A 72089-nucleotide genomic window follows, 5' to 3' on the forward strand; every position below is an offset into this window, starting at 1 on the left:
TACCGCAAAACAAACAAACAAACAAACAAAACGCATGCTGAAGTGGGGAACGTGCAGAAAATGAAGGAACACAGCTCAAGAGAAAACCTTATATCATGGAAAATACTTGCCCAAAATATCATGTTATCACACACATACATGCACACACACACACACACACACACACACACACTTTTTAAACCCCTGTAGACAAAGAATGTCCTGCCATATCACTAAACAAAGCATGCTGACGCCATCAAGCGGTCAGCCTCTGCAGCAACCCCCGACGGTGCACCCTGAGGGGATTCAGGATGGAGAAAACAGGATTCTGGCCCTAGATAGTTAAGGTGCATATCAAAGGAACAATTTCAGTAAACCCAGACTCTTGCACCTTCCCACACATAGAAAAGCACTAAATGCATTAACTTGAGATATCTGGTTTTCTTTAATTAGCAGTAATCTTTTGATGATCCGATTACCTGGTGTTTTTTTTGTGGCAAAGGCTCCTATATATCCTGGCTCTTCCCTTAACTCTTTGGAGTGGTCCCTCAGAGCAATCTGAGGAGACTGTCTCCTAGGCTTAAGTTCTCTGTAAGTCCGCCAAATAAAACATCATTCTCAACTCTTAGGTTGTGCCGTGTGTTTTTCAGTTAACACCCCAAATAGAAATGTCTGAAACCTCACTGAAATGAAACTGCTTAGCTGCTCATGTCTCAGTGCTGCCCTTTCCTGCTCTTTCTCCCGGTTCTGCCATCCTCAGCTTCCCACAGATGAACTCCCTCATTCCACCTCTGAAAAACCCAGAACTGCCCTTTTCCCTACTGCCATACATGCTGCCTCATATGGGCCCCTCGGAGGGACCCAGGGCCCAGGGTCCTGGTGTTGGTTGCAGGTCCTCTCTGTTGCCACTCTGTCCATCCAGGAACTGCTCTCAAGAGTTATCTGGGGGCTTCCCTGGTGATGCAGTGGTTGAGAGTCCGCCTGCCGATGCAGGGGACACGGGTTCGTGCCCCGGTCCGGGAAGATCCCACGTGCCGCGGAGCGGCTGGGCCCGTGAGCCATGGCCGCAGAGCCCGCGCATCCGGAGCCTGTGCTCCGCAACGGGAGAGGCCACAACAGTGAGAGCCCCCCCCCCACCAAAAAAAGAGTCATCTGGGATCATGGACCCTCCCTAGAAATGGAACTAACTTTCAATACCTTCAATCCCAACTAGGTCTTCAAAATTTTGTATAAAATAAATACACAAGAATATGTTGTACAACACAGTATTTTATAACTATAAGTAGAATATAACCTTTAAAAATTATGAATCTCGGGCTTCCCTGGTGGCGCAGTGGTTGAGAGTCCGCCTGCCGATGCAGGGGACACGGGTTCGTGCCCCGGTCCGGGAAGATCCCACATGCCGCGGAGCGGCTGGGCCTGTGAGCCGTGGCCACTGAGCCTGCGCGTCCGGAGCCTGTGCTCCTCAACGGGAGAGGCCACAACAGTGAGAGGCCCGCGTACCACAAAAAAAAAAAAAAAAAAAAAATTATGAATCTCTATGTCGTACACCCAAAACATATAATATTGTACATAAACTATATCTCAATTAAAAAAGACACCCATTTCACGTTTATGGCTCTGGAGCTATTTCAGGAACTGGAGACAAAAGATGCTTCATAGGTCTTATCACTTAGGAAATTCCAAAGGTTTTAGGAGCTGTGTGCCAGTAACCATGGACCAGACCAAATATATATTTATTATAAATCACAGTATCACAGGAACGTACATGGCAGAAGTTACTCTGTCAAGAATGTTGAGAAGGAGATTCACCCTTGGTGAAAGACGATTACAAAGTTCTGTCCCAACACTAAGGTACTATGCTTTAAAAAAAAAAAAAAAAAAAAAAAAGTGGAGATGAGAAAGGTTAGATAACTTGCTTCATAATGGAGCAATTGAACAACTGTTATAAAATATATTGAAACAATGGACGCTAGTGTCTCCTGAGAACAGCACCCCACTTCTGTGATTTCCCTGCCAAACCGCATCACCTGAACCTAATCACCAGGAAATAACAGACAAACCTCAACTGAGAGACGTTCTACAAAAAAACAAAATACAAAATAACCATTTCGAAAATGTCAAGGTCAAAAAGCAAAATAAATACTGAGCAAATGTTCCAGTTTATAGAGACCAAAAAGACTTGACAACTAAGTGCAAATTGTGATCTTGGAAAACAGCTATAAAGTGCATTATAGGAACAGTTGATGAAACTTGTATACGGACTCTGGATTACAGAATAGTATCGCACAAATCTTAAATTTCTTGCTATTGGTAACTGTACTGTGGTTGTGTAAGTGAATGTCCTTGTCATTGGGAAATAAATTCTGAGGTATTTAAGGGTAAAGTGTGCAAAATAATTCTCCCCAAAATGTGTCACTTTGGCATGTGGGTTATTTTGAACTGAAGGCAACCGCGACCGGCAGGCTCGAGGAAACCTTTTACCTCTCTTCACTGACTGAAAGAATTTAAATAGGGCCCTGACAGAAAGAGAGCTAACTTTTTATCTCTTTGGCAGCGCAAACATCTAAGTACCAAACATCTGCGCTTCTCATCTTCCTGTGATTTGTCCTCCTCCCCTTTGAAGCCCCAGGGCCATATCCCATTCCTTAGCCAGAATGGCATACAAGCCTCAATTACCTGACTGCCATTGGATTTCATATTTTTTATGGGAATCCCACACATACAAAATTAAATTTGTTTTTCTCCTGTTACTTTGTCTTACTTACATCAGTTTAATTTTCAGATGACCAGCCAAAGACCCTATAAGGGAGGAAGGGAAAAATTTCTGCCTCTACAGGTGTTAAATTAATTAAACAAAGAGGCCATGAGACTGAGGTGGTGCTAGTACCTTGGCAGCCTATGCAAACAAGCCAAAACCTAAGTCTGTACTGGCTTCAAGGTGGAGAAATCAAAACCCAAGGACTACTCATCACAAACAGCCAATGAGGCTTTTCCAAATATGACCGATGCTAAGCTACAGCCAATCAAGCAATTTCCTTGCCTTGCTTTCATCTTTTCTCTCTCTGTCTCTCCCCAGCTCCTCTCGGTGGAGCCCCCCTAACCACTTCTGTTTGGCAACTGCCCAATCTGAGTTGATTTTTGCTCAAACTCCTAAAATGTTTTAATATGCCTCAGTTTATCGATTAACAAAGGGCATGATGTCTGCAAATTATTCTCAAGTGGTTTAGAAAAAAAGAGAGAACGATAGAGCAAGTGGGGCAAAATATAATATCAGCCATCGATGAATGTGGGGAGTATGACCGCAGTTCGTGTGCCTGACCCACAGAGCCCAGACAAACCAAAACGTTAGAGTTTGGAGCAGAGAAATGTTTATGGCAGGGCCTTGCAAGGAGAATGGCTCATGTCTTAAAAAGACCCCAAACTCCTTGAAGAGTTTCAGCAAAGCCTTTTTTTTTTTTTAAACATCTTTATTGGGGTATAATTGCTTTACAATGGTGTGTTAGTTTCTGCTTTATAACAAAGTGAATCAGTTATACATATACATATGTTCCCATATCTCTTCCCTCTTGCGTCTTCCTCCCTCCTTCCCTCCCTATCCCGCCCCTCCAGGCGGTCACAAAGCACCGAGCTGATATCCCTGTGCTATGTGGCTGCTTCCCACTAGCTATCTACCTTACGTTTTGTACTGTATATACGTCCCTGCCTCTCTCTCGCTTTGTCACAGCTCAGGAAAGCCTTTTTAAAGGCCGGGTGAAGGAGGGGTGTCCCAGAGTATGTGATCAGCTCATGTACCGTTCTCTGATTGGTTGATGGTGAGGTAACAGGGCAGTTAACCTTATCAATCCTTAGGCACCAGTAGGTCTGGGGGCTACATTCTCATGATCATCAAGTAGTTAATTTCTTCCATTTGGTGGTGGTTTTTAGCATCTGAAAAACTCAGGAAATATGCATGAGATACTATTATCTGGCTACTTTAAAGAGGAGCTACAGCAGAAAATATGGGGCACGGGTCTGTACCAGGAAAGCCCCAGTAGGGTCCTGCTCAGTTACAATAGGGCATGGGAGTTCCTTGGATATACATATGTTCCTTGCACAGAAACTTGCCATGTTTCTCTAAGTTGAAAATTTTATCTAAATAAAAAGTTATAAAAAATATGAAATAATTGAAGGAGTTTTGCTCACTTTGATAAGAGTTTGAGGGTAAAAGAGAACAGATGAGTTAAAATGTTAAAACCATCCTGACTACCTAATTTTGAGACCACTATCAAACTACTTTCCTTTGGATAACACGGACTTCTGGCAGTGCCTCCATTAAATTAACTCAGGTCCAAAGGCGTTCAGTAAGACCCAAACAAGGAATACCAAGAGCCATTTCCAAACCTTGAGGCCAGTGGCAAAAGATACATGCCCCCCAACCTCTCCTCAAAGGCTCTCTAGTGACTCCTTCAACCCATGCTCCGAAAGTAGCTTTAGAAAACTAGTCTAGTATGTTCAGAACGTATTCTAGAAAATCAGCAGAACATTTTCTTAAACGGCTGTTTATAAAAAATGTGATAGAAATTAACTTTCACTTTGTTAAACACCCTATGAGTTGTTGGTCTTCAAATATCTGAGTAGCCAACATGCTTTGAGCACCTGCTAAGTGTCAGTGGCATCAGGAAACTGCAGAGCAGAAAGGTAAAATACTTGCCCGGGTCAAACGTTAAGGAAGTGATAGAACACGGGATTGAGCCGAAGTATCTTTCTCAAGGACTCATGTTCTATTATTTATCAGTCAATCTGCTTCTGAGTCAGTATAGTTCATGGATCCATTCCATAATATTTTACAGAGTATCTCAATTTCATTGCCAACAGGACCCTGCAAGAGTGGTGTGGTCATCTCGGCTTTTATATATAAAGAAGCTGAGACGGAGAACTGACATTACCTATTCAGATTCACAAAAGCTGGGAAATCATGGAAGCAAAATACCAACACAGTTCTGTACAACTTCAAGACGCATATCCCTTTTACCCATCAAGACAGCAGATTTTGAAGAACTGGGCATCATTAAGAAAATGGTAACTGGGTGAACATCAAGCTCTAAATTAACTAATATGAAATTTTCTCATGGGAACTTTAATAAAATAACCCTCAAGACAAAAGATGATTTTTTCAATGACTAAACATTGTCAGAAAACTTTATTTTAATCAAAAATATACACACACTCACACACCAGACCTGTGGCCTTTCCCTACCCCAGATATTATTGTTGGTGTTCTCTTGCTTCCCTCCCTCTTTCCCTTCTTCTGTCTCAGTCTCTTTTCTCTGTTTCTGTCTCTGTCTCGCTCTTCCTCCCTCCCTCTCTTCCCCCTCACCCCTCCCTCCTCCCCTTCCCAATCTTTAAATTCCAGCTGTACAAAAAGGTTACAGAGGTTCCTGCTGCCCCCTAGTGGTCTTATTTTGGAAGCGGCAGTCACATTAGGAAAATCAACAAAACCCTTACAGACAATAATAATAAAATGACAGTTAAAAGGGAAGTTCCCTGGCCGTCCAGTGGTTAGGACTGGGCGCTTTCACTGCCGAGGGCCCGCGTTCAATCACTGGTTGAGGAACTAAGATCCGGCAAGACACGCGGGACGGCCAAAAAAAAAAAAAAATGACACTTACAGTCCTTTAGAATTTTTGGAGACAGTGGGCCATGGAGGTAAGAGGAAACAGCCTGCGATCACTGACAAGTTATTTGCCCTCACGGAGTTTCAGCAAATACACCCATAAAGTGGAGGTTAAAATATCTCTTCCTTATAGTTGTGTTGTGGGTTAAGATAACATACCAAAAGGTCTTGAAGCACAGTACACTCTCCAGAAAAGGTAATTATTATCACATTATTTATTTTTGACAACTCCACAAGGTTAAGGAAACTGAAGCTCAGCACAGCTTGCAGGGTTGTTTTTTTTTTTTTTTAAGTAAACTCAGCTACCAACCTGTAGAACTAGACCCATAATCCAAGTTTTTGGACTCTAATTTTAGTTCTCTTCATGAAACCTCAATATCCCAAATTAACAGTTGATACAAGGAATCTTAAGAATTATTAAAATCTTAAAGGGATATTTTCATACACTACTCATGTTTTCAATGACGTCCAAAACCATATACATTTCATTGGTAAGTGATCACATCTCTAAATTGTGTCTTAAAATTGCAAGAAGAAAAACACACAAAGATTTGTGTCCAAAACATGTTCATAAGTCATTGTTTATAATAGTACAAAGTTGAAAACAGGCAAAGTGTAATACATGTATTCAATAAACTTTGGTACAAATAACAATGTTTTGGTACAAATAATAATGTTTTTATTTATTAAAAAATTTCTCAGTGCCAGGTGCTGTTAAAGGGTTATAAATGTATCAAAGCATTCAGAGAGGTAAGTACTATTATTATCTCCCCTTAACAAATGAGGAGGGACTTACCTGGTCAGTAGTTAAGACTCCGGGCTTCCACTGCAGGGGGCCCGGGTTCGATCCCTGGTCAGGGAACTAAGGTCCTGCATGCTGCACGGTGAGACCGAAAAAACAAAACAAAACAAAAAATCAAATGAGGAAACTGAGGAACAGAGAAGCTTAGTACCTTGCATGAGGTCAAACATCAAGTAGGAGAGCCAGGAATTGACCTGACGTGTCTTTCTCAAGAGTCCATGTCCTATTCACCAATCTGTTTTTGTGACAGTATAGTCCATGGATCCACCCCATATTTCACTGATGGTAGAATATTGTACAGCCATAAAAAAACATGTTTTCAGTAAGTATTAAGTTACATGCAGACATGCTTACATTAAAACATTAAGAGAAATCAACTATACCTCAATTTTTTAAAAAAGGAAACATAAGATGTAGAAGAAAAAAAATAAGGGAAAAAAACAGCATGCAAAATTGCACACATTATTTCAGTCCTAGAATGTGTGTGTGTGTGTGTGTGTGTGTGTGTGTGTGTGTAAAACCAAAATCTAAATCTAAATAGTACCTTTCACCAGATGATGGGTTATGGGTAATTTGGTTTCCTCCTTTATACTTTTCTAGATATTCTGAACTTTTGTTATGAGACATAACTGCTGTGATTATCAGAAAATTTAGTTTAAAAATATTTACTGCTGCTGAAAACAATACCAGAATTTCTGAGAACAGGATTTCATTTCCCTTCACAGTTAAATAATGAAAGTGTTAAGTGGGAAAGATTTGCAAGAAAAACAATTACCCCAAGGACTGGGAACAGAGGAAGGACGTTCAGACTAGAAAGGGAAGTGTCTAAGAGGAGGGTTTCATAAGACATTTATGCTGAATGAGCTCAGCACCCTGGAACCTGTTCTTGATCGATGTCACCTACTTCTGAGTGCTGTCAGCTGCTCAGAGGCTGTCTTCTGACAGTAGTCATTTGGATTCGCTCCAGACTGAAATAGTGTGGATTGAGAATCTGATGCCTTTAGAAGGGAAAACATAGAAGATCTGTCATCTGAACAGGTATAATTTCTAGAGTGGACGGTTTCAAACGTGCAGTGGGAAAGCAGCAAAGAGAGCTTTCTTTTTGGCAGTAACCCTACTGTTTTGTTTTGTGGCAGTCCCTTCTGCGCAGGGCCTATCAGCAGTACCAGATGAGCCTAGCGTAGGCACACCTTGAGGTGGTATCTTCCCAGGGACCTGCACGAGCCAATCATATCACTCAAAGGCTGCAGCTCAAGATAAAACCACTTGGCCCCAAACACCATACAGTGCATGCCTTTGCCTGCTGCCTTTTCTTTTCTTTTATTTACTTATTCATTTTTGGCTGTCTGGGGTCTTCGTTGCTGCATGTGGGTTTTCTCCAGTTGCGGAGAGCGGGAGCTACTCGTTGTTGCGGTACGCACGGGCTCTAGGCATGGGGCTTCAGTAGTGGCGCAGGAGATTTGTTGCTCTGCGGCACGTGGGATCTTCCCTGACCACGTCTCGAACCCGTGTCCCCTGCATTGGCAGGCGGATTCTTAGCCACTGTGCCACCAGGGAAGCCCCTTCCTGCCTTCTTAAGAAAGTTAAGGCTAAGCTGGTGAGCCAGACCCATAACAAGACTTTGGAATTTCCCTGCATAGAGACTAGATCAGGATTTTTTTTAAGTTGGAAACTAATTTGAGTTCACTTCAGAATTCCTTACTTGGTGCACAATTCTGGCTATTCAACAGATTTCAGCTTTGCAAGTGAGTTCGAGTTGATTTCTTCCCTTGGAAACTGCTAGCTGGTGGTGGTCAACAGAAGTCTCAACATAGACATAGGCGAGGAAGGTTCTTGCTGAGACTCACCCCAAGAAAACCCCAAAGGAGCACCCTGAGAACTGATTTCAGGATGAAGCTGCAAGGGCGAAGAAGTGCTTTTAACACCAACAAATGCTGCCCTTTGACCAACAAATGCAGGAGGAGTCTTCTTCCAAATACTGCAGCCCCTGAGGTGAGAATCTGGCTCCTAAGAGGGCAACTTCCTCTCCTGCTGCTGTGCTCAAGTCTGCAGAGACCCACGGTGAGTTACCACGGAGGAGGTGATCTCTTTATGATCCCGGCTCCAATGGAGCATTCTCCTGGTGCAACCTTTAGATGACCTTTAGTCCCTCGGGATGTAATTTCACTTAGACATTTTAACTAACATGTAATGCTGGCAAAGAGGGTTGAAAACGATTATTTAAAATTGTGGAGTTCTTTACAGTTTACAGATTTGGCATCACAGAAGCTAGAGGCATAGCATTTTTTTCTTGATTCTCCATAAAATTTAAGTAAAATATTGCTTCTGTAGGACAAATAATGCAAAATCAACCAAGTCTATTTGGCTTTATCCTGTATCACATGGATCAACTCAAAAGAGGTATTATAAAGTTCTCTATAATGAAAAATAACCTAATGTTAAGAGAAAACAGTTTCAGTGGGCCCAGACTCCTGCATCTTCCCATACATAGAAAAGCACTAAATTCCTTAATTTTAATGTCTGGTTTTCTTTAATTAACAGTAATCTTTTGATGTTCCGAGTACCTGCCCTTTGTTACAAAACTCCTATATATCCTAGCTCCCCCCTCACCTCCTCAGAGCAGTTCTCTCGGGGTTACTTGAGATGCCATCTCCCGGGCTTGAAGTCCTAAAAATTCCCACTGAATAAAACATAACTCTCAACTTAAAAAAAAAAAAAAAAGAAAGAAGACAGAATATCCATTTGATATCTAGTAATAGATTAAAGTTTTGGAGTTTACAAGGTTTGATAGAAGATATTTTTTATTTTGTTTTGGCTTAAATAGATTCTGTAGAACTATTTGCAAATCTGCTCTAAAGAATTATTGGTTAAAATCATTTAAGCAGTCTTAAAATTTTGTTCCAGTTTACACACAACTAGATGACTTCTCACCATAAATAACATAGTAAAAATACCAAATGGTATGCTTTTGAGTTCCAGCTACAACACTGTTGACATTCACTGGATGGAATTTTATCTCTTAATATGTTCCTTAGTAAGTACTGTTTATTAGGAAAGTATCATTTCTTTGCCCAGAAGGAAACACCTTGAAATTTAGATAACTGAAAAATATGGCTCTCAATTATGGACGGATGATACTTAATGAACTTGTCTTCAAATCTCTAACTTTAATTTAATACGCACTGGGTATCAATAAATAATATTCCATTGGCTACCCATGAGAAAATGTCTTTTTCCCACTCCTGATTTCTAAGAAGAAGGACTTTACCAGGAACCCCACTGACCTCTGTCCAACCCTCTCCCCACATCGCTCCCCTGGAGGTGGACAGACGTTACTTGACTGGTAACGTCAGGAAGAATAACTGGATATGCTGTGTTTGCTCTTCTTCCACCTGGGAATTAACCCAATGGCAAAAGGCATGAGTTCTGTGTTCCTCCCATGGCAAGAATCTCACCTGGACAGGTTGCAATCCAATACTGCCTGCAGCTAAGTGGGCAAGTCAGCTCATTCTGGGGTTTACCTTTAACAAGCCCACCAGCCATCAGACCTAAAGATGGGTGCTCCAACATGTTCTCATTCAGTAGTAAAAATTATATTTTAGCCTTCGTATTTCAAGTCCTGAGCAGAGGAGAGGGTTGTCATTTACTGGGGGCCCCCTTGGAGAACCCGACATTACTCATCACTTAAGTCTTTTCTTAACTCAAAGCCAAAGGCTTAATATAGGTTTTAGGTATTCATAAAAGGGGTATTACTTATAACACCTGTGTGAGAATGTGAAGGGGTTAGGAGAGGAAACAGATAGTATAATTAAACTTTGATTATTAATTTTTTTCTTCAAAATACTCAATATGCAAAAAGACTTTTCACTGATACAAAAAGGGTCACTTCCTCCGTGGGGAGATGAGGTTTTTTTGCGCTTTCAGTAATATTTGTCAAACCAAATTCAACATCTAGCATGGGTCACAGATACAGGAAGGACTGGATCAGTGTAATTGTTATGAGTGAAACTTACTTCAGCAAATACTGATTTTGAGCAGACAACTCGGTCTTATACAGTGTAGCAAATCTGCTACCACACCGTAAAAATTTTAAAAACAGAAACCTCCAGTAAATAGAGTCGGGAGACCAGAAAGGGGAGCTCTCATGCCCTGCGGCATAGCAGAGTCTAACAGGAAGAAGAAAAACACCTCTTCTTTCCTGGCAAGGACTGGGCGAATGTAAAGCCATGAACTCTCTGTTTACTATACCTCCCATCTTCCTTTTCTTCTCTATGAAAGCATTCTTCTTCCCTTGCCCTGTAAGGACTTGTACATGGTGCACCGCAGTCGCAGAACCTGAATTACACCTCTCTGCTGATCCTGAATAGACCTATCTTTGCTGGAGAAATACCTGGCACGCTATTTACTTCAGGTCAACAAGATTCACCATCGAATTTGAAAAATTAAAATCAAGATTTTTCTTTCCTTATAGGTCGCAGTTAAAATTGACTTTGACTTGGCACTGAGTTCCTTTGATGATCAGTACCAAGGCTGCAGCCAGCAAGTCATGGAGGACCTGATTCAAGGGGATTATTTTACGAAAGAAATAGAATCTCGTAGGAATTACCACAGGGTCTGGCAACGTGCACACTTAACCTGGTTGAGACAAGGAAAAGCTCTCCCTGAGAACATGACCGTTACACATGCTGTGGCCATCTTGGTTTATTCATCGAACGACAGTGTTCGTTCAGACTTCTCCAGAGCCATGGCCAGTGCTGCTGGGTCTCCCCAGCAATATAAACATTCATTCCATTTCAAATACCTACACTACTACCTGACCACGGCAATCCAGCTGCTGAGGAAAGAGATTGTCACAAGGAATGACCCTCTGTGTTATGAGGTGCACCATGAGGTGAAGGGTGTTTACTTGGAAGCCCCCATGGGTGCCACCATTCGCTTTGGCCAATTCCTCTCCGCCTCTTTCCTGAGAGAAGAGGCACAGAAGTTTGGGGACCAAACTCTATTTACCATATTGACCTGCCTGGGGGCACCTGTACAAGACTTCTCTCTCAAAAAGGAGGTCCTGGTCCCTCCGTATGAGCTGTTTGAAGTTGTAAATACGAGCTACCACCCAAGAGGAAATTGGTTGCAATTGCAGTCAGCTGGGACCCAGAGTGCGTATAACTGTCAGCTGCTAAAAGGTATTGTTATTGATCCAAATTGAATCCACTCTTACCAGGATTGCAGGCCACCATTTATTTTTTAATCTTTTCAAAGAAATATTTATTTATTTCTTTTAATTTTTTTTCTTTTTTTAATTTTTATTGGAGTATAGTTGATTTACAATGTTGTGTTAGTTTCAGGTGTACAGCAAAGTGAATCAGTTATACATATACATATACCCACTCTTTTTTAGATTCTTTTCCTATATAGGTCACTAGAGAGTATTGAGTAGAGTTCCCTGTGCTATACAGTAGGTCCTTATTAGTTATCTATTTTATATACAGTAGGGTGTATACATCAATCCCAATCTCCCAATTTATCCCTCCCCCCATTTTCCCTCCTGGTAACCATAAATTTGTTTTCTACATCCCTATTCTTTTATAAAAGTTGTTTTTCTGAGTGAGCTTGGGGGGAAAAGGCCAAAAACATGGATATTGGCCTTCAGTAATGGTGGAATTGGCAGATTAGAGAAAACTCACCTTGTTTCTTGGTTTCTCCTCTCTTCTTTCTCCTCAACTACCTGTAGGAAAATGTGCTTTGCAATGGCCCAGATACACAGGGCATTATAGACAGAGAAAGTAAATATCTCTACTGGAAAAGGTAGTGCATAAAACATAACATTTTACCTTCTCCCTCAAGCTCATTTTTTGTCATGGTCATTTCATGAAAAAGAAGTGCTAAAAATAAAGCAGGAGGTATGATTTACTCATCCACTCCTATCTTTTAATCGTCTTCTCTGTTCCAGGAACTGAGATAGGAGGACCCAGGTGATACAAAATGAAAAAAGCAAAATTACTATCCTAGGAGGATTTTTAGTCTAATGAGAAGTGGAAATATGAACAAATGTCTACACACAAAAGCACTAAGTATACACCAGATGTTTAAGCAATGGTTATGGTTGCTATGTGAAGGAAGACGCTCGTTCTCTCTGGGGAAAGTGAGAAGACTTCACAATAGGAGACCACTTGGGACTTGAAGTAGGAATGGGGGTTTTCAGTGAAAAAAGAGAGAAAAAGTCATTTCAAGCAGAAAAAGCATATACTGAATCACAGAGATTTCAAACAGCCTGGTATCTTCAGGGAAATTTTGAAATTCTGCATGGCTGGAATGTAGGGTGTGTAGGACAGAGGAAGAGGCCAAGAGTAGAAAGGAAGTAGGACACTGATAGGGGCTGGAGAGTTCTGATGGGGCCAGATTGTTTAAAAAAAACTCTTGTATTCCATGCCAAGGACTTTCAAACTCCGTGCTGTAGGTAGTGAGAAACCATTAGAAGTCTGTAAGGAATGGAGTATCAATCAGATCAGTATTGTAGCAAGAGCCTTGATGATATTGTGAAAAATGAACCAAAGCAGGAGAAATTAGAGTTATCACAATAAAAATACGTGTTAGTCTCTTTTTAGAAAAACATGTGGCTGATCCCATTTTATCTTTGTATGTTGTCAGCCACAGTCGTTTGACGGAGCAAATGCTGTGCAAATTCGGTAGCAAATGCCGTACCCTGTTTGATTCAGAAAGAGGAAGACTGTCCTTATCCACATGTGCATTCGTTTACACTCAAAGTCAACTGCAACCCAGCTAGAGGGTCTACCTTTGAAATATTCCCGAATCTTCCTCTACTCCATCATCACTGCTGCTGTTAATCATTCAGCCTGTCAGCGTTTCTCAACACATCAGGGCTGCAGTGTTGCAAATGTCCTCAAACTGGCATCCACACTGAGGTCAAGGTCCTGCTCACTCTGGCCTATCTGTAAGGCCAGAGACAGTCATTTCCATTAACTGATAAGTAACACTCTGCTTATTCCAACATCCTGGAGCAGTATTAGATTGATGCAAACATGAACAATGGGAGAAGGGAGGTGGCATGTTTTTCTTATCTGAGAGTCCTTCACTGGGAGGGAGTAAGGTCAGTGGTCTCCCCAGCCCTGTTTTTCTAGATGGCTGTCGCTGCCCACTTGACTTCTGACCAATCACCTGGACTAACCATTAACCTCAGCCTGGGGAATTCACAGAATCTAATTTCTCACGAAACTGGAATCCTCTCAGGAAACTGTTTCTTCTCCTTTTGATTTTTTCACCAGCAGAAGCCACAAACTATTCTATGTCCCCAAAAGTCCCTATGAGCCAGTGACTTATGTTTCCTCTCCGGTTCCCTTTTAATCTGACAGACGCAATATGTGAAAAACAACATGAAGCCGTTTAAAATGGCTCAGCCAGGGACACTGCAGTTCTCCCGATGAAGAGACAGTAGATGAAAGAGCAGAGCTTCCCCAGTCCTTCGATGCATTTCAAAATTGCTTCCATTAAGTTGTAACTGAAGTTCTCAAGTTCAAAGAATTCCTAGGAATCTGTGGCCTTCAAAGAGTCAAAAGGTCAAATTGGTAGCATAACTCATTGACGGGAGTGAGTTGGCAAAAGAAAAATTGTTTAAGACATTCTAAACTAATAGCTTTCTCTTCTAATTCTTCTCTCACCCCTCACATGACCTATACTTGTTACCATAGAAACATGTTTTCAGGCCCAGTGGAAGACTTAAAATATGTTATGTTAGTTATTTGTCCTTAACTGTTGCTTCTTTCAGCAACATAATCTATGCCAAAAATCTGTAGACACACAAATACATGTTCTGTTCTGTATCATTGGAGTCACAAAGAAGAGGGGTTTATTTGCGAAAATGTTTTACATAATTAAAATTCTTAAGCATGCTTCTAGAAAAAAATGTAGTCAATTGTTTGTGGTCAGTGTGGTTTTACATGTTAATCTTGCCAGTTACTAGCAGTGAGAATACAGGCAAATGGCTTAGTCTCTCTGTGCCTCAGTTTCTTTATATGTAAATGGGAATAATTTTTAAGAATAAAACTTACCTTGTAAGATTCCGGTGAAGAGAAAATGAAGGAACGCATGCAAAAGCTCTTAGAACCGTATGTGACACATGTAAGTAAGTAATCAAAACTCTTTGGCTACTATTACTATTATAAGTCTTTATTTTATTAGCTTACTGTTTCCTATTTTCTTTTACTCTGGGTTTCAGTTATCCCAAAGTCATTTTCCCAATTTGTGGCATCACACTTACCTTGAGGTAGCGTGTCTGTCTCAGACGAATGGATGAAAGAATGAGTAATTGGATGAATCTGGAGACCACAGGGCATGATGGGTAGAGCAGAGATGGTGGAACCAGTGAGAGCTGGGCATATGTTAGTAGCTCTGTGGCCTTGTGCAAATGACAACTCTGAGCCTGTTTCTTCATTTATAATATGGGGGCAATACTTGCCTGGAGGGAATGTTGTGATAGCACTTGTTACCCACCCTCTCAAACACAATTGAAAAATTCTGGGAAAGTACTTTACACATGGAGCTGGGATAACAGTTTAATGGCACAAATGTCTACTTCAGTAATATTGACAGTTAGAATAGAAAGAAAGGAAGAGACAGAAGAAACACATTTTTTTTTTGGCCATGCCATGCGGCTTGCGGGATCTTAGTTCCCCCACCAGGAATAGGACCCGGGACCCCTTCAGTGGAAGCACGGAGTCTTAACCACTGGACCGCCAGGGAAGTCCCATAGACAATATTCTAAAAGAATAACACTCATCACTCTAAATTTTGACAGAAAGAGGTTGTAGGTAACATTTACCACCAAATAAGATTAACTAGATATACTGCTTGTCACTTTTACCTTTTTTCTTTTGCTTTTTTTCAAGAGATTGAATACGTATTTCTGAACAATCTAACTCACAGATTCAGACTTCATGAGATAAAAGGCATAATAATTATGCATTTCTCCCCAGACTGTATACCTAAGGCAGAGGTGACCAAATTCAGGTTATAATACACCAATAAAATGGTATTTGTATAGAAATTTAGTTTACAAAAGGCTTTCACACACATTATCTGTTTAATTCTTACAACCACCTGTACTTTGGGCTGTTGACCCCCCTATAATGATGTGAACACTGAGGATTAGAAAGGTTAAATGGTTTCTGTAAGATTATTCAAGCAGGTTATAAATAACAAAAGTGAGACCGCTTCCCATTTTTTCTGACAAAAAGTCCAGGACAATTTTCTCTGTAGGTCAGTTTCAGGAGATTTATTTTGTCATTCAAAAATGTTATTGAGAACCTAAAATTGGTTTCAATCTTCTGTGCTCTAACTATTGACATTATAAACACCCTTCACATTCATATAAATATACAAATATGTTCACACAAATGTATATATAACAAGATAATAGTTGATCTTTTCACATGCATTTAACTAGTGTTTTTCATCTTAACCTATTTTATTACATTATTAAAGATTGATGGCCATGACCTACTGAACTGATGTCACAAACCATTAATGGACTCACAACCTCCAATTTGAAAAGTACTGTCTTAGGGACAGAGGGAATAAAAAGCATTGAATAGTCTAGAAGAAAAGTAAAGACAAATACAAAAGTAAAGTTAATGTGAGTTGTTCTGAAATGAGAAATTTTGTAGATTGTAATTAATTTAATTCACAGATTTTTTTCATTTATTCTCCTAAATATATTGTCTGCCTGTGTGAAAATAATAATAATAATAATGTGAGGTAGAAATGATAATGACCATATGAGAGGTAGAGAAAAAGTATCAAGAGAGTTAGGAAAGAAAAGTTACTTTAACCTGAGAAAATAAAATTAAAATAAACTATTTTTAATATCCTACTTATTATGAAGGGTGCTTAAGAGGTGGTTTTGAAGGATGAGTATGATTACCACATGGTCATGTCTCTATGTTTGTCTCTTACTTGAACATTAGCCTAATCACAGTGAAGCAAAGTGAAGAGTAGTAGTGGTGATCATAGTATTTCCAAAAACCTGGAGGTGCTCTCATTTTACAGGTGAGAAAACTGAGGCCCAGTGAAAGTAACAAAAATGATCACAGTCAAGCATCTAGGGGTAGAGCTTCAATACCAAAGCCAATCACACCCTCACATCATAATCTTTCTCTGTTATATTGTTTCCTTGTCAGTCAGTTGCTGACAACTCTTCAGTAGAATCTTATCCCACGAAGAAGTGAGAAAGGGTGGGGTTAGAGGTCCTTGTGATCTCTAGCCTCAATGAAGAGAAAACAAAACAGAAAATGCTTAAGAATCATTCTAAGGGGTGACCTGCTAAAGTGGTATTGATTGTTCCTAGGTCCCTGTGAGAATTCAGATAATACAATTTTAACACAAACTTTGACAAAAGCTTAGAAATAAGTAGCATTATTAATTTTTCTTATCTAAGAAAAGTGGGGTTTTGAAAATTACTGTTGGTAATTTTCCAAATAGAAATTCCAGGAAACTCAAGGGATCTTATATATTATGTGGAAGCAATGGGAAAGTATTTCCCCATCCTCTGATCATCCTATCAAACAATATGGTCATCAAACAATTGAGGCAATCACAGCGTTGAATGATTTTCTACCTCAAATGTCTTTTCTATGCTAAATAATCAGCAAAGGCTGGTTGAAAAGGAGATTCCACTCTTTAGAGCATTTTTAAAATTTTACTTATTTATTTTATTTATTTTATTTTTGGCTGCATTGGGTCTTCATTACCGCACATGGGCCCTCTCTAGTTGTGGCGAGCGGGGGCTACTCCTCACCGTGGTGCACGGGCTTCTCATTGCAGTGGCTTCTCTTGTGGCAGAGCACAGGCTCTAGGCACGCGGGCTCAGTAGTTGTGGCTCGTGGGCTCTAGAGCGCAGGCTCAGCAGCCGTGGCACACAGGCTTAGCTGCTCCGCGGCACGTGGGATCCTCCTGGACCAGGGCTTGAACCCGTGTCCCCTGCATTGGCAGGCAGACTCCTAACCACTGCACCACCAGGGAAGCCCTAGACGATTTTTTTAAAGGTTTACATCTTGCATCTCATTCTATATCCTTATCCCATTGTACTCCCAGTTAGTAGTTACACCTGACAATAATTTTTTATATTTCAGTGTTTCTTCCATCAGCCACATCTTAGCGGCTGCTAACCTTTCCCATGAAGAGTGTGTACGTGTAGGCAGTACACACACACACACACACACACACACACACACACACACTAAACAGGACTGTGTGAATTGTTTTTGCTCACCTTGTAATAAAAAAAATTTGATGAATGTACTTGCAATATATGGAGAGATAATACAGTGGTTCAAAATACAGAGTTGAGCCAGACTGCCTAAGTTTGATGGCTGCCTACACTACTTACTAGATGAGTGATGTTTGACAAGTTTCTTCACATCTCTGTGTCACAGTTTTATCAACTAAAAAATGAGGATAATGAGGATAAATGCCTCATAGTTTTTGTGTAGATTAAATGAGTTAATTTATAGCAAGTACTTAAAAAGATCCCAGCACAGAATAAGCCTTTAATCAATGTTCACTTTCATAATGGTGATAAAGTTGGTGATAATTAAGATGGGGATGATGGTAACGGTAATAATTCTGCTGCCGATGATGATAAAGATGGGAAATCCAGAGATCTCTACCTCCAACTTGCTGGGTACCCTGAGGTACACCTCTTAACCTCTTGGTACCTGTTTTATCATCTGCAAAATAAGCAAGCTGTCAGTTTGAGAACTCTAAGAGAGAATATTTTTTTTCAAGTGGCTAGCTTCACACTATTTACAATAGCCAGGACATGGAAGCAACCTAAATGCCCATCGACAGAGGAATGGATAAAGAAGATGTGGCACATATATACAACGGAATATTACTCAGCCATAAAAAGGAACGAAATTGGGTCATTTGTAGAGATGTGGATGGACCTAGAGACTGTCATACAGTCTCTTACTTACTTCAGTAAGTCAGAAAGAGAAAAACAAATATTGTATATTAAAGCATATATGTGGAATCTAGAAAAGTGGTACAGATGAACTGGTTTGCAAGGCAGAAATACAGACACAGATGTAGAGAACAAACATATGGACACAAGAAGGGAAAGTGGCGGGGCGGATGGGATGAATTGGGAGACTGGGATTGACATGTATACACTAATATGTATAAAATAGATAACTAATAAGAGCCTGCTGTATAAAAAATAAATTAATTAATTTTCTAAAAAGTGCGAGCTTCAACTTTTTTTGTTAGGAATTTTCTAAGTTTAAAAAGTGAACCAAAGGAGAAATGAGGTGGTTTTTTTAAAAAAATCTCTGCTAAAACATCTCTAACTCTTTTTATGTTTTTTTGTTTTCACAGCTTCCAGCAAAAAGTGCATCCCTATTCCCGTAGTTATTGCTTCTCTCTCATTTTTGACCTGTGTCATCATCTCTTCCAAAAGTAGAGCATAAAAAAAGGTTGTGGTTTTTGCCTTCCCTGTACCCTTTTGCTTTATTCCAGTCAGGGCACCCTGAATCCCCGTAGAGAATTATTCCGCCCAGCTATCAACTGATTCAGAACTGGCTCAGTCCACTGCCTATGGGTAGACCTGTAGGTATATTTCTTCTTCATGGATACAGAGATTCATGTTGGATAGAAATGACTCAGTCTGAGCCTGTGAGACATAATCAGGGTACTTTATTGGGATTGGGGCTGGGTGTGGGGTGGGGGCCACTTTTTATTTTGAGTGGAGAATAGTGAAAGCAGAATATGAGTCTAGAATCGCTAGCAGCTATCTTGACACTGAGAAGAGAGCCCCTGTCTTCCTGAGAACGGAGCTAACACAATGAAAGAAGAGCTGAGAAATGAAAAGAAAGTGAATCTTGGCGAGAGTCTATGTGCCCCTAAATCCAACTGTGCCTGAAACTGGATACCATGGGCTTTTTCATTACATAAATCAATAAATTATATTTTTGCTTCAATAATTTGAATTAAATTTTCTGTCTCAAACAATTGAAGGAGTGTTATGATGAATACAATGATTTTCCCTTATTTTTTAATTTAATGATCCTAAATATTAGGAACAAATCAGAGACTCTTGAGTTAGAAAGCAAAGGACAAATTCATCAAATGAGAAAGTGTTGAGCCCCAGAGCCCTACTAAAGGTGTGAAATTTCTTTAGAGATGTTTTTTCCCTGATGTCAAGCAATTTTATTATTTAAAAAAATTTTTTTAGAGATTTTTATCAGCATTCAAGACCACACCAATGTAGAAACCCAAGAAACAAAAGGGAAAGTTAATGAAAGATGTTAGTGGAGTCTCATTCACTGTCAGTAATGGGGTGTTGCACACAGGTTTCTTCTAAAATATTACAAAAGTTAGAATTTAAACTCATATGTTAATTCACAGAGGACTTTATGGCAAATTAGATTTTAAGCCTTCATCACAAATTTAAGCACATTTGTTAGGAAAACAAGTGTATGTATGTGGAGATAAAGGAGAAAAAAAAATCTAATTACCAAGGAAATATCAGAGATATATTGAGTCCCCATTATGTGCAAACAGTTAAAAAGAAGTATAAATCATCGAACTTCACAGCTGGAGATGTTCTCCGACTCTTCTTTCAGGTAGTAGACAAGATAAGTGGGGTGATGGGGGATTGCTAGGTCTCTAAAGACCCTACTAATTGGGCTAAACGGGGTGAAGATGAGAGCTAGTTCCATACCTTTGAATTCTGAAAGTCCAGGCTACTTAGCTCCTCTGAGATTTAGATAAGAAGCAAGCATTTTTTTTAAAGAGAAAATAGGATTTAAATTTTTAAACGAAAAAATGTTTAGGGCTTCCCTGGTGGCGCAGTGGTTGAGAGTCCGCCTGCCGATGCAGTGGATACGGGTTCGTACCCCGGTCCAGGAAGATCCTACATGCCGCGGAGCAGCTGGGACACTGAGCCATGGCCGCTGAGCCTGCGCGTCCGGAGCCTGTGCTCCGCAGCGGGAGAGGCCACAACAGTGAGAGGCCCGCGTACCGCAAAAAAAAAAAAAAGTTTAAATGAGGAAAAATCTTAGGTATTCTCAGAAAGGAAAATTCCAATAGAGAACTAGAATTAACTGCTTTTAAAGTAAGTAGTAAATTCCATACTTCTTAAAAAGAAAAAAATACAACTAGAGTTATTGTCTTTCTTATTCCTAACAAAGTTTCTATTAGGTATCATGTGAAATATGGCAATCTTTTTTTTTAACTGGAGTAAAATCACTTTACAATGTTGTGTTAGTTTCTGCTGTACACTGAAGTGAATCAGCTATATGTATACCTGTATCCCCTCCCTCTTGGACCTCCCTCCCCACCCCATCCCACCCATCTAGATCATCACAGAGCACCGAGCTGAGCTCCCTGTGCTATATACAGCAGGTTCCCACTAGCTATCTATTTTACACATGGTAGTGTATATATGTCAATCCTAATCTCCCAATTCATCCCACTCTTCCCTTCCCTCCTGTGTCCACCCATCTGTTCTCTACATCTGTGTCTCTATTCCTGCCCTGCAAATAGGTTCATTTGTACCATTTTCTAGATTCCACATATATGCGTTAATGATACGATACTTGTTTTTCTCTGACTTACTTCACTCTATGACAGACTCTAGGTCCACCGCATCTCTACAAATGACCCAATTTCGTTCCTTTTGATGGCTGAGTAATATTCCATTGTATATGTGTGCCACATCTTCTTTATCCATTCATCTGCTGATGGACACTTAGTTTGTTTCCACATCCTGGCTATCGTAAGTAGTGCTGCAATGAACATTGGGGTACATGTGTCTTTTTGAATTATGGTGTTCTCAGGGTATATGCCCAGTAGTGGGATTGCTGGGTCAGATGGTAGTTCTATTTTTAGTTTTTTAAGGAACTGCCATACTGTTCTGCCCAGTGTCTGTATCAATTTACATTCCCATCAACAGTGCAAGGGGGTTCCCTTTTCTCCACACCCTCTCCAGCATTTATTGTTTGTAGGTTTTTGATGATGGCCATTCTGACCAGTGTGAGGTGATACCTCATTGTAGTTTTGATTTGCATTTCTCTAATAATTAGTGATGTTGAGCAACTTTTCATGTACCTCTTGGCCATCTGTATGTCTTCTTTGGAGAAATGTCTATTTAGGTCTTCCACCCATTTTTTGATTGGGTTGTTTGTTTTTGAAATATGGCAATCTTGAGAGCATACACTCACTTACAGTTCATGAGAGCTCAAGACTTTTTGGTAGACAAATGGATTTGTCTAATGTTTTTCCCCAATACAAGCACATCTCAGAAATCCTACTTCTATTACGGTCAAGTAACAAGCACTAGGTCTTTTTTTGTGTAAAATGTTAGAGCAGTTCTATTTTTCAACCTCTATTATCTCCTAATCATAAGACTTCAGTAGGAGACAAAGAATAACTCATCTGCTCTGGTCTTATTCACATAGGCAAGAAAATGCTATTACTCCTCATTCATTATTCTTATTTACTTCTGGATAAATCATATCAAAAGTATTTAGTGATGGCTTATGATAGGCAAGCCACTGAAGTGTACAGAAATTGGTATATGAGTGACAAAAATGCAAAAGTTTTGTTTCCTAGGCCTGAACCAGATTATTTAGTGATAGTGTATACATTTACCTGGAACTCACACTGTAGGAACTAGAAATAGAATTACTAAGAGTGGGAATTAGTTGAGGGTTATTTCAATTATGCTTTAAGATGAAATACAATGTTTAGAAACATCCTCAAATATAATACCATACTTGATTTTTTTGAACAATATATTCTTTTCAGTAACTGCCATTTCAAGCAGGGTTTCTTTGACTATTTATTTTTATTTGAATAAAGCAAAACTTGAGGAAAATAGTTTGCCAGGTGACTATTCTTCAAACTCATGTCCCAACAGACCACATGTCTGCCATCCAAGGTCTTAGAAAGTACTATAAAAGCTCGCAGGATTTGAATTGGTTTTCTGACAGAAATGAGCACTACTGTTGCACTCCTACTATTCCTTGGCTTTCTTAAACACAGAAACCTTGGTTTCCATAGTTTTTATGGCTTTTTGGAGGATCTCTAAAATTGGTCTCATGGTTTTGACAATTTGCTCCATCTGATCTGCAGCTGACTCGATGGTATCCTTGGCATTCTCAGTGTTTAGTGCATCCTGCAACTTTTTCAAGGTGTCTATTGTAGTGGCTTTGGATGGACCAGGACTTGGGCTTTTCTCAGATGTGGTATCATCTGATTGCTCTTTGGTGTCTTTTCTATAGACGTCACTTAACTGAAGATTCATGATGGGATATTTCATCAAGAGTGAAAGAGAAGATCTCAGGGATGTTACCATTATTCAGCACAGAGGCAATGACCGGTGTAGGGACATTTTTGAACATTCCTTTGGCTGACTGTTGCAACTCCTTTACACTGCTACTCTTCTCAAGCATAGAGCACATAGCTGTTGCAATCTTGGAACATAAAGGTTCACTTTGCATTCTGTCCTGCTTTGCCACCACTGCAGATTGCAACTCCTTAAAAGTTTTGAGCATCTGTTCAAAGACATCCTTAACATTACCATCTTCTTTCACAGCCATTAAGGAGATCTGAGTGTTCATACTGCCGTTAAACAATTCGGTGAGTGCATTTGTGAAGGAAACAAGATCGTGCATGCGAAAGAGGAACGGTTTGGCAGCTTGAACGAGCCTCTCTTTATCCTTTTCTGACCCTGAAGACATTTCTTCAGCAGAAATGTTTCAGCACTGTAAAACAAGTAGTAATCCAAATGAAAACTAAAAGTATATTTGTCAACCACAAAGAGACTGAAAGTATAATCCGAACATGAGAATAACTCTTATCAAAGGTTGGAAAGCTATACAAGCTTCAAAACAGAAATGATCTTGTGCTTTAATAAAAAATAGTTAAAACAGAGTAGAATCGGGGGGTTTCATTAAATTTAAACCACATATCAAATATTGCATGGTAGATCCTGAATTGGATATGCTAACATATGGAATGACAGTATTCTCAGGTATTACCCTCAATACCCATCCAATCTAGTGAAAAAGATTGGATAAAACATTAAAAATTACATAGAGGGGCTCTGGTTTCAGTTAAGATAGAGCAAGCACACACCATCCAATCATTCCCACTGATGACAACTAAAAATCACGGACAGAATATATAAACTATCAAGTAACTCTGAAAGGTGGGTAACAGCAGACTGAGGAGGTAGAGAATGCAATATTCCAAAGAAGATCAAGGCCATCTAATACAAACTCCCAATGTCTGTCCTGTCCTTTATGTACTTTCATTAAAACTTGTCTTCTTCTGCAATAGAGAAAAATGTTAATGTCTCTAACCAATGTTCACAATCCTCTTTTGGTATTTCCTCTAGAATTCTGCTCTATCAATCATCTCCCCTTTTCTCTTGTGCTGTGAACTGAAGTCCTCCCAAAATTCATGTGTTGACACCCTGATTTCCAGTATGACTGTAATTGGAGACAGGTCCTTTAGGACGTAATTAAAGTTAATGAAGTAATAAGGGCAGGGCTCTGGTACGATAGGATTAGTGTCCTTGTAAGAGGAGACACCAGAGAGCTCCCTCCCTCACTCTCTCCACCTTGTGAGGATGCAGCAAGAAGGTGACTGCCTGCAAATCAGGAAGAGAGCCCTCACCAAAAACTGAATGGGCTGGTACTTTGATCTTATATTTCCCAGACTCCAGAGCTGTGAGAAAATAAAACTTCTGCTGTCCAAGCCCCCAGTCTATGGTATTTTGTTATGACAGCCCAAGCTGACTAATACATCTTGCATCCTCCATCACTCCCTGTTTATTTTTCCTTCTCCTTTAACTATGTACATACTCAGTTCCCTATTCAGTTGGTTAGGATTCCAGGCTTTCACTGCTGTGGCCTGTGTTCAATCCCTGGTCAGGGAATTGAGATCCTGCAAGCCACATGGTACAGCAAAAAAACAAAAACAACTGCCCTATTCAGTTAAAAAAAAAAAGTTTGACTCTGATTTCTCTTCAAGTAATGATTCCATCTCACTCCTTCCTTTAATTCTCAAATTTCTCAAGAGAGAGATTCTTTACGTCATTGTAATTTATTCTATCCCTCACTATTTTCCTGTAGGGCATCAATAAGTTCTAATTATCAAATCTCTTGGCCTATTTCCAGGCCTTAACCATCTTGAGTTCTCTGCATTATTAAAATTGCTGAATACCTCTTCCTACTTCAAGATTTTTTCCTCTTGAGGGCTCCATGATGCTGTATAACTCTGGTCCTTCTATATCCTCTCTAAGCATATATTTATTTTATAGGTTTCTCTTCCTTATACCACCAATGCCTTTCCAGTCTCCTAAGCGCCGCAAGGCTGTGTTTTTGGCCCCCATTATATTGTACACTTTCTCCTTTCAAGATCCAATAACTACAAATGCCATCTGTATGCAGATGACTCCTAAACTTCATGGCGTAGGTTCAGCAATTCTCCTGATCTCCAGATCTATATTTCCAACTACCTACTGGTCATCTCCACATAGTGACTGCACCAGTATGTGCCACACAATTATCCAAAACTGCTCTCACCTCCTCAGAAAACACTTTCTCCTCTTAATCTTTGCCTCATTATTGAGGTTCAAATCCCTTTTCCTTTTCTCTTCCCCATATTAAATCAGTCCCTAAAATTTGTTAACTCCCTTTGAACTTATTTCAATCCATCCCCTCCCTTCCATTCCCATAACTACTACTCCAGTTAACTCTCATCTAGACAACTTTAATGGTCTCACATTTTATCTCAATATTTTTGTCAAGGGGTCACAAACTGGCAATCCACAGGCAAAATCTAACCCACAGATATGCTTCGTTTGACCTACCACAGTGTATTCTCAAATTTTTTATCAGTTGCAAATTTAAAAATTGAAACATAGAAATCTGGATTTCTACTGACTATTGAAAAAATGAAATTAACTGGCAGCATTAAGTCCTTTTCCTGAGTTGGAGAAATTTCCTAGAGCTGAGGTTGTCTCCTTTAGACTAGACATTCACCCTCTATATCCTATTGTCTTACACTAAGTGTTTCAATTACTTACATATCTTGTCCAGTTACTACAGGCATTGGAGTTGGTAACCCATGTTTTATTGTCCATACCCACTAATCCAGTTTGTATAAACTGACTTTCCTGAAATCCAAACCTCCTAATATTATCCCATAACCAAAAACCTTCGATGGTTCAGTATTGCCTAGAGAATAAAATACAATTTCCTAGCATGGCATCTAAGGCCATCAACAAACTGCTCTCAATTTTCCACTACTTGCATTCCCTTCACTGCTCCCACATATACTCTGTGCCACCAGCATAGTGGGTTAATTTTGTTCCCTGAAAATGCTCCACAGTTTTTTGTTCACAGTTTTCCCTTCACCCGCATCATCTCCTTCATACCCCATCTCCTAACACATCTATTGAAATCCTACTTATCCATCCATACATACTTCGGCTACACTGGCCACAATACTTTTTTCCCTTTTTTCCCATGTTCCTACATGGTGCGTCCCTAGGCTATGTCAAATGCAAAATGACCCAGAGGGACAAAAGTAATCTACTACACCTCACTTGGTCCTTCTTTAGAATTATAGGGCAGCACCTTTAGATTTTACAATCCAAGTCTCCTAGCTGGCATCTTGGTTCCCAATCCTCTACCCACTCAATAACAACAGGAATTTTTGTTGTTAACATAAGAATAGCTATCATTTAGTAAGTTTTTGCCATAAAACAGGCACTGTGCCAAGTATTTTACATTTATTATCTCATAGTCCTTTTATGCCAATCCATAAATTACAAACTAGTAAATTACAAATCACTAGAGGCTGAGTGATTTTCTTCCTTCTGATGTATCTTTGCTGTAGAGGAATCAGTGGGGATTAGGACAGAATCTAGAAAAAGAAGCATAGGAGACTTTGATTTAAGGGAAAGGAGTCAAATTGATCTTTAAGGTTTTTATATTGTCAAGACAATTAACCAAGATGACAAGAGAGATAGTGATAAAGAGCAGAGAACCAGCCAGGAAAGAAGAGCACACACACAAAAAACACATTTGGCTGAAAATATCTGTATCTATATCTCTTGAGAACTTAGATCAATCAGCAACAGGTACAAAATGCAACAGAAGCTAAAGGAAGTTTAATATCTGGAAAAGTTGACATGATGGGAACCCAAAATCTGAGAGCTTCAATTAAAGAGGCATCTTGTCTACTGAATTGAATTAGCTCAGTTGGATAGCACTTTTCAACAACAAAAAAGTCCATTAAAACACAAAAATTTTAATGTTTTATCATTGCACTACTAATTACTTATAATTATTATTATTATTATTACTTATAATTAATAATACTTAATATATACCAATTTTATATTAATATAGAAAATAAAAGAATTCTGAGAACTAAACCATGCAGAAACAGTCGATGAACCAGACAGGCAGAGGGACCCAGCAGAGACTAGCAAAGCCTGTAAGTCATCACATTCCATTAGAAACATCCAGTTGAAACCAGATGAAAAAGCACTGCAGCAACACTCCCCAACAACTGCTGGGACCACTGAACTCAGAAACACAGCAAGGTAAGCAATATGGGTATTTCTATCAGTATTGATATAATACTCTGTTTCTCCATATTAAAGGGTGTTTGCAATAACAGGTCAGGCTTGAATCCTAGTCATAACTATAGTAAAGCAACAAAACAACTTTTTTTAAGCGGATCCCATGACATGTTCCTGGTGATCATTTATGTCTCTGAAGACACCAAGAAAGAAGAAAAATAACAGCTTATATAATTAAGTCAGAGGGGATGATATAGTAGTAAAGACATCAATTTTAGAAAAGAATAAGGATGAAATGACCCCTGTGTGAATGTGTGTTGTTTACATGGAATGTAACATTTCCTTTTATGTCTTTAACATTAATTTAAGCATTCAGTATCTGCGAAAATATGAATGTGTGATCTAATTCTAGTTAATGTATAGCACTTATGCTCCTTCATAAGTTATATTACATTTAAATATCACTGGGCCTTTGCTGTGTGTCTCCAAATAGACTGTTATCTTCTTGAGGGCAAGGAACATTGTCTACTCAAGGCATATGGCAGAGGTTTCTCAAGTGATCATTTGATAAATGCTGGTGAATGACCTAGATATTCTGCTTTCTGGTCAGAAATATTCTTTTAAAGACTTTATATCAGAGTGTCATCACACCATGATCAACCTTGTTTTTCTTAATGAAAGGCCATGGTTTTGATTTAAATTAAAGAAGGAAGCTCAGAACTAGTTAGTAGCTGTTATTTTCTCCTGAAATGCTTCTGACTTTACCATACCCTATACCCACACTCCCAGATAAGTGAACCTTGCAGGATAGCTGGACCCAATATGGGTAGTGAGGACAAGAGACACATTGGAGAAAGGTAAAACCTTAGAGAGCACTAATGACCAAACATCAGAAGCTTGGACAGGGTCATGGTTTTTCTTTTTTTCTTTCTTTCTTTCTGTTTTTAATTGTTATTAAGGGAAAAGTTCAAACATACACAGAAGTAAAGAAAATAATATAATAAACTCCCATACCCCCATAACCCAGCTTCAAAAATTATCAAAACAAGTTTGATCTTATTACTTCTATGAAGCTACTCCAATCTGCCTTCTAGATTATTTGGAAGCAAACCTCAGTATCATTTCATCATTAACTTTTTCAGGATGGATTTCCACAATGGCAAGAACTCTTCAATTTGACCTTATGCTCCTCAAACCAATAATATTTAACAGAATTGTCTTTGACTTTGAAACACACCCAGTGTCCTGCTGTAAAAATTTATTTTTGATGTCAGTGTAAAAGTTTTTGGAATGCATTTGCAATACATATCAAAAGTAATATAAATTTTTATTCCTACTGATTACATAAATTGTACATTTATATAATCTGAATTTCCTCTGGAAATTTATCCTGAGGAAATAATCCAGATAATTGAAGAGGGAAAAAAGAACTATGTGTATTAAAATACTTATATTAAGACAGTGAAACAATTAAGAATTTGTTAAATTATGGTAAAGATATGTGAAATACTTTATAAAATATAAATATATTTTATATAACCAATAAAATAATTATAAAACTAGAAATAGGGGAAGTGTTTAAGTAAATTAATATAAGATGAAATTTTATTTCTTATTATTACAACCTGGTAAAAATACTTATGCATTTAAATAAACTTTGGAAAGGAATAATAAAAGAAAAACAAGATGGTAGGTTTATAGGTGTTTTTCCTCCTACATATTAAAGTGTTTATATATCATTGCTATAAACTTTTTATTTTAAAATACTTTGGTTTATCAAATCTTTTAATTTCATCATGTTATAATTCTACCGTCTATCAATGCACAATCACCTGTCACTTCCTCCATGAATCTTCCTCTAATGACCTCCATATCAAATTTTCTCTTTAAATTCCTATAGCACTTGACAGTCAATGCAGTACTGTTATTCACAAAAGTATCCTGAGAAATTTTTACTTACATATGTGATAATCAATACATTTTTATTTTGCAAGGTGGCTCCTTTCCTGAAAAACTAAAAGAACTGTATAGTATCACTAAATAAACTTTAACTTTTAGATACAATCATCAGTATATTTCTCCCATTTCTTACATGCTCTTTAATCATGAGTGTTTACTTCTTATTTCAACAATACTGATGAGTTAGGTCCAATAAGAATCCATCTGAAGCTAGCCTTTGTTTTCATTCCAAGTTCCTAAGATGAGCAGATCAAGTATCAGTGCTTCCAGATTTGTTTACTTCCTTTTTTTAAATAAAATAACAAAGCCAAAATACGTGTGATTTCCGAACTTTATTTTAGCAAAAGAACTCGCTCATCACACAAACTTTTCCCACCCACAGCCCAAATAGAGCAGCAAAGAAAGCATAGGTACTTCAGCAAAGGCTGGGGTGAAACTGGTGTGCCAGAGACCAAGCACTCCACCTGCTGGCTAGCAATTCCCCACCAGGCTGCCCCAGGGCTCTTTAGAACTTATTTCATGAACCACTACAATAAAATGCTCAAATAGCCACACAAATTCGGCTGTACAGAAGTGGATGGTAACTGCCCATCACTAACAGGGAGCACTATCATGTTATAACCAATAGTGTAAAAGTTCACATCTGCCATACAAAAGATGCAGGTGATCAGAGCTGGATTAAGTACACCACTTAGCTACCTGCTGATGCCCATCTTATAAGTCATTTTTTAAAATGACTTTAAAATGATTTTAAAAGACTGAACTTTCAAGTCAATATTTAAAAGATCTGCCCTGAAAATGCAGTAAGATAGAGGACAGTGTATAGCCCAGAACTCCTCTCAGCTACAGTACGGTATATCACTGGTAAGACATCACTTGAGGCATGCCTAAGTAACAACTGTGATCTTTAAGAAGGGCGACTCCAACTAATTGCAGACCTTTTTTGTTTTGCTGAGACAAGTAAGCAATTCGAGCATCAGAACTAAATTGTCATGGGCAATAGTCGAAATGCTGCACGTTGCCAACTAAGATTTTTCATGCGGTGTATAACCTCTCCTCTAAGTATCAAGCACATATTTAAGAGTGTCAATTGGAAAGGTACAAATTGTTAACCCTCCCTAGATGATGGACTGTCTCCACATGGCCCCAGTGTAAGTATTATTAAAGTATGAGTTCTTTTGTTTTGTTTTTCATTTTCTTAATTTTTATTGGAGTCCGGTTGATTTACAATGTTGTGTTAGTTTCTGCTGTACAGCAAAGTGAATCGGTTATATGTATACATATATCCAGTCTTTTTTAGATTCTTTATCCATATAGGTTATTACAGAGTATTGAGTAGAGTTCCCTGTACTATACAGTAGATGCTTATTAGTTATCTATTTTATAATAGAGTAGTGTATATATGTCCATCCCAATCTCCCAGTTTATCCCTCTCCCCATCCCCCGCTTTCCCCTGGTAACCATAAGATTGTTTTCTACATCTGTGGCTCTACTTCTGTTTCGTAAATAAGTTCATTTGTACCATTTTTTTAGATTCCACATATAAGTGATATCATACGATATTTATCTTTCTCTGTCTTACTTCAAAGTGTGAGTTCTTTAAAATTTGAATTTGCACAAGGCAAGCACCACCTCTATCTATAATTTTGTATGACGTAGTGCTTTCAACTTGACGTTGTAGTTTTAAATCTGTCTTAACTTCCTAACTAGATTAGAAATTTCACGAAAGCAGGGACCATGTCTCTTTCATTTCTGTATGCTCTACAGAGCCTAGCATACTACCTTATAATAAATAGTAAAGTACTACTCTCCATTAGGTAAATTGCTACTGAATTATTAAATTACTTCCTTCATCGGGCTCTTCAAATTTCACTTGTCCCAAACATAATTAATTGGTTTCACCTTCAAACCCCACCTCTCCTCCACCTAATTCTCTAGCATTTATCTCACTGTTGGGATGGAAGTAATTTTAAACTGTATTCAGTACTGGGGCAGGTATGGTGGCAGGGCTGCTGAAGATCTCTTTGCATAAGGAGCCCTCAGTCCCCTTCCCCAAGGAAGAAAAAAAAGAAGGTAAGCCTGACTCAGAAAAATAAGTCTTTTTTCGTTAGATGTGAAAAATAATTCTGAGCACATCATGATATCTCTTACTCAGACTTGTTATTGGCACAAAATTATGGATATCTGCAACCTAGGAAGAAGGGTATAAAAGAGCATGTGCAAGGGCTTGAGTATGTAAAGGAAAGAAAATACTACTTTTGTAGCTGAAAAAGTACTGTATCTGATTTCTGGTAAGACTGAAACTTTTCATCAATTAATTACTACTATTTCTTCTTTTACTGTCTGTTCAGAGTTGTTTGCATGTTTACCTGACTGTTTTCTGTATTAATAACAAGACTAGTTAGAAACCAATACGTTTTAATATTTCCTGTATTTTAACCAGTTTGCTTTCAGTCCTTCTTACATGGTCATCTTTGTTAGTCAAATTTTTGTGTGACTTTTTCCCATTGGTTTTACGCTTATAAAGCCCTCCATATACATTTGAAAATTATCTGTTTTCTTCTAGCTATTTTATCATTTGATCTTTTTTACATATGTTACACTGATATTTTTAATTAATGTTTAATCCCCCACAAGCTAGCCCATTATGCCAGGATCATTTATGGAATACTAATTTCTATTGATTTGGGATTCTACATTTATTATACGTTAAGTCAAATGTATAGAAGGGTCTTCTTTGGGGACTATTTTGTTCCATGATTCCACCTACTCTTGCACCTATACAATACTTGTTAATATTGTGTTTTTATACTGTTTTAATGTTTGAGGAGGAAAAAGTCCCAACATTACTTATCCTGAAAAAAGTAAGTAGTCTCACCTATTTAGTCTTTCAGATGTATTTTATGATTAATTTGTCAAGTTGTGTTAAAACAATGAATTAATTAGGAAGGAAGTGACCACTTGGAAACATTCAACCTCCCATCAAGGAGGAAGGTTCATCTCTCCATGTGTTTATCCTGAGGTAAATAGAACCACACATCTTTTCTAAAAGCTATGCCTTCAGATAATGGCATATGACAGCTTTTAGAGAAATTTCCCACTTTTTCAGGGTAAGAAAGACTCCTCTCACCTAAATATCTGGATGGGGATGTAGTTGGTGATCTTCTAAATTCAAAGTCAGAAACTGGAGTTTTCACTTCATGATAAGATCTGAAAACTAGGAACCAAAAAAGAAAACAGTTTAACGTAAAATTTCTAGGAGAAAAAAGCGAAAAATCAAAGTCCCAATTTGTGGTTATCAAATTGCAGTTTGCAACCCAATGGTGAGTTTGTGGAATATTTAATAGTCCTTTAACAAACAATTTCTTTAAATGGAATTGAGATATATTCTAATTTGTGGACATTTGTATCTGTCACGTGTGTGTGTGTGTGTGTGTGTGTGTGTGTGTGTGTGTGTGTGTACTGTATCTAAATCAAAGATAAAAGTGAATTTCTGACCATTGATACAATTTATTCCACCAGGGGTACTAGTGCATTTTCCTAAAATTAAGAGCAAAAATTATTATGTTCCTAATCCATTTTCAAAATTTTTCCCCTTTCCATTTCCAAACTGTATCTTTATAACTTGGAGGATAGGTTATGTTCATGTTTACTTTCTTGAGAGAAAACATCTTCATTCCTTCCCCCCATGCTTCTGAGGTTCCCAATATCTAGGCTAAGAACAGTGGTCCTAGAAAGATAGGGCCCAGATTAATTAGCATGTTGTTTACACAAAGAGAGGAGGAGCCAGATCGCACACAGGTATAAAGGACTCCATTTTCCCCTTCTTTTCTCCCAAGAATTCAAATGAAATATTCAAGTGTCAGGCACATAGTAAGCCTATTCCAGGTGTGCATACTGAGGAACATTGTTCTCACTAGCTTCAAACTCTCACCCAAATTCACTCAGAAGGGTGTTGCTTATTCCTTCTTTCTCTGAGCCCAAAGTACAGACACAAGCAGGCTACAAACACCAGGCTTATTTTATTCATTCTGTGATGTACTCTTGCTACTTATTCCCTAATACCTTTGTGAAATGACATTATCTTCTTTCTGAGACTAACTCTAGCGTATCTGAATAATGGTCAAGGGTAATATAGACAATTCTAAATAATTTAATTTATAAGCTTTGCCAATGGAGAAGCAGAGAGATAGTCAGAACTGCCCTGTCCCTTCCATGATGCCCACTGTCTCTCCAAGTGAGATTTTAATCTAAGGAATCTTGAAAATAAACTGTTATCACGAGGATTTTTTGGTAAACATTCTAATGTTATATGTGTTGCCTTTGGATGCCTCTTAGGTTTGGAGAGCAAATAATTGACCTGTAAAGACATAAAGAGTGTTTTGAATATTGTAAATTAAGATAACAGAGTATACAGACAAAATTAGCAATTATTGCCCTGTAAACTCAGAGACCTTAATATTCTTCTGATCCTACTAATTTAATTCCAAATATTAGAAAAATCAGTCTGGTTGGTCTATTCAATGTGGTGACTAGAGTTTGAGGAAATTAAGGGTCACTGGTAATCAAGAGCTAACCATTTCAAATATGTTATTAAATATTACTTGGAAATAATCACATTTATTAATAATCAGATGCTAGATAAACACAAATCTTTCCTATCTAGGATCTCCCCCCTCCACAAGATCTAATGCCATAATTAATGCATCAACAAGTTGCATTATGTCACCCATATTTTCATACACTGACTCCAAGTTTCAAAAGCTTGTTTTGAAGAACTTGTTGAGTTTTCTGAGAAATTCCTTAGATAGCATACTACTTTGCTATTCATAAAGTAAAAGATTTCCTGGTCAAATCTATACATCCAGCAGATATTTTTCAAGATTTCTAGTAAAGATTTACTATTGTATTTTTCAGAGATCATATTTGAAATATGGCTCAAAGTGACTTCCTCTACCCAGAGAACCCAAAAAGGCGACAAGAAGTAAATCGTCTTCACCAGGAGCTCCTTGACTGCTTATCTGACAGCTTCCATGCCACCAATAAGCTGATTGGGGTTTTAAATACGCACTTAGGGTGCAGGCTGGCCTCCATTGAAATGAAAAGAGATGCGACCATCAAAGAAAACTGTGATATCATCATCCAAGCCATGATGAAAATCCAAAAAGAATTGCAAAAGGTTGATGAAGCACTAAAAGATAAACTAGAGCCAACCCTTTATAGAAAACTTCAGGATATTAAGGAAAAAGAAACCGAGAAAATTGCAATAGTCCAAAAGGTTATTTCAGTCATCCTGGGAGAAGCTACTTCTGCTGCCAGTGCAGTGGCTGTTAAACTCGTGGGCTCAAACATCACAACCGGCATAATTAACAAGTTGGTCACTGTGTTAGCTCAAATTGGTGCTTCTCTCCTTGGTAGCATAGGAGTTGCTGTTCTTGGCCTTGGCATAGATATGATCTTCCGTGCCATCCTGGGAGCAGTGGAGAAAACACAGCTTCAAGAAGCCATCAAAAGTTATGAGAAGCATCTGGTGGAATTCAAGTCAGCCTCAGAAAAATATCATCATGCCATTATTGAGGTCACCAACACAGTGAAACACCAAATGAAATAAACAGTTACTTTATTTGCCACTGGAATACTTTTCTGCTTCTTTCTCAGTAATAGTGTTTTGCTTCTTTGATTAGGCTCATTTTCCATAAGCTTCCAAATAGACATAAATACCATAAACAACTCAGAAAGAGGACTCAAAGATGCTAAAACTAGATGACTCTAGAGAGTCTTCTATCAACGATGAATGCCTGGATCAGTTGGTGCTAGACCCTGTGAGTAAAAGATTACATCCTGGTATGTCTTCTCACTGTGCTCTACAGATCAACATTAGGGTGAATGCTATTGTAGAGCAGCAGGTGTAGGGGTTACCTTTTCCTTTTCTAATTCCCAGTCAAAATCCTTCAAATTTGCATTGAATGCACAGACTTTCACTTCTACCACCAGCTCAGACATCATTTAGTTCTAAGGGACATACTTAGTAACTTCTGCCCACATGCAAACACTGAGCCTTCCAATGGAATAGAAGTACTACCGTAATTTTGACCATCAGTTTAAATCCAATTTTCTGTAAATTGGAAGAGACTGAAATATGGTTTGTAGCAATTTATGTCAACGATGAAAGGAGGCAATTGTTCTGTAAACTTCTACTAATTACACACTGTAATCTGGATGGAACTTTAAGAGGGAAAAGTTAAAACTATAAAAGATAAAAGTTGTTTCTATAGTTGCAATCAACCCTGACCAACTGTGGTGTGATGATTAAATATCCCTCAAGTGAATGTCTGAACACTTTGGAACATTTTCAAAACAAGCAAACAAGCAAATCCCAGGTATATAAATGAATTTAGTATGCAGGAGAAGAAACTGCTACTTACTGTTTTAAGAACTGTCATTTAAAGGAAAGTTGTAATTTATTACTTTATGAGTTTTAAAAAAAAGCGAAATTTTATTTTCAATACTAGCAGAAAGCTTCCCTTGCTATATAAAACTTTAGGTGATCCATTTCATTAATTATCTAATTTCAGGAAAATCCCAAGGCTACAGAGGCCTAATGGTTCAGTTGAATTTCTGAAGATGCCAAGTGTTTGTTTTCTAAATACTTCACCAACCAATTACTCCCCATTGAGACTCCTAGGTTCTACTTACAAATTTATTTTAAAAGTCATTCATGTTGACAAAGCGAGAGAGTGGCATGGACATATATACACTACCAAACGTAAAACAGATAGCTAGTGGGAAGCAGCTGCATGGCACAGGGAGATCAGCTCAGTGCTTTGTGACCACCTGGGGTGGGGGGGGGTGGGATGGGGAGGGTGGGGGGGGTGGGATGTGGAGGGTGGGAGGGAGGGAGACGCAAGAGGGAGGAGATATGGGAACATATGTATAACTGATTCACTTTGTTGTAAAGCAGAAACTAACACACCATTGTAAAGCAGTTATACTCCAATAAAGATGTAAAAAAAAAAAAGTCATTCTTGCAAAAATGTTCGTTACAGTTGATTCTTGCATCCAAGTACAAGAAATGTCTTTAAATTTTAAAAGCTCAACATATCTTAAAACTTAAAAAGCTACATGAAATACTGTAGTATTTCAAATGTAGTCTTTTCTTTACCTTGTCATTGCTTTTATAAATTAGCTGCAAAATGTCACAATTTAGTTCATCTTCAAAATTAAATTTTATTTTGTTTTTATTACCTGATTCATAAACATGTACCTTGTTACTGCTCTTGTGGACTCAGAATTCAGTCTAAAACCAAATCAAGAATTTTCTCAAACAAAGGTTAAATCAGGTAAGGGATCAATCTTATCAGTTAAGCCCACATTTAAATATTTTCTAAAAATTAATACATATCTCCGTCAAGATTTTGGAATATTTATAACTGATAGTAAGAATCTAACATTTTCCTATAAGTGATAGTACTGATTTTTTTTAATGTTTAAACTCACCTTTAGGGGGAAAAGAGTCTTAAAGAGCAGATAAAAGATAAGGAAAGGACGAAGATTAGAGTTAAGGGAATAATCCCCTTTGGTGACATCATAAAGGATTTTTGGTGGGTGAAAAGACCAGAAACTAAAAAAGCCAATATAAACCCACCTCCACACTCGTAAATTTAAAACTGTACAAATATCCCCATATTTCCTCTTCAAAAACACTAATCCTGTAGATTAGCACTCTGGGATTCTAACACGGGCACTGAATTGCTTAAGTCTACAAATATTCTTTGTGTAAAAACAACTACTGAACTTCCAGACGCACGGCACGCTAGCGAAGTGTATCTTCCAGGGATTCGTTTTCTAACGGAAACTCCCGAAAGATCGCACGCGCTTACGTCATGAAGGAAACAAAAAACCTACAATACACAATTCAAGGTGACAGGCACAGCGCTAAACCTTTCCCTATCAGTTATCCGCAGGCCTCTGGCGTCTCAATAAATGGAGCTCCCGGAAATTAAGTCGGAATGCCTGCGGCGAGGTAGGACAGTGGTCCCATCAGCCAATCATATATCCCCCCGGGCTTCATTTTCATATTCTTATTGGGCTAGGTAAGTGTCAATCAACATGAACCCCTTGTACGGCGTAGTGAAGGCGGGCTTTTAGTCTATAACCAACCAATTCGGTACTGTATTGTAGCGGAAGACACTCTGGTCCTGGAGTCCTTGGTTACTCTCTATGGTTCCAGGGCGAAGAAACGCTGAGATCTTCGGCCCGTAGGGACAGGAAGTGACGTAAGGATGGCGGAGGGGCGCGAGGTTTCAAGATGGCGGGGGCTGGGGGGCTGACTGAGAGGCAGAGGTGAAGGGCCCTACGAAGTCAAAGAGGCCGAGAATCGTCTCCTCCCCGCTTCTCACAGTCCCAGGAGCCCAGCAGAAGTGTGAGTGTGCGGGATCGTTCCGCTCCGTTTTTTCATCTTTCCCGTCTCTTCCCGGGGCCCACGCGGTTGCCTCAGGGACACCAGGCCCTTCCGCCCTGCTCTTCCTCTCAGCAGTTGGGGTCTCCGCGATCGCGGACTAGGGGATCCCCTGGGGCGGCGCGGCGTCCAGCGGTCAAACGGCTGACTTCGCCCGGGTCGGTCAGCGCCGCCTCCTGACGTTGCCCCGTTGGTTGCCTTAGGCTTGATGTCCTGCACCTCGAGGCAGGGTCAACTGTCGCTGTGGTTTTGGCAGTTGCTAATGCTGTTGGCTCCTATGGTGGACCTGGGCTCCGTCCCTTTGTAGCCTCTTGGACTGTTGAGAGTTCCCCTGAACAGCCCCGTGACCCGATTTCCCTATCGCCTCTGCTTTGAGATAGAAAAGTAGTCTGTGCATGCAGACTAAGACTCCAGTGTTTTCTGTAAAAATTTTCTGTACTTCGTATCTATTCTAGGTTTCAGGTGTAGGAGAGGAGGGTTAAAAACACGGGCCTGAGGGTAATTGGAAGAGGGAGGCAGAAAAGATCCAGGCCATCAAAGATGTAAGAGCTTCTATTTCTGCTAATTTTGCTTGTTTCCGCTTCCTTCTCCCTCGCTCCCGGTTTTTCTGAGAAGGAAACCCTTGACAGGGCAAATCAGTTGCCACTGGAACAGCTTGGAAGCTTTTAGCAGAAAGCAAGGCAGTTGAACAGTTGCTGAAAGACGCATTCACCAATAAACTTGCCTGACAGAATCTTCATGAAGGGAAGGTGTAATTCTGTGGTCTGCTAAAAAATCTACCTCATGATCTTACCTTTCCCACCCTTGAAAAGTGTCCGCTTTCAAAAGGAAGGAAATTTATCACCCTTTATTATTGGAAAGAGCAGGTATCAAAAAGCTAAACCTCATTCATTTGGAATGACAGGAAGAAGGGATATAATAGTGTTTTGGTTAATTAAAATGTTGATTTATAAAATAGTTCCCTCAAACACAGTTATCCCTTTCGTTTACCTTAAAAAATACAAATCAGGAGTCAAGTAGGCATTATTAATAAAATATCTTAATGTTGATGTTTTTAGAAGATCTCTCATATAATATCACTACTTTATTTTGAATATTTGTGTTTTTAGTTATGGTTTAAGCTTCTGCTTGAGCGTCAGGAATTACATCTGAATTAGAACTAAATCTGAATTAAATAGGCTTAAATTAATGAGTTCTTACTGTCTTAGAGATGATGGGAATACATGCCAAGAAACCGTGGAGAGAGGCAAGGCTGAGCTATTTGTCGTTGAGCCCAGGTCATTACCCTGTTACCTTTTTATTCCTTTTTCACCCTACATGTAAATAAAGGGAGGATATAGGAAAAGAACTAATGGCTTCTTATCTACATGGTTTGTCATATTGTTGAGGCATTTTTTGATTGATTTTTTTCAATTGACGAGTCAGTGCTGTGATCCAGAAAAGAAAGTTAATTGACGACTTAATGATATTCATAGTGGTCTTCAGACCCATTACCATTATGTTATAAATAATAATAGGAATCTAATTTTTTGTGGTTAGAGAAGTTGAGGCTGTCTTTCCTGTACACAAAAGTCAAAACTGGGAAAAGAACAAGGTCTTAATAATAAGTTTCTTTTCAGAGATTGGTAGGAAGAAAATTTTATAAATATAAAAAGGAAGAAATTTTGTAAATCTAGGAAAAATAAGCTATTTTTTTGTCTTTGCAGGTTTTTAGGTTTTGTTTTTGTTTTGTTTTTTAAACAAGCAAGTAAACCACACAAATTGTCAACATGGGACGGAGATCTACATCATCCACCAAGAGTGGAAAATTTATGAACCCCACAGACCAAGCCAGTAAGTGTACATTAATGTGGAATGTTGAAGAAGAGGGGTGGTAAAAACTGTAAGCTTTAGGGAGTGTACTTTATTATTTCTTGATTATAAGATCAGCAGTGTTAGGAGGTGTCAGTTGTATAAAGTTATCTAGTGTTCTAGTGGGCACATGATTAAAACTTTTAAGCATGAAAAAAAATTAGTACCCGTGTTTCTAATTTGATTGACTTGCCAAGTAGAATTGGCAATTCTCTTTGTATTTGGAATTTTGAACAAATTTCTTGCAAGTTCTTATTTAGTATTTTATGACATCTTTTCAGATTCATAGTTATTTTTTAAGGAACTTAAAAATGTCTTGAGACATTTTTGGTTGACATAATTGGAAGGGTGCTATTGGCATCTAGTGGGTAGAGGCAAGAATGCTGCTAAATACCCTGCAGTGCACGGGGCAACCTCCGACAGTAATCTGTATTAAATTGGAGAAAATGCTAATGTTCAGGATTTTAAAGTTTTATATTCCTTCTCTCTCCCTCTCTTAAGGAAAAGAAGCTCGGAAGAGAGAATTAAAGAAGGTACGATTTCAGAAGCATCCTGTTAGATATAAATGTAGTTTGGCACATCTTGTTATTTGAGATGAGTGGATTTAGAAAACATTTCCAGTTATTTTCCAGAAAAGATATTTTATGCTTCTCATAACAAACCGTAAGATTTACTAAGCCAAAATACTATACTTAGAAACTGAACTGAAATAATTTTGTAGATGAGCTCATGATGGGTTGCTGTAACATGGTTTATTTGATTACCCTTCCCAGTGACTTAAATAAATACTTAAAAAAATAATTCTCTTTTGCTATTTATTATAACATACTTCTTTGTTAGAAGCCACTGAGTTAGTGAATGGAAGTAAATGTGATGATAAATAGCTTTGTACATCCATTTTCTTGACTATGTAGTTGTTGAGTTTGTGGCAAAAAGCTTCCCCAGAAGAAGAAAGGGTTTACTTTTTAGTATCATACCGTAACACATTGAGAGAACCTAGTTTTTTAGTAGTTTTCAACTGTTTATTCTTGTTTCATTGCTGACATTAAATTTCTGCAAAATTTTTCTCTAATGTATAATTTTAGAATTTAGCTACAAACTTTGTTTTAAGGAAGAAAACCCTTAAAATACTTAAGTAACTGCTAAAAGTCTCACAAGGTTAAAAAGAAATACTTGCCTAAGAAAACACTTCTCATAAATAACATTTATCTTTTTGTCTGAAGTTGAAACATTTTGGGGAGTAAGAAATTAATTACATAACTCTGTTTCTGGTGGTTGAAACAAGTGATCAGAAACCAAGGAGAAGTTCAACTTCAGTTTACATGGATTGTTGAAACAAATTGAAACGAAAACTCAGGAGTGTTCAGCTTCTTTAAATTCTGCTCTTTTTTCATTTTTCTAAGAACAAAAAACAGCGCATGATGGTACGAGCTGCAGTTTTAAAGATGAAGGATCCCAAACAAATTATCCGGGACATGGAAAAATTGGATGAAATGGGTAAGAATTTATAAAGGGCTGGATTTTACAACAGGGATAATAGTCTGATACATGGAGGCAGGCAGGTAATGAGTGAAACAGCACAGACACAAGAAATATAGAAAAGCTTATGGCATGTGATGCTTAGATTTAGTTTTAGAGTTAGAAGAACAGTGGGGTGAGGGGCTATTACAAACTGGAAAGCTCATCTAGAATAAGAGGGAAGCCATTCTTTAGCTTTAGCTAATTGTTTTTTATAAGTTAACAAAAGCCCAGTTTGGCTTGCTCATTTTTTTAAGAGAATACTAAGTCTGGATTTTGAAATCACCTTGGGGTTTTTTCATTTTGTATTTTAATACTGGCAACTACCATTTAAATCTAAATATTGGGCCACCGTGAATATAAGTCAATTTCCCATTTTTTCCAATGAGAAGATGCAAAGATAATTGACCACTTAGTAAGGATATAGAAGAAATCAAATACTTAAATTTTAAAAACTATCGTATTAGGATTTCTTCCTTTTTCACACTTAACAGAATAATTTTATCCAGTCTCATGTGCATCTTCAATATCACTGCTTTGTCGTAACTGGAATCACATGAAATAATTGCATGTTGTCTTTTCTTGTATCTGAGTTGCTTGAGAATCATCTGTGATGCTGCCATTGGAAGTTTTATCCTAACTCAAAAAAAGTTTCTTTAGTTTAACCAAAACCTCTTCAAAATAGAATGCAGTTTTACCAAGTTCCAAAGATCCTATAACATATTTAATTAACCTTTACTTCCCTTATTTATATACTTATACTTGCAGGTATGTGAGGGAAAAAATCCTAGAAAGTATTTTTAACAGAACATTATACAATTAAGTAAAAGTAGGAGTCAGAATGGTGCAAAGTGGCTTTAGGTAGTTATAATTAATACAGAGGACAAGTCACAAAATGGATTCCATATTCAGCCCATTCTCTTAACTTTAGAACATGGAGTTTTTCATTTTCCTTTTTTTGTAGTAGCTTTCAAACATCCAAAAATAAAATAGTCTAGCTAACTCCATGCTTTTCAGCTGTCAAATTTTTGCCAATTCTGTCTTCTGCCCCCTGCCGTTTTTTTTTTAATTGCATGTTAAAGTGATCTTTACAAGTTTTGTTTACAAAGGTTTCCAAACAAGTTTGGTGGTTTGCCTAAAAAACAGAGATAGTGAGTAAAAGAGATACAGTGGAACTTCTCAATGATGCATTAAATGGGGTTCAAAAAAATCCAGTTATGTGGGGTTATGGTATTACAAGCTTTCTGAAATAATGTGGCAGAGCCTCTGCAGCCAGCCTGGGCAAGAGTTCTGGGTCAGGCTGTATCATCTCGCGTCTTTCCCAGTTCAGCTATAACTGATTCCACTTGTTGCCTGTTCTAAATATTGGTAGGGACAATTCCTAGCCCTAGGATGTCAGGATATTACCTACTGAATGACCCCAAATTGTATAGTAATAACTGAGGTTTATTGAGCTCTTACCTTGCTACATACTAGGTTTTTTCCCCACGTTTTCATTTAATCTTCATGACAACTGTTTTGGGTAGGTGTATTGCCCCTATTTTACAGATGAGGAAACTCAGGCACAGAGACGTTATGTACCTTTCTCAAGGTTATACTGTTAGGAAGTGGCAGAGCTGGGATTTAAAGTCAAGCATTTAGCACTTTCATTAATCACACTAGGAATAGTGTGGTTTGAGGCCATACTTATGGTTTTGAGTAAGTCATCAAGGTTAATAGTTAACAGGATTTAAGAAAGATGACAATTAAGCTCGTGATTCTTTTAAGAAAAAGGAAGGAACACTATTCATCAGAGCTCTAATTACAGTTTATAAAACTCAATACAAACTAAGCAGAAAAAAGTATACCTTGACTCCCATAATTGGGAAATCCTGGAGGGAAGCTTGTCTCAAAAACCCAGATATCATTAGCAAGACTGTCCCTCTGTCTGACCACTCTCTATCAGCATAGTGCTAGTGAATTTCTTGGTATAGAAGGTGGAATATGTGTGTGGAATTAGTGGTGGTTGAGAGATGAGGCCATAGACTGCTCTAGTTTTATTTCATTCCTGCTTGTGAGAGCTTCTCTCTCCCATATTTAAAATCTCAGAGGAGGATCTGGTCCCAGTTTGGATCGTATGCCGATTAATCTCTGAGTCAGTTACTGGCAAGGGGGATGGAGGGAGGCAGGTATGGTTGACTAGGCAGGCCTGGGAACCCTGTGCTAATCTCTCTTGGTCCCTTTTAGGGACCTGAAATTAAGCCCCATGTTGAACACATGGGAGAGAAAGGCTTATATGGTAGCTAGACAAGGAATACTAACCCATATAAAAGTAATAGTTGAGTGGTAAGCCAGACACCACTGGATATTTTATTTGTGTTCTCATTTGATCATCAGAGCTTGATTGTGAAGTAGTTGATGTCTCCATTTTCCAGATGAAGAAGCTGAAGATCAGAGAATTCAAGTAAAATGCCAGAGATCTCAGAATTAAATGACAGAGCCAGTGTAGCATGTAAACCCAGGTTTGTCTGACTGAAGCTTCACTATATCAGGTTGTTAGCATAGAGGAGTGAAAATTGATTTTTATTACAATGATGATAAAGTCAATTAGGTGACATTTCTTAGAAAAGAAAGTAAAATTAATGGCCTTCTTAAAGGGGTGGAATTTTAATAAATAGTGCATTTCTTTTGACAAGAATATATCTGGTGTCTGGATCCTTTTGAACAGTTTTAACATATAAGGAGATTTTTATTAAATGATACAGCCTATTGATACCTAGACAAAGTGACTTTTTTGTATTTAATTTCATAATCTGCTCTTTTCTCTCAGAGTTTAATCCAGTGCAACAGCCACAGTTAAATGAGAAAGTGCTGAAAGACAAGCGTAAAAAGCTACGTGAAACCTTTGAACGTATTTTACGACTCTATGAGAAAGAGAATCCAGATATTTACAAAGAATTGAGAAAGCTAGAAGTAGAATATGAACAGAAGAGGGCTCAACTTAGCCAATATTTTGATGCTGTCAAGGTAATCAAGTTTCTTTTCAGAGCTAAACTAAAACTTTATGTTTAGATCTGCTCTTAAAGTTGTTCATGGGAGACCTGATCATGTTGAACCACCTCCTCTTGGCAGTTTCTTGTCAATTAAACATACACCTACCCCATGAGCCAGCAAATATAAATCTGTGTATTTATACAAGAGAAATTGACCTACCTGCCAATACAGTAATAGCTGAAGAGTGAAAACAGCCCAGCTGTCCATTAAGAAGATAATGGATAAACTGTTATATATTCATAAAATTGAATACTACTCAATGATAAAAAGGAATGATCAACTGATACTCAAAACAACATGAGATTTAAACAAAATTTTTTAATGGATAAATCTCAAAAACATGCGATCCTTTCTTCATGGTATGATTCCACTGAATACCAGGCAAAACTAATTTATGGAGGAAAGATTTTGTATCAGTGGTTGCCTTGGGACAGTGTTAGGGATTGATGGGGAGGGAGTATGGGGTATATGCATTTGTCAAAACTCATTGGATTTGTACATTGCATTGTAAATTTTGCCTCAAAATAAAAATGTAAAAAAAAAAACAAATGGTATAATTTTGGTAAAGTGGGTAGTATGGGTTCCATTTTACAGATAAGGAAGCTAATGTAACTTGCTTAAGTCATACAGCTCATATGTGACAGAAATTCAGCAAAGGCAGACTAATTTTAGAGCCCACGCTCTACCACTGAATATATATTATTCCAAAGTTTCAGTTGATTGGCAGTCTTTAGCAATGTTGACTTGCAGCTTTGTATTCTTGTTTTTCATGATATTTGTGTTAGGTGGAAAGCAAATCCAGGTTCTGAAACAGCTGATGTTGAATTTTTAGTGTTGAGTTTGGGGATTACTCTTATCTATTGAAAGATTCTCCCTGTTTCAGAACGCGCAGCATGTGGAGGTGGAGAGCATTCCTTTGCCAGATATGCCGCATGCTCCTTCCAACATCCTGATCCAGGACATTCCACTTCCTGGCGCCCAGCCGCCCTCCATCCTTAAGAAGACTTCAGCCTATGGGTAAGGAAGTGGTAACAGTCAAACAGCGTGTAGTAGAAGCGTCTCTTGACTGTCCTGTGCCAAAATTAATGCAGTGGGGATGTAAGCAGTTCCTCATTTGATTAGATATGAAATGAGAAATCCTTTGAAAATTGTTCAGAAGAGGAAGTAGATACCTCATTAATGTGATTACTGTACATTTTCTTTACAGACCTCCAACTCGGGCAGTTTCTATACTTCCTCTTCTTGGACATGGTGTTCCACGTTTGCCCCCTGGCAGGAAGCCTCCTGGTCCTCCCCCTGGTCCACCTCCTCCTCAAGTCTTGCAAATGTATGGCCGTAAAGTGGGCTTTGCCCTAGATCTTCCCCCTCGTAGGCGAGATGAAGACATGTTATATAGTCCTGAACTTGGTAAGGAGTTCCTTTTGCTCTTAGAACCTTTCCACTATCATTTTTTATGTTGGCTGTTGAACCATCTTGTTCACCACCCTCAGAGCTTGGGAAATAAATGAGGATAGCATGTACATACCAACAGATGGATAAATCATAGAATCTACCCAAGTAAAAGCAGCATGCATAAGGAAGTATGGAAATGTTTGTTGTGTTTTAAATTAGACTTCTTGAAGATGTCACTCTCTTACCATCAATTCCTTAAGACTTGGATAACTTGGATACCCATTTCCCTTTTAGCTTTATCATTATCAGACTAGAGCATCATTGTATACAGTCACAATGATTGTGTATGTGCATGTCTGTATATAACCTTCTAAGTAGAATTTGTTTTCAAATTTGAACCTTTTAGAAGGAAATCTTACATTATCAAAAAGAATTTAAAACGATTGTCAAGAGAAAATATTGTCAGACTATATGAATAGCTGAGATCATACATAGAAATTTTTAAAACAAATTATTTTGAGTTAAATAGCCTGATTTTCTATATTTGGGGGTACCATGTAGTGGAGGATCCACATGTATAACTTGTTCCCGGCTTCCTCCTCCCTTTTCAGCTCAACGGGGTCATGATGATGATGTTTCCAGCACCAGTGAAGATGACGGCTATCCTGAAGACATGGATCAGGATAAGCATGACGACAGTACTGATGACAGCGACACCGACAGATCAGATGGAGACAGTGAAGGGGATGAATTTGTGCACCGTGATGATAATGAGAGAGAAAACAACGAAGAAAAGAAGTCAGGTATGTGCAGATGAAAATTCCATGATATTGATCAATAAGAAGCACACAAGCTGAAGGTCCTGATTTATTAGTGGATCTGTGAAGGTAATTGTGAGGTCCTTGAAAGGAGGGATCAATGCTTTATTCATCTTTATATTTCTAAAATCTCAAAGTTGTTGACACATAGTAAGTACTAGATGGATAATTATGAGGGGGGGAAAAATCTAAGCAGTATATGTAATTTAAAAAAAAAGCCTATGTGGTAAAGTCCACTTTGGGGGGAAAAGATAGCTATTCTTAGCTATTCAACAGCATAAAGATGTTCTGTCATGGATATGTATAGGAAAGAGAGAATAACCACATAATTGTATCAAGAAAACCACATGGTTGTTTTTAATGAGTCTGTTTAAATATCTACATTCAAGCCCTTTAAATTTTCTGTGCTCTTACATGTGCTCTTACATTATCTTACATGAACGAGAACCATAGTTAACATAAAGGTACACCTGTGAGTGGAGTCATGATTTAATGGAAACATGTCATACTTATAATGTGTGTTATGTGTTTGTTTGATTATGATAAATTCAGACTGAGTTACATATACTTTTAGAAAGAAGCTATGGCATTCATCAAGAAAATTTACAAAATGTATAGTTTGTCACATTTCAGTAGTCTTGGAGCTTCTTTGGTAACTGTTTTTGCAGGCTGCAACACAGTATGTATTAGTAATACTACTGATATTAGTATTAACAATGATAAATTTTTCTCCTGATATTTCTTAGGAAACATTATTGCAAACCAGAAAGCTAGTTTAAAGGGGTGGATAGAGCTGGTAATGAAAAATGATAGAGGACACTTAAGGTAGGACCTAGTACTTCAAAATATTAATAGAAAGTTGCTAGAGCCACAGCAGTTCTTTTTTTCTCTAGACTGCAATCATTTGCCTCATTTTCCTTTTTTTCAGCCAACTAGTTTTTTTTGTTTGTTTTTACTGGTTAGTTTTTCTTATGTATATTCATCAGTGCACATGTGCTGGAAATGGTTATCCTAACTATAATTTGACATTCAGCTAATAATTGAGTTTCTACTATATGCAAGGCATTTTTCTAGACACTAAGGATACAGAGTAAATAATACTGAAGCCCTGCCCACGTGGAACTTCTATCCTCCTGTAAATGTTTACCGTCTAAGAATAGGAATGCTCCTAATACTGCACCATTTAGCATGTTTAGGTGTCTAGTGGAGAGCCCTTGTCAGGTTAAGAAGGTTCCTTCTAGTCTAAGTTTGCTAAGAGTTTTTATTATAAATACTTCGTAAGTATCTGTTGGGATGTTATTTTTCTTTCAGTTGTTTATTGTAATGAATTATATTCATGGCTTTTCTAATGTTAAACCATTTTGCATTTCTGGGACCAATGCTGCATGTTTATGATGTATTTTTCTTTTAAAACACTATTGAATTCAATTTGCTTGTATTTTATGTTGGCCAGCAGGTTAGTTTTGGTATTAGGGTTATGCTAGCTTCAAGTTGTGGGTAGCATTCCATCTTTTCCTGTGCCCTTTTACAGTAAATTTCTGGAACTTAACGTTTGGCTGAATTTTCTTGTAAAAGGCCAGGTGCCTTTGAGGGGCTTGCTCTTTGACTACCATTTTAATTTTTTATGTTCTGATCTTATCACTTCTTTGACCAATTATAAGTAATTTATATTTTTCTAGAAAATCATCTATTATTTTAATCTGGGTGTTTGATTTTATTGGCATAAAGATGTTAATAGTATTCTTTAAATTTTTCAAATTTGTAACTTTGAAATCACTGTAGCATATATTTACCATCAGTTGGCATTTGATTTACTATCTTTAATATGGCTATGTCTCTCTGCCAAGTAGTGGGAAGCAATTATATCTAGTACTTTATAGCGTTTGTCTTATAGTAAGCATAAACTGAATTTTGTTGATCCCAGTCCACTCCATTCTCCCTTCTCTGACCCTTTAGGTCTGAGTGTGCGATTTGCAGATATGCCTGGGAAATCAAGGAGGAAGAAGAAGAAGAACATGAAGGAGCTGACTCCTCTTCAAGCCATGATGCTTCGAATGGCAGGTAAGGCAGGGAAAGAACAGTGAATCGCCTTTTGGTATTTCCTCCTGCCGGTTGCTTTACATATATTTTCCTATTTAATATGTCAGCAATCAAGTAATAAATCCTTGTTTTTCAAAAGTCAAGGTTTGGAGACATAATCCTTTTTCAAAAGTCAAGGTTCAGCTGCCCAAAGTTACATGACTAGTAAGTAGTTGGACTGGCATTTAAGTTCAGGTCTGTCTTGTTCTAAAACTTGGGCTCATTCCACTCTGCTACACTAGCATGGATAAGTAGAATACTATTTTATTCTTGCGTTATCTAAGTATTTTATTGAAGAAGACTTGATTGTTGATTTTAAGAAAGCATTTATTGAGCATGTGTTTCAGGCATCGCTGTTTTACAGGCTGTAAGAAATGAGTCAACTCCATGTGCCTGGTTTAAAATTTCTTTCAGGTCAGGAAATCCCTGAGGAGGGACGAGAAGTAGAGGAATTTTCAGAAGACGATGATGAAGACTCTGATGATTCTGAAGCAGAAAAGCAGTCACAAAAACAGCATAAGGAGGAATCTCTGTCTGATGGCACATCTTCTGCTTCTTCACAGCAGCAGGCTCCTCCACAGTCTGTTCCTCCTTCGCAGATACAAGCACCTCCCATGCCAGGACCACCTCCTCTTGGACCACCACCTGCTCCACCTTTACGGCCACCTGGACCACCTACAGGCCTTCCTCCTGGACCACCTCCAGGTAAGCACTTACACGTTGTAAATAAATAAGTCTAAATGTGGTTAAAATGAAGTTATTTCAAAAAACTTGCATCATTAGTGTTGATGATTTCTTGTTTCCTCCTAGTGTAATTCCCTAAGAAATCAAGATTCTCAAAGGATAAGCACAACTTGCTCATTCCTACAACATTGTTTGCAAGTCATAGTACTTCTGACAGCCATCTTTTTCTCCAGAGCTCTTCCTTTTTCAGGGTTAGTTCTGATTTTAGTCGGCAGAAACCTGGAGTATGTAACTGGGAGTTTCTTTAGTATTAGGTTTTTTTTGGTTTGTTTTGCGGTACACGGGCCTCTCACTGTTGTGGCCTCTCCCGTTGCGGAGCACAGGCTCCGGACGCGCAGGCTCAGCGACCATGGCTCACAGGCCCAGCCGCTTCGCGGCACGTGGGATCTTCCTGGACCGGGGCACAAACCCATGTTCCCTGCATCCACAGGCGGACTCTCAACCACTGCGCCACCAGGGAAGCCCAGTATTACTTTTTAATATGACAAGTTGACCCAGTTCTGAGTTGGTAGCAAGCAGGACTAGAGCACAGTAAATACTGTTGTGTATCCTTCTTTGGTTGGGAGTTTTTGGATATCAGTGTAATCATTATAGTTAGAGACAGAGTCATCAGTGTTAATCAAGTCTTTGGCTTAAAAGTTTAAAAAAGTTTATTTACAACTTGAAACAACATGTAAAACTTGTTGGCTAATTATGATTTTAGTCCTTCATCCTGCAGTCAGCCAATTAAATCTTCAGTTGAGTTCATCCTCTTCTGATTGGTGCAAAGCAAAATTACCTTTCTTATGACATTCTCAGTGGTCTTTGTCTGTATATCTTAATGAGTTTCAGGGGATCCTTAAAGCACCCTGCTCTATATTCCATTTTCAGCTTATATTGGAACCATTTAAGAAGTCTCATCCTCATATATTTCCAGCCCGTCAGAGCTGTGATTTTGTCAGTGCTGGGAAATAAAGAGAAATGGTCCATAATAAATGTTGAAGTTACCTGATTTCAGGTTAAAGTGATAAGTTAAACTAAATCTCAGTCACCTTATACCACAGTTACTACTTCGAATATATTTGTTTGACATTAACTAATCACTTTTCTCTTTTTAGGAGCTCCTCCGTTCCTGAGACCACCCGGAATGCCAGGGCTCCGAGGGCCTTTACCCCGACTATTACCTCCAGGACCACCACCAGGTCGACCCCCTGGCCCTCCCCCTGGTCCACCTCCAGGTCTGCCTCCTGGCCCTCCTCCTCGGGGACCCCCACCCAGGCTACCTCCCCCTGCACCTCCAGGTGAGGCATTGATTTCTATGACAAAAACTTGTCTACTATATATCTCATTTGCTCTAAGACGTTTTCACATTTCAATATCCTGAAATCAAGGGGTATCTTAAAATGGTGGTTTTTATTTGCTTTTGGCGTAGATTGAAGTTGAGTTCTTCCAGATGGTATTTGCCTTTGATTCTACCTATCACATGAGGGACTTTTTCCAGCCAGAGAACACTTTGGATTAAATTCTTCATTTAAGACTTTTTTTTTAGGGCTACACTTAGAATTGTGAAGTCATGCCATACATCTGCATGAGTATCAACTGAGTTTACAATCACAAGGGAGATGTTTTTTTCCATTCTCTTTACCCAGTATCAAGGTTAGATATGCAAATTTCCTTGTGATCTTCTTAGATGTGACAGGTATGTATGGTTTACTACACTGACTGTCTCAGTTTAATGTGAAGGTCTCCTTTTAAGCTCCTCAGCTTGGACTTGAACTTTTTTTTTCTCTCTCAGTGGTATTTGGAATAATTATGAGTCTGTATAAGCAATAGCATCTTAGGTTTGAAGAAATTTGGTATTTTATAATCACAATCTTAAAAGAGGCATTTGGAGAAATTAAATCTGCACTTCCTGGTAAATGATGATGGTATGTCTGAGCCAACAATAAGACATGAATTCTTTTTCAGTAATGGTGACATTTTGTGATTAGATTTTCTCATCCCAGGGTTAAAATTATATTTCCTATCCATTGAGTTACCTTTTGAGGGGGAGAAGTGTTGTGCAAATCAGTAAATAACGGATGGGAATCAAATCCCCAACCTTCGTTCTGATAGCATCTGCGATCTACAGGTAGAATAGAATCTTGGGCTGTCAAATTTCAGATTTGACAATTTGAGATCATATTTGAAACCAGTTGATATTGTTAATTTTACTTTGTAAGTTTAAAGGAGTACATTATTGAGAGAGGAAAAAACATAAGTACAGGGATACAAACAGAAGGTGAATACTGTTTTATAAAAGATATTATTTACTATCAGAATATATTCCTAAGTTTCAAATAGCAAACAACATGATTTATTTTCTATAAATTTTCCATTTAAAAAAATTGTCAACCTATGTTTTTAACATCCTTAATAGTAGTTAAATTTTATCCTTGTGGTATTCATCTGCCCGTTTTCTCCTTCATTTAGGTATCCCTCCACCTCGTCCTGGCATGATGCGCCCACCTTTGGTGCCTCCACTTGGACCTGCCCCACCTGGGCTTTTCCCACCAGCTCCTTTGCCGAACCCGGGGGTTTTAAGTGCTCCACCCAACTTGATTCAGCGACCCAAGGCGGATGATACAAGCGCAGCCACCATTGAGAAGAAAGCCACAGCAACCATCAGTGCCAAGCCACAGATCACTAATCCCAAGGCAGAGATTACTCGATTTGTGCCCACTGCACTGAGGGTACGTCGGGAGAATAAAGGGGCTACTGCTACTCCCCAGAGAAAGTCAGAGGATGATTCTGCTGTGCCTCTTGCCAAAGCAGCCCCCAAATCTGGTCCATCTGTTCCCGTCTCAGTACAAACTAAGGATGATGTTTATGAAGCATTCATGAAAGAGATGGAAGGGCTGCTGTGACAGCTTTTGATGCTAGAACAGGCTTCTGTTCACATCAGTGGTTCATGGAGAGAGAGGCCCTTGTTCAACTTAGGTGAAAGAGCCACTTTCACTGTCAGGGTATTTTTAATTTCAGTTCAAGGAATATCCTAAAGTTTAGCCTTGTTCAGAATTTACTGCATATAAAAGAGGGTATTTCATTCAAAATAGATTGGTTATTGAAGCAGTGCTGCTAACATCCATCCCCTTTCATACCACCATTTTCATCCCACTTCTTCCCCTACTCCAGTTCCTTAGAAACTTGTCATCAAGGGGATCTTTGTTACTTATTTGTTTTGATTCTCGTGTGCTGTGGGCACTGGAGTAGAGATTTCTAAAACACCAGTTTATTTCACCCCATCTTGCCTTTCATGTTTGAGTTATTTTTAATGTTTTCTTGTAAATATTTTGTAATATTGTAGTGAAATGGGTCACAATGTCATTTCCTAATACAAAGCAAGATATGTGGGAAGAAAATGTACAATTCTTTGATTAAAATTATTTCCCACTGACCTAAACTTTAAGTGTTTCATGGAATAAATAAATAAATGTTCTACACCAAGACATCCTCTGTGTTACTGATAACGTATAAACATAATATCTGTTTTATGGGCAGAAAAGAAGCAAGTATTTAAAACTTGGGTTTAAGGAGCTACCATTTCTGGTATGGAATGAGAATTTTATTGAAAACGTGGTTAACATGTTAAGTTTTAAATTTTAAAGGATGAATAAGAGATAATTATTTTCCTTTAGGTTTATTATATATTAGCTTTGGAGAAACTGAGAGGGTTTATATATTGCTAAAAAGATGAATCTTTTTCTCAAAGATTACTTTCTTCTCCAGAGCTCTGTGAACTGATACTAGTGAATGGCAAAAGGTTCTTTTAAATCATTTCTAAACTATCAGCCAGAAAAGCCTGCTACTTTTTCTTTTTTGAATTTGTCATTTATATGAGCCTTTATTATTAGAAGCACAGAAAATGAATGAGAATGTTTAACACTTTTAATTTGCATTGATGCTTTCTTTACAAAGTGTTTTAATACCTATCCAGTCATCCTGGGGAGGTATTTTCCCCATTTTACGGAGGAAGGTATTGGAACTAAAGGGCTCGTGTGATTTATCCAGGCACCCATAGTGTGTATTTCATACACAAAGACACACACCATATGTATACACACAGTGAGACAATCTATGCATAGCGTTTAGGCTAGACATACCTGGTCTTACTTTCCCATTGTATCTTTTTTTCTTTTTTTTTTCTGTCCACTTAGTAGTCACCCCAGTTTTTTGCTTTTATTGATTTTAGCTTCTAATATATAGTGTCAATTCTTTTATTTTTTTTTAAACATCATTATTAGAGTATAATTGCTTCACAATGTTGTGCTACTTTCCACTGTATAACAATGTGAATCAGCCATATGCATACATATATCCCCATATCCCCTCCCCCTTGCGTCTCCCTCCCACCCTCCCTATCCCACCCCTGTAGGTGGTCACAAAGCATGGAGCTGATCTCCCTGTGCTATGTGGCTGCTTCCCACTAGCTGTTTTACATTTGGTAGTATGTATATATCAACACTACGCTCTCACTTCGTCCCAGCTTACCCTTCCCACTCCCTGTGTCCTCAACTCCATTCTCTACGTCTGCATCTTTTTTCCTGTTCTGCCCCTAGGTTCATGAGAACCTTTTTTTTTTTTTTTTTAAGATTCCATATATATGTGTTAGCATGCGGTATTTGTTTTTCTCTTTCTGACTTCACTCTGTATGACAGACTCTAGGTCCATTCACCTCCCTGCAAGTGAGTCAATTTTGTTTCTTTTTATGGCTGAGTAATATTCCACTGTATATATGTGCCACATCTTTATCGGTTCATCTGTTGATGGCCACTTAGGTTGTTTCCATGTCCTGGCTATTGTAAATAGTGCTGCAATGAACATTGTGGTACATGACTCTTTGAATTATAGTTTTCTCATGGAATATGTTCAGTAGTGGGCCTGCTGGGTCATATGGTAGTTCTATTTTTAGTTTTTTAAGGACTCTCCATATGTTCTCCATAGTGGCTGTATCAGTTTACATTCCTGCCAACAGTGCAAGAGGTTTCCATTTTCTCCACACCCTCTCCAGCATTAATTGTAGATTTTTTGGTGATGGCCATTCTGACCGGTGTGAGGTGATACCTCATTGTGGTTTTCATTTGCATTTCTCTAATGATTAGTGATGTTGAGCATCCTTTCATGTGTTTGTTGGCAATCTGTATATCTTCTTTGGAGAATGTCTGTTTAGGTCTTCCGCCCATTTTTGGATTGGGTTGTTTGTTTTCTTGATATTGAGCTGCATGAGCTGCTTGTATATTTTGGAGATTAATCCTTTGTCAGTTGCTTCATCTGCAAACATTTTCTCCCATTCTTAGGGTTGTCTTTTCGTTGTGTTTATGGTTTCCTTTGTTGTGTAAAAGCTTTTAAGTTTCTTTAGGTCCCATTTGCTTATTTTTGTTTTTATTTCCATTTCTCTAGGAGGTGGGTCAAAAAAGATCTTGCTGCAATTTATGTCAAAGAGTGTTCTGCCTATGTTTTCCACTAAGAATTTTATAGTGTCTGGCCTTACATTTAGGTCTTTAATCCATTTTGAGTTTATTTTTGTGTGTGGTGTTAGGAAGTGTTCTAATTTCATGCTTTTACATGTAGCTGTCCAGTGTTCCCAGCACCACTTATCGAAGAGGCTGTCTTTTCTCCATTGTACACTCTTGCCTCTTTGATCAAAGATAAGGTGACTTATGTTCATGGGTTTATCTCTGGGCTTTCTATCCTGTTCCATTGATCTATTTTTCTGTTTTTCTGCCAGTACCATACTGTTTTGATTATGGTAGCTTTGTAGTATAGTCTGAAGTGAGGGAGCCTGATTCCTCCAGCTCCGTTTTTCTTTCTCAAGATTGCTTTGGCTTTTCTGCAGGGTCTTTTCTGTTTCCATATAAATGGTGAAAATTTTTGTTCTAGTTCTATGAAAAATGCCATTGGTAGTTTGATAGGGATTGCACTGAATCTGTAGATTGCTTGGGTAGTATAGTCATTATCACAATGTTGATTCTTCCAATCCAAGAACATAGTGTATCTATCTCTCCATCTTTTTGTATCATCTTTAATTTCTTTCATCAGTGTCTTACAGTTTTCTGCATACAAGTTTTTTGTCTCCGTAGGTTTATTTCTAGGTATTTTATTCTTTTTGTTGCAATGGTAAATGGGAGTGTTTCCTTCATTTCTCTCTCAGATTTTTCATCATTAGTGTATAGGAATGCAAGAGATTTCTGTACATTAATTTTGTATCCTGCTACTCTACCAAATTCATTGATTAGCTCTAGTAGTTTTCTGGTAGCATCTTTAGGATTCTTTATGTATAGTATCATGTCATCTGCAAACAGTGACAGTTTTACTTCTTTTCCAATTTGGATTCCTTTTATTTCTTTTTCTTCTCTGATTGCTGTGGCTAAAACTTCCAAAACTATGTTGAATAACAGTGGTGAGAGTGGGCAACCTTGTCTTCTTCCTGATCTTAGAGGAAATGGTTTCAGTTTATCACCATTGAGAATGATGTTGGCTGTGGGTTTGTCATATATGGCCTTTATTATGTTTAGGTAGGTTCCTCTGTGTCTACTTTCTGGAGAGTTTTCATCATAAATGGGTGTTGAATTTTGTCGAAAGCTTTTTCTGCGTCTGTTGAGATGATCATATGGTTTTTATCTTTCAATTTGTTAATACGGTGTATCACATTGATTGATTTGCATATACTGAAGAATCCTTGCATTCCTGGGATAAACCCCACTTGATCATGGTGTATGATCCGTTTAATGTGCTACTGGATTCTGTTTGCTAGTATTTTGTTGAGGATTTTTGCATCTATGTTCACCTGTGATATCAGCCTGTAGTTTTTTTGTGTGACATCTTTGTCTGGTTTTGGTATCAGGGTGATGGTGGCTTCGTAGAATGAGTTGGGAGTGTTCTCCCTCTGCTATATTTTGGAAGAGTTTGAGAAGGATAGGTGTTAGCTCTTCTCTAAATGTTTGATAGAATTTGCATATGAAGCCATCTGGTCCTGGGCTTTTGTTTGTTGGAAGATTTGTAATCACAGTTTCAATTTCAGTGCTTGTGATTGGTCTGTTTATATTTTCGATTTCTTACTGGTTTGGTCTCGCAAGGTTGTATTTTTCTAAGGATTTGTCCATTTCTTCCAGGTTGTCTATTTTATTGGCATATAATTGCTTGGAGTAATCTCTCATGATCCTTTGTATTTCTGCAGTGTCAGTTGTTACTTCTCCTTTTTCATTTCTAATTCTATTGATTTGAGTCTTCTCCCTTTTTTTCTTGATGAGTCTGGCTAATGCTTTATCAATTTTGTTTACTTCTCAAAGAATGGACTTTTAGTTTTATAGATCTTTGCTGCTGTTTCCTTCATTTCTTTTTCATTTATTTCTCATCTGATCTTTATGATTTCTTTCCTTCTGCTAATTTTGGGGGTTTTTTGTTCTTCTTTCTCTAATTGCTTTAGGTGTAAGTTTAGGTTGTTTATTTGAGATTTTTCTTGTTTCTTGAGATAGGATTGTATTGCTATAAAGTTCCCTCTTAGAACCACTTTTGCTGCATCCCATAGGTTTTGCATCATCGTGTTTTCATTGCCATTTGTTTCTAGGGATTTTTTGATTGCCTCTTGATTTCTTCAGTGATCTCTTGGTTATTTAGTAGCGTGTTGTTTAGCCTCCATGTGTTTGTATTTTTTACAGTTTTTTTTTCCTGTAATTGATACCTAGTCTCATAGCGTTGTGGTCAGAAAAGATACTTGATAGAATTTCAATTTTCTTAAATTTACCAAGGCTTGATTTGTGACCCAAGATACAGTCTATCCTGGAGAATGTTCCATTAGCACTTGAGAAGAAAGTATATTCTGTTGTTTTTGGATGGAATGTCCTATAAGTATCAATTAAGTCCATCTTGTTTAATGTGTCATTTAAAGCTTTTGTTTCCTTATTTATCTTCATTTTGGTTGATCTGTCCATTGGTGAAAGCGGGGTGTTAAAATCCCCTACCATTATTGTGTTACTGTCAATTTCCCCTTTTACGGCTGTTAGCATTTGCGTTATGTATTGAGGTGCTGCTATGTTGGGTGCTTAAATATTTACAATTGTTATATCTTCTTCTCGGATTGATCCCTTGATCATTATGTAGTGTCCTTCTTTGTTTCTTGTAATAGTCTTTATTTTAAAGTCTATTTCGTCTGATATGAGAATTGCTACTCCAGCTTTCTTTTGATTTCCATTTGCATGGAATATCTTTTTATAACCCCTCGCTTTCAGTCTGTATGTGTCCCTAGGTCTGAAGTAGGTCTCTTGTAGACAGCATATATATGGGTCTTGGTTTTGTATCCATTCAGCCAATCTGTGTCTTTTGGTTAGAACATTTAATCCATTTACATTTAAGGTAATTATCGATATGTATGTTCCTACTACCATTTTCTCAATTGTTTTGGGTTTGTCATTGTAGGTCTTTTCCTTCTCTTGTGTTTCCTGCCTAGAGCAGTTCCTTTAGCATTTGTTATAAAGCTGGTTTGGTGATGCTGAATTCTCTTAGCTTTTGCTTGTCTGTAAAGGTTTTAATTTCTCTGTCAAATCTGAATGAGATCCTTGCTGGGTAGAGTAATCTTGGTTGTAGGTTTTTCCCTTTCATCACTTTAAATATGTCCTGCCACTCCCTTCTGGCTTGCAGTTTCTGCTGAAAGATCAGCTGTTAACCTTATGGGGATTCCCTTTTATGTTAGTTGTTGCTTTTCCCTTGCCACTTTTAATATTTTTTCTTTGTATTTAATTTTTGATATTTTGATTAATATGTGTCTCAGCATGTTTCTCTTTGGGTTTATCCTGTATGGGACTCTCTGTGCTTCCTGGACTTGATTGACTATTTCCTTTCCCATGTGAGGGAAGTTTTCAACTATAATCTCTTCAAATATTTTCTCAGTCCCTTTCTTTTTCTCTTCTTCTTCTGGGGCCCCTATAATTCAAATGTTGGTGCGTTTAATGTTGTCCCTGAGGTCTCTGAGACTCTCCTCAATTCTTTTCATTCTTTTTTCTTTATTCTGCTCCCTGGCAGTTATTTCCACCATTTTTTCTTCCAGGTCACTTATCCGTTCTTCTGCCTCAGTTATTCTGCTATTGATTCCTTCTAGAGTATTTTTAATTTCAGTTATTGTGTTGTTCATCACTGTTTGTTTGCTCTTTATTTCTTCTAGAACCTTGTTAAATGTTTCTTGTATTTTCTCCATTCTGTTTCTGAGATTTTTGGATCATCTTAACTATCACTACTCTGAATTCTTTTTCAGGAAGATTGCCTATTTCATCTTCATTTATTTGGTCTTGTAGGTTTTTACCTTGCTCCTTAGTCTGTAACATAGATTTTTGTCATTCTTTTTTTTTTTTTTCTTTTTTTGATGGGTGGGACTGTATTCCTATCTTACTGGTTGTTTGGCCTGAGGCATCCAGCACTGGAGTTTGCAGGCTGTTGGATAGAGCCAGGTCTTGGTGCTGAGATTAGGACCTTCGGGAGGCCTCACTCCAATTAATATTCCCTGGGGTCTGAGGTTTTCTGTTAGTCCAGTGGTTTGGACTCAGAGTTCCGACCACAGAAGCTCAGGACCAACCTCCAGCCTGGGAACCAAGATCCCGCAAGCTGCATGGCGTGGCAAAAAGAAAAAAGAAAAAAAGCGGCAGTACAATATCAAAGAATAAAAAACAAAATAAAATTAAAATGATAAAAAATACATTAGGAAATACAAAAACATAATTGAAACAATGGCAACAAGGTAAAATAAAACCACAACAGAAAAAAGAAAAAAAAAGGGGGGTGGGGGGACAAGCCCAAAGGAGAGAACAATAACAAAGTATAAAGAATAAAATAAAATTAGAAAAATAAAAGATTTATTAGGAAAAATAAAAATATAAAAGAACCAACAACAATGAAAAAACAAGGTAAAACAGAACCCCAATCTAAAAGTGGAAAAAAAAAGGAAAAAAAAAAAAAGCCTTGGCTGTGGGGCTGGAGTTTAGGCACGGGTGGAACTTATGCACGGGCGGCGTTTAGGGTGGGGTGGGACCTAGGTGGGTGGGGGAGTGACGTTTGAGCGTGGGGGGGGGGGGCCTAGGCGGGGCAATGTTCAGGTGTGGGGCGGGGCCTCTGCTTAGGACCTACGCAGAAGGGGAGAGGCAGCACTTCGGAAGGAGGGCCTCTGGATTGTGGAGTTCCCGAGTTTGGATCTAAGGCCCTGGGTGAGGGTGTGTGGGTGGGGTTTAGGCCCAGCGCGTTGGCAGGGGTCTCACACGGGGTCTCCGAGTGTAGGGGTGGGGCCCTGGGTGGGTGTGTAGGGGCGGGGCTTGGGTTCTGCACCCCAGGAGGGAGGCTCCAAGGGCAGAGGATTAGGCCGGGAGCCCAACAGGCTTCCTGGTGCCTAAGTGGACAGGGAAAGCACTGGCCAAGTTCCCTTCTGTTCCTCTGTGCCCCTACTCCTCCACCTCCCCCAGGGTCTCCCCTGTCCCCGCTGGACCCCTAACCGTGAGTGGGTCCTGCTGGGTGTAGGAACTCCTCCCCTCCCCCAGCCACCCCTCAGGGGTGCTGGTCCTAGAGATCCAACCTTTACTTTTGCTCCCCCTTCCTGCCCTCCCACTCCCTCAGGACCCACGTGGCTGGAGGGGGCCTCGATGGGCAGAGGATCAGGCCCAGGATCTCAGCAGGCTCCTGGGGGCCCAAGTGGGCAGGGGAAATCTGGCCACACTCCTTTTGATCCTCTGCCCTCCCAGTGGTCCCCCAATTTCCCCCTTTGGGTGTAGGATCCCTTCCCCTCCCCCAGCTGTCCCTCAAGGGGCCAGTCCCTTCCTACCTCCACTTTTCCTCCCCCTTCACTCCCCGCATGCCCCATGTCCTACCCAGTCGCTGGGGGTTCCTGCCATCCCCTTAGGTGTCCGTGGGCCCCCACCGGTGCCAGGTAGGTGCCCTAGTTGCACGGAGACAAGAATTCCACATCCTCTTAGTGCACCATCTTGACTCCGTCCTCTCCATTGTATCTTAAACGCCTTTCGTGTGAATCCCATACCATTGAAAATTGGTGATATCCTAAAAAGGTAGTACAATAATGCAATAAGCCTTTTATTTTTTTACAACTGATTTCTTTGATGGATTTAAAATTTTTATTCTGAGATCTTTTGTCTATGTGACTTTGGGAAATTATTTATTCTTTCAGATTAAAGCAAGTCCTGCCAAAGCAGTCTATAGACGACTTTGGAATTATTTTTTTTTTTTTTTAGTATAATCAATGTGGGTTAGCAGGTGAATCGAATCTTTGTTTAGATGAAAAGGTGGAACACAATTACATCATCAAATCAATACTTTAAGCATAAACAATTACTCTTTGGTATTTGGTGTGCAACAGTGTTCTTGCTTGAAATTTGTGTTTTTTCTTGGTGAGATTTCTATTTCGCATTAAGGAAGCTGTGTATATAATAGTTTATCATAAAAGTCATTTCCTAATATTGCTGGTTTTATCTTCTGAAAATTCTTTTAGCTGGTAAAATCTGGCACATTTCATGTGTTAGCTGCATCTGCAAGAGAGGAGAATCAGCGGTTCTGATTCTGGGGAGATTCTGGCTAGGCATTTGTCATTTACATCATGGTTTTATAAAAATGTTTGTTCTGGTTAGATCACTGCTGTGAAATGTAAGCCTGATATAAATCTTCAGGCAGGTATATGGATAAATATTACCTTTTCTTTATCCAAGTATCACTTTAGTACACGTGGATCACTCCTTAACATCATTTTGAAATTCCTTTAAGGTACTATAAAGTGTGAATTAAGGATCATCACATGGCATGGAATCAGCATAAAGCCCGAGGTGACATCTAAGGTCTAGTTGCAATTCTCATTTTGCATATTCTAGTTTGTGCTCTCTATTAAAATATCTCCCTATTTATATCTAGCTGGGAGACATTTTTTAGTATTAAACTACTTTTTGCTGCATTCAAGTCATTCTTCAGATCACAGAAGATGCCACAGTCACCACCCCATGCAGAACTGCACGTTTCTGTTTTGTCCCGAATGCAAACTGGAGCAGGTCTAATACCTGGGAATGTTCCTCAGCCAGAATCAGTTTGGAGGACAGGCCTTATCACAGGACTTCTGGGGCTCAAAGCTGTTCCTGAGCAAAGCTGTAGATAACTTTACACATCCAGGTCCTGGGTTCAGGAAGGTATAAATGAGCTGTGGGGAAGCTTTTCTTTACATTCCTGGAAATAAGGACTTTTGGTAAAGTTGGGAGCTGGGACTTCTGTGAGACCAGAATAACTACCTACTCCAGTTCTTTTGTCTCTAAGAAGGCCTTGTAGTTGGCTGTGAAGGAAAAGTAGGGAGGACAGGGCAAGTGGCCAGGACTGGGTGAGCAGAGGGGTTTTCCTTAATCGGCCTGTTCGTTTTGCTGAGGGTCAATAGCCAGTAGAGACAGAGGTTGGAGAATGAGAGGATAATTGATGGTATGAGGTACCTGAGGGTTTGGGGAGGCGTGAGGGAGTACAAACTATTCATTCCACAGATGGTTATTGCGCACCTGCTGCGAGCTAGGTGCTAGGAGAGCAGTAGTAAGAAAATCAGATAAGGTCTCTACTATGATGGCTCTTATGGAAATTCCAGGAGATAAACTTCAATGCCTATGTTACTTCTGTCTCATACTTTGAATACAGTATTTACCAATGCTAATTTTTTAAAAGAATTTCTTTTTTTTAACCTGCACTAATAAACAATTTGGAAAAAAATAATCTGAGGTCTGCATGTGCCATGTGCTGGCGAAGACATACTCATCAGACCTTTATAATATTTATGTTACCTTTTTATAGTTATTTTTTAAAAATGAAAATGTTTTCTCTGAACATTTAAAAAGACTAAGTATCAACTGCTTACCTTAATGATGCTGCAACCAAATAGAGAAAACATTTTCCTTAGAGAAAAAAAGTTTTCAAAGAAAAAACCATGGCCCCCCAAATACATGCTTTTCCTTGATCTGTTATCCTATTCAGAGTATTTCCCCTTTTTAGCCATCTGAAGCCTAAAAATAAGATGTTTTCTATTGTCATCTACCATAATGAATCCATATTTAGTAAGAATTATACCACATGTGCAGGAGATAAATAACTGATATGTAGGAAAATTAACACTTTAAAAATGCTATGAAATGCAAAAAATGTTTTCAGGACTTTTTGTGACAATATTTTGTGAGGAAAATTAGAACGCAGTAGTGTTTATATCCATTGAATCTCAAGAAAAATTAGAGTCCAAAGAAGAACACAATTAACTACATTATTCATTATCATTGCACCCAGCAACCTTGACCCCAATAAACTGGGGAGTGAAGTAAAGAAAGAAGGAAGGTGACAGCCAAGTTCAGGTAGGGAGAGGGGGAAAAAGAACATCAGTATAGCTCTGAAATCTTGCCTGTTTTATGAAATGTACCACCCACAAATGAAAAGGCCATATTATTTTCATGAAGGCCTGGCTTTCTTCAATGTTGATAAAGGTTGCCATATTTAGGGACTTATTGTAAGACGAACCCATACCTTCTAATAACGGCTGTTGGCTTTCTTGTGTGAGGAGGGAATTAAAATACAAGCAGAGTACAAATCCAACATTTGTTCCTAAGACCATTCTTATTACAGAGTAACCCAAATCACAGGAGGAGGTATTTCTAAATCCATATTTGTACTGAGTTTATCCATAAAAATACATGTTCATTTTAAAAACTTGAGGGTTAACATAAAGAAGTAAAGAATAACATGAAAGTACTACTTTTATGGAGAAAAACCAAATAGAGAAACAGAAGTTGTTTTAGAAGATGCTTTGTGTTTCTTACTTTTTATTTTTGTGTGTTTGTTTCCACTGATAGACCAGAACAGGGATCAGCAAACTTTCCATAGATATTTGGGGCTTTGGGAACTACAGAGTCTCTGCCACAACTACTCAACCCTGCCTCTGAAGTGTGAAACCTGCCATACAGGCAGGTGGCCGGTCACACTCCACAGCCATGTGGGGAGGGACCCAGGAGAGAGAAACTCTGGACAGGTGGGTCTGTGAGGGAGTCAGGGCACCAGTGAAGGCTGGAGGCCCAGCGTGTGTGGTTTCCCCCTAGGGAGGGCCATGGGAAGGTGGTCCCCAGGGCGAGTCAGGGCTGGAGGTCGTGCAGGGAATGTGCATTCTGGGCACGAGGCTGGAGTAGAAGCCACCCAGTGTCCTCACCCCCTCACTGCTTACCCACCACGACCGGGCAGCAGCCTGAGCCAGCAGGAGTCATCCTTCCCTCCTGCCAAGGCCCTCAGTGCCCTCTCCCCACAGAGCCTAGCATCACGCTTCTGTAAGGAAGGCAGGCCCAGAGGAACTCCAAGCACTACCACAGAGCCCGTATAAAGTTGGAATTTGGAGCCCTGAGGCAATAAATTTATAACTGGCACACGAGAGCATAAGGAAAATTCAGTCTTTTTACTTCCACTTTCACAACCTAGTTGTAAAATTATTGGCACAAATTCCTTTAACAAAAATCTATGGAATGTTTCTCAAGCTCCTTCTGGCGGGTGGTTAGGCCGTTAGCTTATGCGTATTAGCTGATGATAAAATTTCTGTGTGTCATTTTGTTCTTAAAAAAAATCTCAAGAGGACTGCAACTGACTGGCCATCTATGTTAGGGGTTTGTTAAGTAGAACAAAAGCTAAGAACTAGGAAGTAAGCAAAAAATACTCAGAAACTCTGACAGACAGTGGTACTCACTAAAGGATTCCGTGTGCTCTTTTACGTTTTCCAGCCTTCTTTGCAGTGAGATTTAAGCATGAACTAGTTCTTTCCCGAAGCAAAAAGTGGGTGTGAGTTCCCTGCACTCCTAACCCCCTGCCGCTGGAAGAGACAGGAAGTACTTTGGTATGGCTGGCAAGTGGCATATATATGAAAACACGGCAGAAGAATAGGCTGGAATCTATGAATTTTATAGACTTCCTTTAAGGTCTACTTTTATGGAAGCTTCAGGAACACAGGGATTCCATCTGTCCTGTTTGCTCTTGCTAGAACACTGTGTATCAAGGGTTTTTGTCAGGGGGATAAACTTTGTCGTGCTAGCAAAGGTCCGGTGACATTCCTCCCCATAGCAGTGGGTGCCTGCTCACGTTATATTTGTATAACTAAGGGTCCAGATCGCCCGTTTACACGATTCCACCCTCTTCTACGCTCCTAAGGAGGATGAAGTGTAGAAACTGCCTTAATGGGGTTTCTTACCTTCTGGCATCCGTTTAGGCTAGGGAATAAGCGACGTGTGGGAGGAAGGGAGGAAAGTGAGGTCATGGTAATCACTCCCCTGGCCCCTCCCCGCATGGTTGCCTTGGATTAGCTTTTCCTGACTCTCCCTGTCATGCGGGGCCCTCCACACTACCTTCTCCTACTAGGTCTGGTGACCACACCCCTTCACTCCATCAGCCGAGGGTGGTGGAGCCCAGCGGTCGCCAGCCCTTCCATGTGCTTTCCCTGTATCACAGTAAGCAGTGCCTTCATTAAACTGTCCTAAAATCACATTTGGGCAAAGCCATCTGTTTCCAGACAGGATCCTGGCTGACTTAGCACCTGAATAAATACTCAACAGGGGATGTGTTGAATAAATAATATATAAAAGACAGAGAAGTCACCGAATACAGAAAACAAATGTGTTAATATTATAAAACTCCCAGAATAGTGTTTGGCGCATGGTACATACATGTTTGTTAGAATGACATTTGCTTTTCAGAATGAGCCCTATGGCTGTGATGGAGAGGACAGATTGGCTGCAAGGTGACAGACCCCAGGTGGGAAGATGCATCTTTCCCCACTGTAGGGGAGAGATGAAGAGTGCCAGACCACCGTGGGAGGGTCGAGGGGAGGAGTCGAGAGGTCTGTTCCAGAGGAAGAAAGCACAAGACTGGATAACCAATCTGATGTAGGGGATGAGGCAGAAAGAGAAACAAGAACGTGGGGTCTCCAGCTTAGGGCTTTGGTTGCCTGGCAGTGTCCAGCGAATAAAGGCTGTGAAGCTGCCTTATTGAGGGTGATGATGAAGAACAGCAGGAAGAAGATGACTCCAGCAGCTAACGTTTATGGAACGTTACTGTGTGCCAGGCATTTTCAGAAGTGCTTTACATGTATTAATTTATTTAATCCTTACTACAACCCTGTGGGGTAGCTAGTACACATTTTACAGATGTGTCTGCTGAGGTGAAGAATGATTAGATAACTTTCCCAGAGTTACACAACTAGGGGAGCAGAAATTCAAACCTAGGTAGTGGACTGGGAGAGGCGGGTGTGGAATGAAGGGAATTGGTCCAGTTTGGAACGGCTGAGGTTGAGACCCCGGTGAGCTAACCTATGGCGATCTTAAGTAGGCAGGTGAAGTGTGAAGTTTAGAAGGCAGGTAGGGGATATACACCATAAACACTGAGAGACAGGGGAACATAAAAGGGAAAGAGAAACTCGAAGTAGAAAATATAAGGTAATAATCACAACAGCAGTAATTTATTGAGCTCTTACCATACACTAGACACTAAATGCTTTATGATAAGGAAAAGATATTATTATCCCACCCTTTATGCATGAGAAAACCAAGACTTAGCAAGCTTATAAATAAATGCCTAGATTTTTATTGGTCTGAATGCTTTTTTTCCTGGCATAAGTTCAAATCAGAATAACTGACTGGATTCTGTTTGGGCCCGACAATGGGAAGCAGGATATTGGAAGAGGGGAGAAAAGTGAGGTCATGGTATTTACTTAATATATATATTTAAATGTATTAAAATTATGTATAATTATATATATATAAAGTATATATAAATAAAATTTTAAACAATTTATTATTAGAAATATTGATACCTGAACTATCATGTGAGAAATACCAGGACATTTTTACCCTATGTGAAGACGCACAGAAAGATAATTATATATATATAAAGTATATATAAATAAAATTTAAAACAATTTATTATTAGAAATATTGATACCTGAACTATCATGTGAAAAATAGCAGGACATTTTTACCCTATGTGAAGACGCACAGAAAGATAAATTCAAGAGAGAACGTTCCTTGATGAACGTGAAAGCGAGGGGATGGTGTCAGAGGATTTGGATGTTTAAAGTACATGAATGTGGGACTGAAATACCCACAGACAGTGGTTCCCTCTTTTGCGTGGTGCTTGGACACTGCCAACATTCGCCTTGGATGTCTCTGTCTACCTCCACTGCTCAGCAAGTCCTCTTCTCAGGGTCACGCTTTTTTCTTCAGCTATTGAGAGAGGGGAAAACAGCCCATGACAGCTTGAAACTGGCCTGGACTATTGGCTAGACCCTGGCGTTACTAGGAGTTGGCCTGACATAGCTGTACCATGGTATTACGTGGAACATAAACCATTTCACATGACACCAACAACACACAAGGCCATTCTACTGTGGAAAATCAAAACAAAACCAAGAGATCTCTATATCATATATGAACACAAAAACATAAGCATTGTCCAAACCACAAAAATGACCAAACAGCCCCCTGTGTTGGCCCATATGCGTTAGCATCTTCACCTATTACAGCTTTAGCCTCACTTCCTTCCTTGTACCCGATTAGCTGTATTAAGCTACCAAATCAAAGACTTACCTCTGTTCCCTACACAGTATGGAATCCTGGGCAAAGCCCCAGACCTACAACCTATACACAAACCCGAGCCCTATAACAAATCCTTTCTAATATATTAGACACCACACATCTCCCCAGTATGTGTGCTCCCTGCTACAAAGAACAATAAACCCAACTTGTTAAACTACAGGTATGTTCCTGGTGGTCTTTGGCTGAAGGGCAAAGACAAAACTATGGATTCAACTAAAGTGCTCATTACTTGGACCAGGACTCTCAACTCAGTAATAGCGTGAACATCTGGGACCCCTGGGCTTTTGACATGAACAAGAGAGTTCATTTGACAAGTACTTTAAAACAGAAAGCAAGTAAACCCTTACGAGCACTTTGCTTGTCTGGTTTGCCTAAAAGAAAGATAATTTTGTTTAGTGTAGGGCTTATCCCTCCTTTGTTTCCATCATTTGGAGTTAGGCAGTGCTGGCTTTTTAATTGCATGGCTTGTAAAATTATCAAAGACCCCAGTTACTATCCAAACCCACTGTTAACCTTTTTTTTGTGTATATATATATATATATGTATGTTAACATGTGTTTTTCAACACCTAAACTTCCTTTCCTCTCCCTGTAGAGAAAACAAAATAAAGCTTTACAGTGATAATGTCGTATCTGCCTGAAGCCAGCCAGCTTCCTTTCTTTTTTCATTTTGTTTTGTTTTGTTCCTCTTACTCTCCATTTCCCTCTCTTGGGAAACTAAACACTTAAACATTAACTAAGTTTGTCAGGGTCAAATTTCTCCTGCTTTAGTCATTCTAAAATACCTACATTGGCTTTATGAATTAATAAGTTGCTCTAACACAACATTGTAAATCAACTACAAGTCAAAAAGAAAAAAAAGTTGCCACCATTTCTATAACTTCTTTAAAACTGAAACTTAAAACATTGATTAAAATTAAAATATGTAAAAACCTGTATTCAAATATATGGGATGATAACAAAAGATGTATTCTCAAATGGTTCTTTGCCAATATTCTTCTCAGCTTTTGTAAAAAGATGTTTTTGGACTTCCCTGGCAGTCCAGGAGTTAGGACTCCACACTTCCAATGCAGGGGCCACAGGTTCAATCCCTTGTCGGAGAACTAAGATCCCACATGCCGCTCAGTGCAGCCAAAACTTTACACGATATATATATATATCCCTCTAACTTCTGTATATGCAATGTGAAAATGCAAAGGGGAAAATGCATCTCCATTCCAGTGCCACTGGTAAAGTAAGCCAGCTTGCCAGCGTTCCCTGGGTAGGACAACGTAATAACTTTTAAAGAACATATTCTACTTACACGTCAAAATAAAGACAAATTAGGAAGTGTCTGGGAGCGCAGCGATCCAAATTGTGAAAAATCTCCATCCCTTTACGCTCTCTCCTTCAGTCTGTGTCCCATCATCTTCTGAAAGGCTGCTCTTCCTCGACAGATTAGACCTCACAGATCCCACACGCCCTGTCAGAGATTCACTTATACACCTTTCCCTACATTCTCTAGACTTCTATTCCCTCTGGATTATTTTACCCAAGAAGACCATTGCTAATCATGACTCCCAGATTCTTATCTCCAGGCCAGACCTTCTCCCCTGGATTCCCCAGCCGCAGGTATATTGCCTTTTGACTCCCATGCTTTTGCGCGTGCTGTCCCTCTGCCTAGAACACTCTGTCGTATCAGGCTCACTTTTGCACTAGACCCATCTCAGATGCCACTCTCCCCACCAGGCCGAGAAACACAGGTGGCTCTTCTCTGTTACTATAATACCCTGAGCATCTCCCTTTCTTAACGTGTAGCATGCTAGATTATAATCATCTTTCTAATTATATGATAATCATTTTTCTTGACAGCCAGTTATCAATCATAGATGTAACATGTAACATATGCTCAATAAATCGTTGAACGAACAGGTTCCATTTTTAATCTGAGTGGGTGCATTTAACAAGCTACTAATTCCAAACTAGGTTGTCCTTCAAGGGGGGAAATTCCAAATTCAGGTTCACAAGGTTCATTTCACTATTTACGACTCTCTTTTCTGTTATAGACTGGATTGTAGATGTCTTATAGCTAGTAAAACAGCCATTAAGCTTGTTTTTGTGGTGAGCTAGACGAGAAGTCACAGAATTGCTAGAATGCCAGATGTTTACTAACTTCAATAGGTCCCGTGACTACTGCTACTTGCTCTAAATCCAGTTTCACATACTAATGGTTACTATTCATTGAGCACATTTCTATATGGGAAGCTCAGTGCCTTAATTTACATTATCTCATTAACTCTTCCCCCAGATCCACTGATGTAACTCTATTATCATGCCCAATTAATAGATGAAACTGAGATTTAAAGAGATTGAGTAACATTTCCAAAATCACCCACCTACTAAGGAGGTGAGTGGATTTGAGCCCAGGTCTCATTCCAGAGAGTAAAAGTTCTTAAACACCATAGTATATGACCTTTCAACCATCGGAAGGAGATTTGTGAAGAGTTTGCATTTAGTTATCACCAATTATGGGGCCAGACTAAACCTTTTGATTCCAGGCAGACAAAACTAAACAGACCTGTTCTCAGGGACACAAAGGCAAGACTGGCCCTGCAGGAAAAAACAAAGAATGAACAAATCCTGGCCAAGTCACAGCCTGCCACGCTGAATGGCTTATCTCCACAAGAAAGCGCATGTGTGTATACACACACAACTATGGATTAGAAATCTACTAAGGACAAGAATTCAGGTCCCACCGGTTTTTGTCCTAAATCTTCTTTCATCAGGTCTCGTGCTTGGAAAAATATTGGCCTTTTAAGTTAACAATCATACATTGGCAAGAACTGTTTGTGCATCAAAGATCCACAGGCTGAACTGATTTGGCAAGGGGTATGCATTTTTTTTCTTTAGGGGCATGCATTTTTAACTGCCAATAAACTATTCAGGTTTAAAGACCCCTCAAAAACAGAAATGGTGAGGGACTGATTGAAGCTTGCAGCAGGGGAAGCATTTAAGGGGAGCCTAAGAATCTCTGGGACAGTGGTGGTCGAGGTAGAATGAGGATGGGGGTCATCACTGTACCTTGTATCTGGCCTGTTTTTATCTTCAGGTAACAGGATTAGACTCCTGTGAATCTTGAGAGGGAAAGGAAAAGTTTATCTTATACATGTCCTATCCTAATTTCTTTACCATTTGGTAATAATCTTTCACGTGCCTCAAATTTTTTAGGAAATTAAGACATAAGTGTCAAAACCAGCACCTGATATACACTTTTTTTCCCTCCACTGCCCATCACTCCACAAAGTGGTAACAATGAGAACTATTTCTAATAATTGGGCATTAAAAACAACAAAATCATATTAACTAGTTACCTATTCCCTAACCTATAAAGGTAAGCCTATATCCCTGTAGAAAATGGTACTTCTTTCAATTTACTGAGCATCTAATATCTGGCATGCAATAATGGAACAATCTCAGTCATCAAAATAGGTATTATGACTATTATTTTACATATGAGGAAGCCTTCTGAATAGAAGGTGGTAATGGAGTAAACAGCTGGACACCTTGGAAACTGCCCTGGGTACATACCCTTGGTATTTTCTCACATTTCACATATTTATTAAAGCATTACTGTGCCATTAATCAACACAACCCCAATAGGCATTGTTGGAATGAGGTCATTAATTTAGGCCCCTGAACAGGGGTATGTGTGGCCTGACCTTGGTATACTTCAATCTTGATCACATGGGAGAAGTAATCCCAACATTCATTCCACAAGCAACAGAGAGACACAAGTACTAGTGGAAGCTGATGGGGAATTCTTTCTCTGATAGTAACTTATTTGTTCAGTGTCCTATCTTCAGGACACTGAACAAATAAGTGAGCTTTAAGAGTCAAAATCCAGTTGGTCTCATCTACAGCTATACCCCCATCACCCATCACCTAGTACTGTGCATGGCATATAGACATGCTCAATAAATATTGGGGAAGAAATAAAGACAGTCCATGTGAGAAAATGGGCCAACTACAATACTACCAAGGATGAAGACATACTCGTCTTATTTTTTCTTTTCAAGAAGACTTCAACTCTGACTCACAGGAAAGATGAATCCAAAGACGTGAAATCTAAACGGGGATCTTATTTTGTGGAGCATGAGGGCCAGGACAAAGCTTGTAGAAAAGGGTGAAATGGAAGGGTCAGTTAAGGACAGATTGGATTGCTAGTGTGTAACTTTCAAATTCCTGATCTGAAATCATTTGTCCTTGCCTTTTCTCACATCTCACATATTTATTAAAGCATTACTGGACCATTAAGCAACACAACCCCAATAGGCATTGTTGGAATGAGGTCATTACTTCAGGCCAGCGGTAGAACATAAGGGACATCAAGAGGGTGATTTGTTGTTATAAAGCAAAATCAAACCAATTACATTTCCACAGGAATCTAATATGGTGGAGATAAGACCATTATGAAGCTAGAAACTTGAGAAAATCATTTTTAAAGCTCATAAGCATATGTAACTCATGACTAAAGGGGCTGCACTGTTCTGCGACATGAGTGTCAGGGGAACAGACTTCCAACCTCGTGACTCATGCTTCCGTATTACACATTACACACTCATGCTTCCGTATTCTTCATTTTAAAGAAATGTGAACATAAGCGTGTTCATAAAAATATCTGATACCGAAAACACAACAGCTGTCAGGCCAAGAAAAATCTGTTGACACCGTGTCATCAGAGCCACACTTCCAAGACGGCAAGTTATTTTACCTTTTGAAAAGTATGGGCGGAGAGACAACTTCCTGCCCAAGACCAGCTCGAAGCCACCGTCTCCCTCCTAGAACAGGTTCCTGAACTGCCCAAACAGGGCAGGGGAGCAAAGGCCCTGGGAAGGGAAAGTAAAAATAATTCCCCCAGCCGCATTCGCACCTACTCTGTCTCTCCTCCGCCTTCAGGCGAGGAGGGAGAGTTCCCAACTCTGCCCACCTCCAGGCCAGTGGGTCCCTTCTGGTCTCCCTTGCCCGCCTTGAGGGTGACCTGCGGACCAAAGCAGCCCAGAAAGTGGCTCAGGCCGACCCACCAGTACCTCCTCCAAAGGCCTCCCGGTTGCCCCCTGGGTCACCCGGCAGGCCCCCGCGATTACACAGTTCTCTCGACCAGACAACTTTCACCGACTTTATTGGCCCCCGACCCTAATGGGCCCCTCGCCGCCCACCTCCCCACTAGATCGCGCCGGCCCTCCATAACATCAACCGTATTCAAAAACACTGCGGGGTGGCTATGGAAAGAGCCTTTGCTGAGGAAGCCAGCTCTCCTGTGGCGGCGTCAGGGTCACTTGCTTTTCGCCTTCTGACTCTCCGTCTTCTTGGGCAGCAGCACGGCCTGGATGTTGGGTAGGACGCCGCCCTGGGCGATGGTCACTTTCCCCAGCAGCTTGTTTAGCTCCTCGTCATTGCGGATGGCGAGTTGCAGGTGGCGAGGGATTATCCTGGTCTTCTTGTTGTCCCGCGCGGCGTTGCCAGCCAACTCCAGGATCTCCGCCGTCAGGTACTCCAACACCGCTGCCAGGTACAC

At 39.1% G+C, this 72089-nt stretch overlaps 5 protein-coding genes across 5 annotated transcripts in view; 3 read left to right on the forward strand and 2 right to left on the reverse strand.

Annotated features, from left to right (window-relative positions):
* The first annotated feature begins 8119 nt into the window (after nt 1–8119).
* ART4 (ADP-ribosyltransferase 4 (inactive) (Dombrock blood group)) lies at nt 8120–11668 on the forward strand. The gene is made up of 2 exons (XM_065887206.1): nt 8120–8498; nt 10909–11668. Exons 1-2 carry the CDS (start codon nt 8328–8330, stop codon nt 11638–11640), a joined length of 903 nt encoding a protein of 300 aa, XP_065743278.1. The 5' UTR covers nt 8120–8327; the 3' UTR covers nt 11641–11668.
* Nucleotides 11669–22467: 10799 nt separating this feature from the next.
* C11H12orf60 (chromosome 11 C12orf60 homolog) lies at nt 22468–23191 on the reverse strand. Its single transcript, XM_065888207.1, is given in 2 exon segments — nt 22468–22798; nt 22800–23191. Coding segments are annotated over 2 exon segments (723 nt in total).
* Nucleotides 23192–27039: 3848 nt separating this feature from the next.
* SMCO3 (single-pass membrane protein with coiled-coil domains 3) lies at nt 27040–34621 on the forward strand. Its single transcript, XM_065888299.1, has 2 exons — nt 27040–27072; nt 33928–34621. Exon 2 carries the CDS (start codon nt 33944–33946, stop codon nt 34619–34621), a length of 678 nt encoding a protein of 225 aa, XP_065744371.1. The 5' UTR covers nt 27040–27072; nt 33928–33943.
* Nucleotides 34622–37288: 2667 nt separating this feature from the next.
* On the forward strand, nt 37289–52368 carry WBP11 (WW domain binding protein 11). Its single transcript, XM_065887347.1, has 12 exons — nt 37289–37432; nt 39175–39301; nt 39821–39852; nt 40723–40816; nt 43647–43843; nt 44754–44887; nt 45078–45277; nt 45874–46065; nt 48037–48141; nt 48574–48864; nt 50001–50183; nt 51355–52368. The coding sequence occupies exons 2-12, from the start codon at nt 39238–39240 to the stop codon at nt 51786–51788; spliced, it is 1926 nt and encodes a 641-aa protein (XP_065743419.1). The 5' UTR covers nt 37289–37432; nt 39175–39237; the 3' UTR covers nt 51789–52368.
* Nucleotides 52369–71675: 19307 nt separating this feature from the next.
* The window catches only part of H2AJ (H2A.J histone), a 668-nt gene continuing 254 nt past the window's right edge, over nt 71676–72089 (reverse strand). Inside the window, exon 1 of the mRNA XM_065886978.1 lies at nt 71676–72089. This exon is cut by the window's right edge and continues 254 nt beyond it. Within this exon, the coding sequence (XP_065743050.1) occupies nt 71847–72089 (243 nt within the window). The 3' untranslated portion in view covers nt 71676–71846.

This window comes from Phocoena phocoena, chromosome 11, assembly GCF_963924675.1.
Source record: "Phocoena phocoena chromosome 11, mPhoPho1.1, whole genome shotgun sequence".
NCBI lineage: Eukaryota > Metazoa > Chordata > Mammalia > Artiodactyla > Phocoenidae > Phocoena > Phocoena phocoena.

Coding starts and splice junctions, on each gene's coding strand:
- ART4 (XM_065887206.1), top strand. CDS start 8,328: ATGAAGCTGCAAGGGCGAAGAAGTGCTTTTAACACCAACAAATGCTGC. Junction 8,499..10,908: donor CAAGTCTGCAGAGACCCACG/GTGAGTTACCAC, acceptor CTTTCCTTATAG/GTCGCAGTTAAAATTGACTT.
- SMCO3 (XM_065888299.1), top strand. CDS start 33,944: ATGGCTCAAAGTGACTTCCTCTACCCAGAGAACCCAAAAAGGCGACAA.
- WBP11 (XM_065887347.1), top strand. CDS start 39,238: ATGGGACGGAGATCTACATCATCCACCAAGAGTGGAAAATTTATGAAC. Junction 44,888..45,077: donor AAGAAGACTTCAGCCTATGG/GTAAGGAAGTGG, acceptor TTTTCTTTACAG/ACCTCCAACTCGGGCAGTTT. Junction 48,142..48,573: donor CATGATGCTTCGAATGGCAG/GTAAGGCAGGGA, acceptor AATTTCTTTCAG/GTCAGGAAATCCCTGAGGAG.